We start from the raw sequence: 69,759 nt of genomic DNA on the forward strand, positions 1-69,759 counted from the left end.
AATTACTCTCACTGCCTGTTAAACCATGGCCGAATGCCTGCCCTGGTGCAAAGGGAAGTAGCGTGGCCCCCATCAGCCCGTTCCTTGCGCAGTCAGCCTGGCCAGAAGAAGGGAAAAGGCCACGGGAGCCTTTGGGGGACCTGCAAGTGACAGCTGGGCCGAGGAGGGGGTGGCTGGTAACGCTCCCTGCCGCGGGCATTGCTTCATCGCCCGCCTTCCTTCCTGCCGGCCCTGCGAGCTCTTCCCCCGCCCAGGCTGGACCGTGTGAGTCAAGCAAGTAACAAAAACACAATTAGCAGATCCTTCTGCAACGTTTTTTTTGCTGCCCGTTTGTGTCTTTGGCTGGCTGGGAATGGGCCACGCCGGCATCTTCACCCCACGGCATTCAGGGATGATGGATTCGAGTGGGGAGGTGGGACAGAGGCAGACAGCAAGTGGAGGCTGCTTTGTAAAACTTTATTTAGAAATATTCTTGATATATTCATTATATATATATATTTATATATACACACACATTACAACAAATGTGTTTTCTAAATAGCACGTCCACAGTGGGTTGAGACTCAGGGTACCAGGTCTGGTTACTTCATTTCTGCAGAAAAAATGCAGAAATCCAAGGGGAGGGTGGCAGAGAAAGGGATGGGGCTGAAAAAACCAAAATCTGTAAGGCAGGAATTCACTCACACGGTACGACATTGCCCCAGGGCCCTGCTCCTGACAGGAATGGGGGTGATGGGCCACACAGCGAGAGGTGAAGCAGGCAGGAGGAGAGGTGGGCAGAGGAAATGTACCATTCAAATCACAATTAAAGTACAACTGTACATACCCCGGGGGACCTGTGGCACTCCGTGCACGGTGCATGGGGCTGTTTGGGGGTGCTGACAAGGTTGTACCATTTCCCCAACTGTGCAGCTCCCCAAAAGACACAGACAGGACGTAATGGGTTTGTGTGGAATGAGGGATTTCTGAGTATCGGTGAATTATTTTCTCGCGTCAGGTTAATAACAAGGGTGTGAAACCCCCACATACCCCACCCAGGGTTATTTGGGAACCAGGAACGGCTTTACCTGGGTGACAGCACCCCCCTACTCCCTCCCCACCCCGAGGGCACCCTGGCAGCCCCCCTGCTTGTCTCTCCTAGCCCTGGCACCAGTACCAGTCCAAACCTCTTCCTCAGCATCACCTCCTCACCCCCAGTCCCCCTCTCTAGTAAAAACCCCCTGCACAGGCAACCCAGACCCAAGAATTTTCTTCCTTTTCCCCAATTCAAGATGGGGGAGATTGGTGCTTTCCAAAACTTTGGGGGCTATGCTGGAAATCCTTGCATGGGCCAGGATCCCTTCCCAGGCAACTAATTCTGCCTAACATGCCAAACCACATGCCAGACTCTTACCTATTATTTACAAAGAGGCATCAAAACCAAGCAGGGATGGAAATGACAGGGCTCTGAATTAAGCCCGGATGGGCTTGCAGACATCCACTCAAATTCCCTGTGTTCCCTTGTACCTCAGCATCCTTGGGAAGGCACGAGTGTGGTGGAAGATGTCACCACTCAGAAAGATTTATTCCCTTCCAAAGGAGGTTTGTGTGTGGGTTTGGGGTTTTTTTTCTGCTGTATCATGGGAGAGATTTCTGTGCCCTGACATGTGAGCAGAGGGAGAGGATGGGTTTGGGGCAATTCCTCCATCAGGCTCAGGAGATGGGCTGGTGAAAGGTGGCCTGATGCAGCAGTGGTGGCACAGTGTGGCTCTCAGCTCCCACTGCAGCAGCAGCAGCCTCCTGCTCCCCTGTCCTCCCATTTCCCAAACATCCTCCTGTGGGGGCAGCAGGGTCAGGGGACCAGCCAAGTCACAGAGATCAGCTTTTTCTGAGCGCTCAGGAGTGCAGGCTAATCCCACCACTGTTTTTACTGCTTCCCTCAAGATTCAGAGAGGCTGGGGACTCCCACCAGCCTCAACAGGTGAGGACCTTCCTAACACCAGAATAAATCCAGCACTATTGTCCACACTGTGGGCATTGGCACAGCTGAACCACCATTTCACAAAATAAAACCAAAAAATTCAAAGCATACCATCAAAAAACCTTTTTATAACCCTATGTACACGCACACTGTTGATACATCATTGACTCCTTTTGCCCTTTTTTTTGTTTGCTTTTTTGAATTTAAAAATCCCCCAGTCCAAAGAGATACTTCACTAGCAAATATTTTCTTCCTTTACCAACTCTGAAATTCATCTTTCTCAAGAGAAGCTCTGGCCCCACAGAAACCACTGGGAAAACTCTAGGAGACCACAGCAGGCTTGAAATTCACCTGCTGAGTGTTACCAGCAGAAGGATCAGGGACTGGGAGGGTGGCAGAAAATACCTATGTACCTTTTCATTCAGTGGATACTGCATGACAGTGTTAAACGGAAGTAATCCCACATCATAAATACAACAAGCCCAAACAATCCAAAATCAGATAGAAGAAAAAGGAAGAAAGGGAAGAGGGGAGAAAAGAAAAACAAAAAAAAAAAGAAAGAAAAAAGGAGAGAAAAAGAAATAGTCTAAATCCTTTTAATAGTTCTTTTGCTGAGGGTATTTTTTCACCTCTTTAAAAAGATACAGTCAAAAGCTCTCAGACAACAGGAATATGTGGCCAAGCTCCTGCTCAGACCAGCTGGATGTGCTCAGGCTGGAGAAGTGCTGCAGCACTGGCGTGATGCAGCAGTTCCCAGCACCACGTGGAGCTGGAAAGCGCCGGCGGCCTCCGCGGGCAGTGGAAGAGGAGTTCCATGTCTCACCCAGATGGCTGTTTGAAAAGAGACGGTCACCGAGTGGTCTGGGAACCCTCTAAACGTGGAGAGGCGCCAGCCACGTCTCCTTCCCCTCCTCAGAGTCCCATCCCGAGCAGTCCTGTACAACGAAGATGACCTCAACGCTTTTCTCCTCCGTACGGTCGCGTACCTAAACCCCGAACGTTCATCTGGGTTGGTCTGGTCCTCAGCCAGCGTGCCGGGCTGGGCAGAGCGAGCTCCTGGGGAAAGGCAGAGCCACAAAATCCCCCAGGCACAAGTTCCAGCAGCTGCACAGGCCTGGCCTCTCCCCCGTGGCTCTCGGGGAGCAGCGTGGGGGTCATCACCGCTGCGCGTTGCCTTCTACGGGGAGGATGGCGTGGTGCAGGCTGCGCGTGTGCTTCGAGTCCAGCGCCTCGTGCTCTTCCGTGAAGCTGTCCGGGCTCGCCGCCCCGTCCAGAGAGCTTCCACAGCTGGAGTTGGGAGACAACATGTCCTGCAGGAGGTCTTCCTGGACTATCCCCGAGTCTTTGTTCACCTTGCCCCTTTGGTTTCCTTCTTCCTCCTGGTCGTTGAGCAGCTTGGCCAGGAAGTTGATGTATTTCATAGCCAGGCGCAGGATCTCGTTCTTGCTGAGCTTTTTGTCGGGCGGGTGGGTGGGGATGAGCTTGCGCAGCTCTGCGAAGGCCCCGTTGACGTTCTGCTGCCTCCATCTCTCCCGGCTGTTGGTGAAGATGCGACGAACCACCTTCGTGTGAGGGCCTGCAATGCCAACCACGCAGAATTAGGGGCTGGGCTTAACAGGGCAGGTGTGACTTTGCTGAATAGGTCGTTGCTTTGCAAATTAACTAACTGACTAATTTGAGTGAGGTTTAATCAGCAAGGCAGTGAAACAAGAGTTTCCAGCTAAGTGGAAGCTGAGCCCATGAGCTGAGAAAGCGGTAACTTCTGTTCAATCCAGTGGAAGGGAAAAATGGAGTTGCATCTCTTTGGATGTCTCCTCAGATATCGAAATTTACCTCTCCAAGGAAGAAGGCTTAGGCCATGATATGTGTGCAGAATTTTACTGTATCTCAACTTATCCACAAGGGTAACTCAACATCAACAGTCCTATTTAAAATTAATCTCACTAGATGGCTTTATTTTCTCTTCCAAAAATTGTCTAAAGGACACACCATTGGGATGGGAGGAAATCAGCTTGAGCAGAGGCTTTGACAGCTCTGAGATCCAGAGGTCTTCCCTGCTGAGAGAGACCAGAGGGTTGCCAGCAGCCCTCTGAAAGAGATGGGGTGGTGGGAATTGTCCCATAGCAATGAGGACAGGTAGGAAGCGCCCACACTGACCCATGGAGTGAAGGCAGTGTCCTGCTGGAAGGGTGAGCGCTGTTTGGAACAGCTTCACAGCTGACCTGGGGGCTGCCTGCTCTCTGTCATCACTGCCACAGGGCAAAAACTCCCTCTGACACTGATTGGAGAAGAGACTCCAAATTGCTGGAGGTGCTCATTTGACCTAATTACATGTGACCTCCAACTACACCTTGAAATTTTACAGCCATGTTTCGGAGAGGGGATGGTACACCGGATGAAGGCACAAAGCACACCAATTCTCCTTTCAGCACATCAGGGCAGCTTCTGGTGTACATGAGAAAAGCTTTGTCTCTGTGCTAGAAGAGACCCAAAAGCACATTTACTGAAAAGTTCTGTTCTGCAGGAGCAGCAGTGCTGTAAATCAGGATTGCAGGTCCTTGGGTCCATGGAAACCAGCTCACATGAGGGAACACTACCACAAGATGCTTTTATTATTACATCCTTCCCATCATCTCCTCCAGGAGACATCAACAATGGAAGGTCACATCAATCTCATGAAAATCTGGAAGAATGACCAGGGCAGAAACTCCCATGGGATAGGAAGCATCACATACAATGAAAATCATCACAGAGTGGGAAGCAAAGCCTTGCAGGTAACACACTGGTGAGATTTACCCCAAAGGACTGTGGAATTCTCATTCCCCCATCTCTCCCCTGTATCCCCCACTCTGTGACACCTGCCTAACTTCTCCCTCCTGGTGGGAACAAGTCCCTGGCCATGATGAGCAGTTCAAGCCACAGTTCTGACATCACCCAGTGGAACCAGCCCTCCAGGGCACTTTTAAACACCTTTATTCTTTTCTAGTGAAACTCTTGGCTGCCTTGACTGTGGCACAGGAACCAAACAGATGTGACTTTTTATGAGTATCCTGGCCAGGCTGTACCTCAGCAAATCCCACCCAGCACAACAGGAGAAGTGGAATCCCTTGTTCCAGCTGATCAGATACCATCAGATGCCATCACACTTTCCTCCCTTTGGGGGAAGCTGAGTCCCTGCAGCCCAGCACACCCCTCAGAACCCCCTGCACTGCAGGGTTTGCATGGGGACACAGTCCCAAGCAGCCAGTTAAAGCTGCCAGCCTCTCCAGTGTGTGAGCAGCCACACAACTCACTCCTCCTCACGGTGTGTGCAGAATAAAGCACACAAACGGCCCCTGGGACAAGCTGGGGGAGGTAGAAATGGCCAACACCTCCCTGACCTCTAGGACTCCAGTGTGATGCTTTAATAAAGGCAATATTCACCCCCAAGCAGCACCCAATGCCCTCTGTATGAATTAAGGTACAAGAGCTCATGCACGGGGAAGGTTTCTTGCCCCTGATGTGTGCAGCCTACTGTGCCACAGGACTGTGGGGAAGGTGGCAGGGACCAAAGGGACCTCAGCAGTACTAATTAAGCAGTGGAGAATGTGCTACATCCTACTAAAATAATATGAGATTTTTAACACTTTATTACTCCTTCCAGACAAGACACAGCAACTGGTTTTGAATCCAGAGAAAGATGGAGCTCAAAAGCTATTTACTCCCATGAGGGTATGAGAAATAACCACACCTTGGATACTGCTCATTAAAAAATATCCTCAAGAGGCTTTCAGTCTTCAAATATGTGTTTCTGTTCACTGAAAGTTGGTAACTAAAAGGCATCTATTCATAAATTGGTCAGAAATAAGAAAAAAAAAAAACAAAAAAAAACACCTGTTCATTTTCATCCAGAGGCACCTAAATCAAGCTTTAGTATATAAAACAAATTCTGACACCACTCAAATTCTCGATTCCTGCACAAACTGAATTAAACATATCTTTTAGAAAGAGATCAGACTTTGGCCAAAACGTGTCAAGCAGTGGAGGAAATTAAAATGCCCCATAGCTGTGTTATAATAGAAAATCTACTTGTCATTAAAAAAAATTGCCTCATAATAAATTCAAGCAATCAGATGAGAATTTTTGCCTGGATTTTGTTCTAATGGATTGACTGATGCTTTTTTAAAATTAGAAATATGAGGGAAGTTAATAAAAATATGATCTTCCAAAGTTCCAGGATATACTTTTTTAGAGATACTTTTTTGCATTTTTATTTTCACTTCTGGTTATTTTTAAGGAAGATATTAAATGGAACAAAATTTCCATAAAATAGATAAAGAATTACTGCAAAACCCCCACCATTTATTCTCTCACAGAAAAATCCACAAACACAAAGAGTCTGGGAAGACTTTCCTGCCCTTCTGCAGCCCCCAAGGGCTGAGGACCCTCAAGAGTGATGGTCCCGTGTGCCCTGGATGTCACCCAGCAGGTGCCCATCAGAGCAATGAGCAAAGTGTCTCAGACCACACAGGTGCTTCAGCATGGGATGCATATCCCTACAAACTGTTCCTGTTTACACAACATAATCTGATACCCTTTTTTCCCCCTCAAAATATGTTGAGTCCAGTCTTGGAAATTCACATGAACCAGAACCTGCAGGATTGAGCCCAATCTGTACACCTGCATCAAAACACGTGTTCAAAAACTTGGTTACAACCAAGTATTTTTGTAATCCTTAATACCTAATTTAATAGCAAGTGCATAGCTTTAGTCAGACACCGAGATTTGATGGACTTTTCCCCATAAATGCTAAAACCCAGAGAAAAAGCCCTTCTTGTGCCGGGGCTGTAACATCCCCTGTCCCACGGGGCTGCAGTCTGAAAGGAGCGGGAGGGGAGAGGATTCTGATTAATGCAGATAATGCCCTGAGCCTGTCATTTCGGGATGCATTATTTTAGACTGATGCAGGTTATGATTCGATCTTAGATTAGCTGGGTGGAAGGGAGGGGACAGCTAGCTGGAGAGGAGGAAAATTAATTGTCCAGCAATTGAAATACAGTGTTTCCAATCGCTAAAGATAAAACATATTTCAGCGAATCTCGTGTGTACGGGCTATTAACTGCAGAGATAAACAGACCGGCCTTCCACGTGCAAATCGTTCTTGCAAGTGTCCCTTTGCGTGGGCAGCAGCCCGCGGGCAGAGATCCCCTTGCACACCCCAAACCTGCTGCCAGGAGCAGGCAAACCCTAAAACGCGAGAAGGATGCCCAGGTGTTGGTTTAAAGGCAGGTTATCCTTCCTGCCCAAGGCTGTGCTCCGCAGGGCGAACGCCTCCTGGCTGGAAGGGTTTTACAGGCGCAACCTCTCACCGCAACGGCCCTGATCCGCACCTCAACAAAGACACGCATTTATTGTCTTCTTTCGGATTTAATCTCTAAGCAATTCGCAGAATAGGGATGTAATTAGCCACAGGCTGAGCTGCATCGCTGGGTGCTGGGTGAAGGCAAACTCGCCGAGCACGCTGCTGGGGACGGCTGTGGGCTCCGCTCACCGGAGAGCCCCCCTGCCTCCCTGGGCATCCTACTCGCGTTTTACTGTTTGGGGGTTTAGTCCTTTTATTATTTGGGGCTTTAGTCCCAGAGTGTGGCATTGTGCAGGAACTTTCCCCCCATGGCAGATAGAGACACCCCTCCCGCCCAAAATGCGGCGCAGGGACGAAATTCTCTCACCGTCGGTGATCTCCATCTCGTACGGAGAGGGTCTCCGCTTCACCCGGTTGCTGCCGTACATGGAGAAGGAGTCCGGCTCGCCGAAAAACCCGCTGCAAGGAAAGGCGGACAGGCCGTGAGGACACACCGACATCCCCCCGGCCCGGCCCGTGAGGGGGGCTGCCCCAGGGTGGGCGGGAAGCGGAGCTGCTCCGTGACCTCGGAGCGAGCTCAGGGCTCACGAAGCCGAGCCCGGGGTCGTGCGGTGACACCACACGCGGCCAGCCGGGGACACGCAGCGAGAGACGCCAGCCCTGCGCGGGCAGGGGGACGTGAGCGGCGCTGGGAGTCCAGGCTTGCGGATTTGGGCAGAATCCCCCCATTCCCGCGACTCCGTGCACGCTCGGCCCCCCGACCGCAGCTTTCCCCGGGAGGCGAGGCGGGGGTCTGTCCCCGCACACCCCCGGGCTCTGTCGGAGCCTTGCTGTCCCCTTCGCTCATTTGCGGGCCTCGTCAGAGAACAGAGAGAGCCCGGGGAGCTCGGCAGAGCTAAACCGGTTCTCGTCCGCTTATTGACGGAGCCCTTCGCTCTACCCAGGATTTTACCACCGCAAATTATTTTCCTTCGAGGAAAGAATTTTTCGTTTCTTTTTTGACTTTCCCCCCGCCTTTTCCCTTTCTCTCTTTGCAAAGTTTACATGCAAATCCGCGATGATTTTAGCGACCAGCCCCGCGCAGACGAAGGGATGCTGCTGCTCCTGGCCCCGCATCTCCACCCCGCGCCTCCCGCCGCCCCAACACCGCGCGGGACACCCCTGGGACACCGCTCCGGGCTGGGGATGGGACAGGGGGCACACGGACCTGTTGATGGTGGCCAGCGGCTGGCCCAGGTTGTAGAGCATGGCCCTGCCGGGGGGCTGCAGCGGGAGCGCGGGGGGGCTCAGCTGCACCATGCGGGCCTCGCAGGCGGCCTCGGCGGCGCGGCACGGCTCGGCTCCCGGCGCTCTCTGCATCGCCTCCCCCGCCGCCTCACGGCTTTTTATGTCCAGGGAGCCCCCCCTGCGCACCAGCTCGATGACGGGCACAGGGGCGGCGGGGGGCCCGGGGGAGGGCCGGCCCGCCTCCTTGGCCGCCCCGTTGAGCAGCAGCTGGGGGTCTGCCGGCGCCTCCATGCCCCCGCGGCTGCTCTCGGGCTCGCTCGTGGTCTCCGCTTCCGAGTCGTGCCGCCGGGCGGGGCGGGCATCGCGGGGGTCACTGGGGGGCGGCGGGGCGGGCGGCCTGTCCATCGTCCTGCGGAGAGAGGCAGCGCTCAGGGCCGGCCCCGCGCGGGGCTTTGCCCCTGCACGGGCACCGCCCGACGGGGAGAAACGGGCGAGCTCCTGATCGCCCCAAATCATTCAGGGTTTGCTGGCGGGAGGGGGGGCCGTCTGTCCGTCCACCCCGCCGAGCCGCTCCGTGCCGTGACGTCACGGGGCGCCCCGGCCCTGCCGTGACGTCACGGAGGCTGGCGGAGCGGCGCTTTGACGTCTGGCAGCGCCCCGGTCCCGCACGATGGGGACGGGCCGGAGCCCCCGGCAGGCGCCCGGTGCCCCGCGGGGATTCGCAGCGGCACCGATGGGCAGCGAGGGGGCTCGGGCAGCGCCCGAGGGTGAGGGTTTTAAATTGTGCGGCCAAATTGTGCGGCCAAATTATGGCGGAGGCCCAGCACCCAGCCCCGTTTTTCTGGGGGTATTTCTCCCCGTTTTGGGGTCCCCCATCCCCGTTCGTTTCGGCGGTGCTCGCTTCCCTGCCGAGCCAGCCCGGTCACCTCCCGGCCTGCCTGTAGCGGCCTTAGCCTCACGGGCGGCCCCTTCTCCGCCCGTGGTTATTTTTTATTGTTATTTATGAACTATCGAAATATACCTGGAACCACTTTTTGGGGGAGAGGGGGTTAACCCAGCCCCTAACGGAGTCAATCCCCCCGCGCATTCGCTACCGCAGGAAGGAGGAAGGGGCCCGGCCGCGGCCGCACGCACAGCATTGTCCCCCTTCTCCCACAGAACAAACCCTGTCGCGACAGGGCACCTCGCACCTCGGGCAGATATCGCGGTTATTTCTATGCTTTATCTCCCACATATGCCCTCGTTCGTTTTTGGATTTTTTTTTTTTTTTGTTGTTGTTGTTTTGGTTGATTGGTTATTCTTTTCTATATAAATAAGGAGCTTCACGGAGCAGAGAGCTGCCACCCATCCTTCTCGCTCCTTTGCCTCGGGTTATTTTTTATTCCGTTTCTGATAAACTGAGTCGCGAGGAAAAAAAAAGAAAAAACCAAAAACCAAAAAAACCCCAAAACCAAACACAACCAAAACAAAAACCCAATTGGTTTGGGTTTTTTTGCCATATATCACTATCTCTCTGGAAAATAAAATTTAAAAAAATTACAACCACCCAACCTACAGTACAGGTTCTCTGCCTTCCCTCCGGCCACCTTCCCGCCAGCCCTCTAGAAAGAAAAATCTAATTGCCTATTCCGATATTGTATAGGAAGAGATTACTCACATGTGTCATATTTAAGTAGGGACACCGCAAGTCTCTCCTGTTTCAACAAAAGCGCTCTCAGTGTCAGGCTGAATTTACTCCTCCCACCTCAAGGTACTTACGACTTTACAGAGAGGAAGGACACCCGCATCGGGATAAAACTGCTAAATCCTGGGAGGAAGAGAAGGGGGGGAGAAAAAAAAAAGAAAGGAGAGGGTGGATCTCGTGGGTCCGGATTGCCAGAGATCAGTGGAGGGAGAAAGGTGCAGGGGAGAGGGAAGGAGGGGACAGCACCCCGGGGAGGCCCCTGTGAGAGGGGACAGCGGCCACCCCCGGCTCTCCCCCCGCCGCCGCCGGAGCCGCCGCCTCGCACACGGGGCCACAGCGAGCGACGGCCATGGCCTGGCGTGGAAAAATAAAAATAAACAGAGAAAAAAAAAGGCGTGAAAAAAAGCGCCCTATATTTGGGGCGAATTGGGCGGTTTTTTGGACACATTGCAAGCCCGGTCCTTCCCGGGAGGAAATCACAGACGGGGCCGGACACGGGGTTGTTTTTCTCCCGATGGGCTCGCACGAAGCGGCGACGGCGGCGGCGTTTCTCCCACGTCCGGCTGGAAAATTTAATTCCTAAAGGGGCAAATTAAATTCCTCAAGGGGCCGGTTACCGGCCGAGGAACCGCGAGAGCCGGCACGGGGCCGGCGGCGGAGTGAGCCCGCTCCCCGCCGCCCAGCCACAGGAAGGCGAGGCCGGCTCACCCCGCCAACGAAATCACGAAAAATTAGGTTTTCCCCTTCGTAAAAAAAGGAATAATCCCGATGGCGTCTGTTCCCGCATTTGTTAAAAAACGAAATACGCAAAACCGCAAATATATCAGCAGAATTTTGCCTTAAATTGGGGTGGTTTCGTTTAGAAAAAAATGGAGGGGGGGCATTAAATCCCCGCCCGCTGGTTTCTGCTTCGCAAAATCCTTTTGTTTTCCAGCAGCCGATCGGCAGGAAATTTCCAACCCAAAAGCGCACCTCTCCCGCCGGCCCATTGCAGGGAAACCGCCCCAAAGCCAAGGGACGGGAGGGAGCGGCATATGGGGGACCCCTGTCTCGGGGAGAAGCGCTCCGATTCTGGCCGTGGGCCGGGCCGTGTCTCGGTGTTTGTCCCTGGGGAGGGCTGGGGGAGCCGGGCCCGGGGGTCGCTTCGCCCCCAGCGCCCCCCAGCCCGTCCCTGGCTGCCGCAGCCCCGGGGTCCCGGCGCCCTGGGGGTGCCGCACCCCGCAATTTCAAAGGGGAAAGTGTGTTCTCCTCACACCGACCCCGCATCAAAGAATAAAACAGATTAAAACCCAACCGCGGAAAAGGTTTTGTGTTTTTTCTCGTCTCTCATGTGGGGCAGAAGCCCCCAAAAGTTCCCTCGCTGCCCTCCGAAGCCCCCCAAAACCACATCCCGCCGCCCCCAGCGCCCAGACTTGTGCGGAGCCGATTCCTCTTTACTCACCATTTGCTTTTCATTGGGAAAAGTGAGTGGAGCCATTTTGTGGCCTACGCATCGCGGCTATATTTGTAGTAAGTGTTGGGTGGCTTCAGCTGGGTAGGCTCTAATTCCACATCACGTCCAGTTTCCTATTTAGTATGGAGAGCGGAACACTACTGCAATGTGGCCGAGAGAGATAAAACCCCAGCAGTGGCCCGCCTGCCCTGATAAGCTTCTAAACCCATTATTTATGAAATGATTCATTATTATTTGGCAATTTTATCGAAGGAAAGCGGAAAATTATTGCAGGGATATGCATAGGAATAACTCCGGAATGCATGCCTTCTAGCTTTTTATGTGTGTGTGCTTAGATGCTCTTAAAAAGACACTAAAAAAAAAAAAAAAAGAAAAAAAAAAGAAAAAAAAAAGTAATAAAAAATTGCACTGTGGCTGCCCGCATCTGAATAGTGATTCTTTATTTTAGTCCTCTTGGAGGTTATTATGCCCCTAGTTTGTTTTTTTTTTTTCTTTTTTTTTCTTGGTTTTTTTTTTTATATTATTATTATTATTAAATATGGAACACCTACTCCGTTCTTAATTAAATTTAATGAGCCAAAATAAATTGTTAGAGATGTTGAGAGAGGGGGAAAGGGTGTGGGCTGCTTTGGGACAAGAGGAGGTAAATAAAGCACATCGAAAGGAGATGTTTTGGAGAAAACCGGCCCCAACCCCCAGCCTTCCCCCCAACACTGTGCATTTTTGCTGAAGGGCTGAACTGGGGCGAGCTCCCTGTCTGGTCTCCCGTTCTGGGGTGGGAGGAGGCCGGGCATCCCTGCCGAGCTGGGGGATGCTGGGAACCGTGAGTGGAGCGGGTACCGAGCCGGCACCTCGAGAAATTTGGGATGTTAGCGGCGGATCCTGGAGGAGAGGGGCTTGGGGAAGGGAGGAAAGGGCCCTGGCTCGCCCCGCAGCAGTGCGGGGCAGCCGACGGGGCTGGGGCCGGGCTGCGGGGGCCGGAGCTCGGGACCGGCTGCGCGCCCCGTCGGGGCAGGGCTCAGCCAGGCCGCGGAGGGCTCCGGGCCCGGGCGGGCCGGGATCCCCGGCCTGGGCAGGGACCCCCGGCCTGGGCAGAGCCCCCTGCCCCCGGAGCGCCTCGTGGAGACGGAGCGGGCGGTGCGGAGGTCGCAGTGCCCTGCGCGGCCACCCCAAAGGGACGGGAGGCGTGAAAACCTCCCCGAAATGCCCGAGGCGCCCGGCATGGACAGCGGGGAGGCAGGAGTCACTGGAGGGTCCCAGATCCGCTCCTCAGGGCACCCGCGGGTAGCGCGGCCCCACAGGCAGCGGCGGGGAGCGGGTTTGGACAGCTCGGGCACCGGCCCGAGCGGGAACCCGAAAATCAACGAAATCACGGCGGGCTCGGGGCGGCAGGGAAGGGGCCCGGGCTGAGCCCCTCCCGGGACACCCCCGGTGCTCTCTGCGGGGCTCGGGCCGTGCGCGGGGCCCCGGGACAAGCGGCGGCGAGGCCCGGCCGCACCTGCCGTGGAGCGGGGCCGGCGGCTGGGCCGGGGCGCGGGGGTCGCTATTGTCTCCCCGCCACCTGCGCGCCCTCCGCAGGGGGAAATGCCGGAGCTGTTATTCTTCCTTTCACTCCTTCCCCTCAGCCTCCCGCTCTGGACGCGGCCGTGGGAGAGGTTTCCACAAGCCTCGGCGGGGCCGGGGCCGTGTCCCGGGCCGCAGGAGCCCGCACGATGCCGGCGGCGTGCGTGGGGCGGCGGGGCCGGGGCGGTCACGACGCGCCGGAGAGCCCGCCGTGCCTCCCGCCAGGAAACACGACCATGTTCGAGCCGGCTCCTCTCAGCAACAGGAAGCGTTAAAGATAGAACAGCCGGGGCTGGGCGGGGGAGATTAGGAAGCCGAGCATCTTCTGAGCACCGAGGGCCATTCCCAGCCGTGCCTGTGCCCGCTGCGGTGGGAGCCGGGCCGTGCTCAGCCCACCTCCGGTCCGCATTTTGACTTTATTGAAGAGGGATCAAAAAGAGGGATCAATAAAGGGATCCCTTTATTGAAGAGGGATCAGGGTGGGGAGTACCAAAATGATCCCAAGTAAAGGGGTCAGTGATGCTCCAAGCAAGCCCAGCAAATTTTCATCTAGCGCTATAAATATCTTCCCTTAATTATAATAAATAATTGCTAGAAACAATAGAAGAAAAAAAAAAAAGAAAAAAAAACCCAAATCATTAAAGCCTTAACGTTGCCCCATTAGCTATGCCATCACCTCACAAGCCAGTTCTACAGCCTGGGCCTCAGTGCTCAATTAACAAAGCCAGACCTGGCTTAAAGGTGTTTCTTTTTTTACCTCAAATTGCAGTGGATGCTTCAGGGAAAAAAAAATCCAGACATCTTGAAATTACTCAGCACCACACTATGAAAAGAAAATGCTGCTTAAAGGGAAGGGTGTTTTTTTGTTGTTTTGGTCCAGTAAATTAACATTTTGCTTGCTTGGAGGTTGCTATCCAGGATTATGTGCTTTGTGTAACTTATTATAACACCACACCCTTGTCCTGAGCTGTGTGCAAGTAGTTTGGCTTTTGTCTTCAAATTGTTTCTAGCCCTTGAGCATTTGAAGAAAGTCTTTAAAATATTAACCAATACAGCTGTCATCTTCCTGTGTTTCCAGACATTTTACAATAGGAAACAAAGAACAAAACCCTGCAACAATAGCTCAGAGGTATGAATTGCCTCATTCATCTCACTGGAATGTTCAAAAACATTAACTATTTTTTGACTGATTCAGCAGAAAATGTGCTGGCAGATAATAAGCTTATGCCTGATCCAGGGGAGATTCAGGGACGGAGAAAGGTTTTATTTTTCAGCACAGTAAAGTAGCACCTTTCCTGAAAGGAAGCAAATATCCTTGTTGATGGAAGAGGCTGCGTGAGAGGAGAAATTCTGGCTTAAAAGGAGCTGCTGCCTTCCCCTCTCTGTACTGGCTTCAAAACAGCACATGGTTTATCTCAGCCCAATTCTGTAATAAATTAATTAGCAATTAGTGCCCACTCAAACATACCAAGAACACTGCAGTCCTTAGGTTGTGACTGGGAAAGGCCCAGGATTTCAGTAGAGGGTGTTTTAATCTCTGGTTTAACACTCAGAACAGGAAAGGCAAGGTCAGCACCAGGCTGAACTGCTGTTGAGACAATGCCATCACTAAAACAAAGTTTGTTCCAAAGCCTGTGAGAGAATGCTGATGCACCTAAAAGGCCAGTGAGAAAACACATGGCTCTACCATAATTTCACTGTCCTCCCACCAGGAATGGTGGGAATGGGAATGAATCACTACTTCCAGCCAATTCTTCACCTTTTGCAATATTATCATCACAAGGTTATGGAAAAGAGCTGCTTCATTAATAGACTAGAGTGCTTGGTGACAGAATATTTATGTGTTCATTCAGAACAAAGTAAATTATTATTTCTGCTTACCCCACCACCCAGTATCAGATTCCTGATGAGTTCAGTAGCAGGTGAACCAATGAACTTCAAGTTAACCATTTTAACAATGACTGTGTCTTAAATAAAGGCAACACTAGTCAAGTGAAGATTAATTTTTTAATGGAAACTTTGACCTTTATCAGCAGTAAGTAATTTTAAATAAATAGAAAACAGAGATGAAAAAAAATTACAAGTCTTAAAAGTGCCAGCTTTCCCCCCTGTCCTTCAAAGATTTCATGATACACAGAGTTAGATGTGCCATTTTGGCTGAATTCGAAATAATTTTATACAAAGTAAAGCCAAAGTTATATTTCCCTTCCCCACAGACACAACCCACAAACAGGAATCCAACCACTTCAGCAAACTTCTAAAAATTAGTGCTTTAGCTCTGTTACCCCTGCTCTGCCACACACATTATCAGTGGCTCACAGTTGGCACAAACATGGAAAAGTCTGTTTTTAAAAAAGTCAACAAAAGAACACTTAAGTAAAAAATCACCACTGTTAAAATTATATTAAAAGTACATCTTGGGCTCAGGTTGATTCACCTTCAATATGCTTTAAAATCACACTTAACTGTAAACAAAAGTGCACACACATGTCTGTGCTGATCAGCACTGCCTCAGCCAGGCACTTTGAGGTGGCTGTCCCTGAGCTGGCTGAAAACTCAGTTCTGCAAGTTTTACACTGCTACAAGAGAGTGACCTCTTCAAAGAGAGCTCAATCCGTGGTTTCCTGTACTCTTTTACAGAGAGGGCCCTCTGATTTGAAGCAGTGGTTGCAGCCATCTCAAGGGATGTTCAGAACAGCTTTGGTAATTGCCTGAGTTGTTTGACATCAAGAATGGTGCCAACAGAATTGATGCTGTTTGACTGGTTTAACATTTCAAGGGCGGGAGTGTGCAGATTTCCACGGAAGGCCTGAGTATCTCCTTCATCTTTCCTGACAGGCTGTTCAGTGAATTCAACCCTCCCAGGTAACAATCTGGTTTTTGATTTTAAATCCTTCAGGAACTGAAGTGAGTTTTCATTTGCTTGATCTGTTCTGGGAGGAAAAATTTCATTTGTAATGTTTCTTAACACAGGGCTGTTTAATTCTGGTGGAGAAGCATTAGTAGCCAACTCTCTGCTGTGACTTTTTAGGTGAATGGGAACCCTTCCATCCACTCTTTTGGGTAATTCAGTCTGCTGGCTGAAGGTGTCCAATGCAGGGGCACAGTTTTTGTCTGGCATGCTTTTGCTTTTGACAGTGCCAAAATTGCCATCTTGAGCCTGCAGTTCCTCTTCATCCTCACTGCTGTCACAGCCCTGTATCAGCCCATATCGCTTCATGTACTTCTTGGTTGCAAAGGACATGTTGTTGGGTGAAATTAAACTCAGACCCACCATGCTCTTGTCTGTATTTGTTTGCAAGATGTCCTGGAAGGAGAAATCTGTGGGAGGATTCTGGCCTGAGCGACTGAGGGACAGCCGGGATAACTGATTTTCACTGAGATACTTCAGGGCTATGGCGTTGGCTTCCATGCTCAGATCAACAACGTTGGGACACATGCTGACATTGGCAAGTAACATGGAATTTAACCCAGGCACCACTGCTTCAGGACTTATGCACGCCAAGATGCTGAAATAAAGCAGCAAAAAGTTACCTTAGCATTACAGGAAAAGCATCAATTTCACAATTTTGCTCACTGTACTGATTTCTCCTTTCTTCTGAACACAGCCCAATCAGGACTGAGATTATATTATCTGCACATAATGAAAACCAGCTACTCACCCCCATAAGCATCCAAACACTGCCAGAGGATGGATGATATTCACTGCTCCTTCAATACACAGTGCCCTCATATGAAGAGCCACCCATCTCTAGCAGGTTCCAGTGCTGGTTTTGGTTTTAAAGCACTGTTTGAACTCTTGGTCTTTTCTCACCAGGGAATGTGACATTGTGTGTCTGATCCTACAACTCTAAATTCTACCATTCAGCCCAAATTTTATAGCTAGAAATACAAGCCAAATGACTGAGACCAAGAACATCTTTCCCAATGCATGGTAATTCCAGGATTTTTACAGAAACTCTGACATAGCATTTGTTTCCAGAAGCCTACAAGGTTCTAGTTTTTGAAGTATCTTCAAATGAGGAACGTTCATTTGTTCTGTTGCCTGGTGCAGCAATTTCTTGTATATATATATATATCAAGTGTTTAAAGACCAAAAGAACAAGCTCTGCTACACCAGTAATGGTTGTAAACCACTGCATTTAGTTCACACATCATATATTAGTTCATAAACCCAAGCTCCTCAAGAATTAAGAGGCTTCCTATTTCACTGAGCACAAATTCTGAAGTTTGCCCAGGGAAAATAAACTGGCTCAGCAACAACAACCACTTATTATGCTATGGAGCTGCACTGTTGTTTCCTTCTCTGCTGAGCTGTAGGCCTTTTCTCAGAATTGTTTATCAGTCTTGAAAGTGGCAGAAGGAAGAACTCCACCCCACTCCCCAAGTTTGAAGAAAAAAACCCCAAGAGTTCCAGTTTTGCCTTACAGGTTCACATGTTAGCATGGCATTGACATTAAAAGAACACTGACAGACTCCAGCCAGGGAGGTAGTCCAGAAATCCCAGAAAATCACCCAATAAATACAAGTGAAAAGGAGAGAATAGAGGTTAGAAATTGTATGACTGCAAACAGCTTTTGACACATGGCTGAAGAGAAGATTAATTAGGAGGTGGTTAGATTTTTTGTTTACATAACAGCTACACACTAGGATCAAGAAGACAATAAGGATGAAAGTGAAGCTGTACCAGGCAGTCAGCCTATGCCTACACAGCTATGCAAGTAAATTCCTGTGCCTAAAAACCCTCCTTCAGAAGTTACTTCTCTGTTCCTTCCTCTGTTTCAACAAGACTGTTGTTTCCCTCCCCAGCACTTTCTCTGCTCAAGTCACAGCAATAACAAGCAATTAGGACAGAACCAGTTTTGATGTGACAATTTCATATATACAGGTAAAGAGCAAGACAAAGGTAAAAAAGCAATGGCAAAATACACAGCTGCTTAATGTTCAGTCTCCCAGGTCCAGAGTTGCTCTGGAATACTTGGACACAGACCAAAGAATTGCCCATAGCTTCCTTGTTATTCTAGGGAATTGCCTGCACAACCCTTTAAGAATCACCAGATGCTCTGCCAACAAGAGCTATTTGTGTTCTAGTTAAATATTCTGAGTTCTTCTAGCAGAGCTCTTAAACCTATCTGAAATGCCCATAGCATGAGCCAGCGTTTCCGTTTTGCAGGAAATGCAGATGAAGGTGCACCCAAATCCCAGTGGCAGTGAACAGCCTTCTCTTGACTCACTGAGCCAAATCTTCATTTTCAGTTGGATCTGCACCTTACTGCTCAAAACCACCAGCATTTTTTACCTGGCATTGTCCACTTTGTGTGTATTTTCCTTCATACTGCCAGGTGAGTCCACTGTCACTCCAAGACTCCTCAGCTGTTTGAGTGTGGCACTAATGACACTCTCTTTGTCCACCCCTCCTGTGTCAGTCTCTGAAGCAACTTTTGCTGTATCATCAATATCCTGATATGTAGGACCACCATCAACCACAAATTCTGATTTTAAAGGCAAGTGATCTTGCTCTTCTGAGGTCTTTAAGAGGTGGTTTACTTGGCCCTAGAGAAAAAGGAGCACATGGCAAAAACATAATGACATACAGGGACTGTCAAATACCAAATTCCTGACTACACAATTTCAGATACAACTTGATGGATTAATAGCTTATTCTAACAAAGAAGGCAAATTCAGATACAGTTCAGATGCGATCACTTAAACTCATAGCAGCGTAGTCAAACACTGGAACATCTTCCACTTCAAGCTTTCTAAAAGAGTCTGTTCTGAATTTAAACACATCACATACTGATATTCTTCAAGATGAAAATATCTGCCCTTTAAGGGACTTGAAGGTAAAATGCTGTGTTATTTTAAAGGCCACTAATTTGGGAAGTTATCAGCTGAGGTCCTTGAATTAAAAAATATTATTTATTAGATAATAGAAAGTAATCCACATATACATGAAAGAGAAGTACAAAACAACCACTTAAACATTTAAAAAAATTGAAGAACCACAAACTCGGAGTTTTCTGTAGAGCACAATGTGAATCTGAAAACCACAAGCAGCTTTCATTCATGCCAATACCACATCATAAGTTCAGCAGGGTGCTGTTCTGACTGATGCATTCAGTGCAGAATATAAAACGTGCATGAGTTACCAGTAAGTCCTGGTAAAGCTTCAGCTCCTCTGAGGGCTGCTGAGGCAGCAGCGAGCTGGGTGGCTCCGAGCTCTGCTCACTTGTTACCACCACCTGGCTCCTGGCTCCCTCCGATGGCTCTTTCTGTAAAGACACACTGGCACTTTCTTCCAAGGATGAACCACGAACAAGTGCCTGGGAAACGTTTCCAGTTCTGGAAGAGAACACCAAGATAGCTACATATTTCCTTGAAACAGCATAAGCATCATTATCACTATACGTACTTTATTTGTTCATGAACATCAGAGGAGGAGAACAATTGATCCTAAGGGGTTTTAGTTTTGCCTGCTGCTCAAGGCTTTGCTCCTTTCTGCAGTCAAAAGTCTCAAAAGTCATTTGAGGACTGAGGAAATGGACCTCCAAGTGAGCAACTACAACAGCCCGAGTAGTTTTCCAAAAGTTGACTTCAAAGTGGCAATGGCATCCCTGGACTAGAGAAAACTCACTGACACACTATGACTTAAACCAGATGAAAGGGAAGTTATCAACAATTTGGAATTTATGTTTCCAGCATATCACTTATAAGCCTTTAGGAGCAAGTATCTTCTGTATGCTATGACATATGACTTATTAAAAAAGCTGCTTTTACCAAGGTACATAACTTCCCATGGGATTCCTGTGGCAGTTTAAAAACTTCTCAAAGACAGTTACAAGTACCCACATGCACACTGAGTATCACAAACCGAGAACAAACACCTAGCTGAAATATTTTTCAAAAGGAGATGTGCAAGAGGAGCTATAAAGGCTAAACATTGAGTGAGTTACAACACAATGCTCTGCACCCCCTCATTGGTGTGTGCGTTGCATAAGCCTTTAGAGACCAGACATATCAATACTACTATCATCCCAAGAAGATCCTCAAGCAACCCTCCTCCCCCTTCCTGTTCCTCCTGAGGAGACAAGTGTAAGATAAGGGAATTTCAGAACTCAACTGATCAATTGCCTGTGTTGAAAGTGATAAGATGTAAACCACGTGACATACCAGATAGTCAATGTAGGTTATCAGCTACTGTTATACTAGCAATTATTCATCATTCCCAAAAATGTTCCCCTCCTCCTCCTCCTCAAAGGAATCTGGGTGATGCTCTACATTCTCACTATAAGATACTTTACAGCTGTTTTACTGGTTTATGAATCCAAGTTGAAGAGAACCTTAAGATGGCATTGTCCAAAAATACAATGTTTGTAAGACTGATCTGAATCTGTAACATTTCTGATATGTTTGCAGACAGCACTTCCATCAAGGACTATGAGGAGTTAAGTTATAGCTTCATTACCATCATTTTTCCCAATATGACTATTTTAGGAACCTAGTTTAACTGGAAGGGCATTCCCACTCCTTTAGCTTTTTATACTTAGGCAATATTAGATCACTAAAGTGCTAAATTGTTGAGCTATCCCTACGTAGAAATATTATGCATATAGATAATTAAAAATATTTTAAAAACCACTTCCCAAATTAGTCTGAGATTAGCCACTGCACTATAAAGCAACTGAGCTCAAAAATAATTAACAGCAGTGAAGTCAGTATCTGCATGCACCACTCACAAAGTAATCAGGCATAAAATAAAGAGAAATTCAGGGAACAGCCACATAATCACAAACACCTCATCCCAAGCCCCTCAGAACTGGAAAGGTTCTGAATGCTGACAAGGAAAAGCCACTGTAGGAAAACAACTGAGTATAGCAGCATCACCTTTTCCAGTCAGGATTTAAGGTAAGAAAAGGTAAATGCTGCCAGCACAGTGCATGCTTTTGTAAGTTAAAGGCTTTTGCCATCAGCTGCTGCTGACAGGTAGCTAAACCTGCATGACTGATAAACGCAGACTCTAAAGGCAGATGTCTTTTGGTGAGCTATACAATTCAAAGCATAATTAAAAAATAAAGAAGGGAGAGAACACAACAGCTGAGGTCAGACTATTTATAACTCCTGAAGGAAAAAATATTACAGAAGTAATAACTTACATAAGGCAGTTCAGCACATTATGTGAGCACAGGGTGTTTCTGTTACTTACTGGGGAGTGCTCTGATTAGCTCCGTCTTCCACAAGGTGAATACTCTCTACAAAGCTGGGCATGTCAACCACCCTTAAGGATGAAGCAATACTTGCATTACTTGCATCTTGTTCAGCATTAATTGAAATGTTTATGTCCTCCTTAGAAATCTCTCCATCTTCTTTTTTCCCTCGTGGTATGGAGTTGCCCTGTTTTTCTGAGGCTGTATTCCAAAATAAACTAGCACCTAGGACAAAATTAGAGGTTTAACTATTTAGGAAGAGTCAATAGTTTTTTTGAGACTCTGGCTTTCTATAGCTAGTGGAATAATTCTCTCCCATTCATGTTTCTTTCACCATTTAAAAAGTGATTTACAGTTTAAATCAGCTCAAAGTTGCCAAAACATCATTCAAGTCCTCGTTTCTTCCAAAGTATACTTGATGAAAATAAATGGTTGCATTAAATAACTTTAATGCATTGACCTTGAGCCTGTTTCAAAGTTTCCTCCAGACTAAGCACAACATTTCCATGGATTTAGCAGGAGCCAATATGTTAATATGCAGCTGTACAGATACAGCTGCATAACCCTCCTAAACTAAAGCAAATACAACCTCCTCTTCATGCATGATTTACAAACAACATCAAATATATATATATATATAGGCATAGAAATGATTACTTTTCAAAACAGTGTATTAAATAAAAAAAGATGTGGAGTTACATTTCAACAAGACACCATTTTAAATAGAACACTTTTCTATTGGAAAAATAACTCTTTCAGTGATGGCAATCCAAGACAAAAGTAACTCCAGCCTAAACTTGCAAATAACACCTCAACAACTTAGGTGTTTTTTGGATCTAGGCACATATTTGCACAGCTTGTTTCTGCAAAAACATTTCCTCCATGCCCCAACAAAACACAGAAACGTCTAGAAAGCAGCAGAGCCAGTCTCTGTTAAAGGAATGAAGCGTTACCTGTGCTCACGGCAACGCTCACGCTTCTCCTGGGGTGCGGTGGTGGTGAGGTCTGAGTTTCCATGGAAACCAGCTCCCCTGCCTTCTCCGCCTTCTCCACCGCCTCCGAGGAACCCTCCTGGCGAGCCTGAGCCTCCAGCAAGCGCTGGATCTGTAACGGTCATCACAGAGTTAGGATCTGCACAATAAAATATCAGCTGTGACAGGCAAAAGTGAATTAATTGGGTTCTGCTAAGATCTGGATTCAAACGCAGGCTGTGCTGCCACAGCAGTCTGAACACCTTCCAGTTGTCAGCAGTGCACACAGCATAAATCAAAACACCAATTTTGATGTTGGCAGAGCTAGCAAAGAAGATCTTAAAGCACGTTGGCAGAGGCAGCACCAAGACAACTTGGGTAAAGCCTGTTTGTACCACACTTGCTGGAAGTATTCCTTGCCTTTCATTCACACACAAAGCCTATTAACCGACTTACCAGCCAAGCATTTATATGCCAACTGTCCCTACACCAACTTTGTATTAATTACAAAGCTAAGCAATTAAATGATAAAATTAAGGTTGCCAGGCAATCTTCTCTCTAGGATTTTCATCCACCCTGTTCAATGATTAGCTTGCAGCTCCAGGGAGAAATACAGTAACAGCGAAGGCTGCAGTAAGGAGGGGTTTCCCTCATGCACAACCCATGCTTTAGGAGCTTGACTTTACAAACAGGAACTATACCAAAACCAAGTTCCAGCTGTCATTTTCTGGTTCAAGTACTGGAAACTTTTCTGTTTGTACTGTTCATCACCAGCAGCAAAATTTAAACTCTGGCTCTTCAACCCCAAAATACAGGGCCAGAAGGTTGATCAAGGGACTGGTATTTTGAAGAAACTTAACCTGGCGAGGCAACAGAGCACAGCAAGACCCCCAAAATCCAGTTTTTTAGCACAGAAAAGACCTGATGAACCAGGAATTGATGCAGACAACTTAAGTTTTCAAAGCAACAGCTCAGGGAGCTGCAGGTTTGAAGGTAGAAAAAGCAACATGAGAGAACATTCTGTGCTTCATTATTTACAATAATTACAAAGCCTATAGCCTATGCAATTTTTTTTTTTTTACATGTACAAGCAGGTAAGTAGAAAAGCATTTATACAGAAAGTGTATCAGTTTGCTTTTCCTTCATGCATCAAAATAAATGCAAAATTTACTTATATCTAAGTCAAATAATTTTTAAAGGGACATCAGTTGGTAGAGCTAATGGAGTCCCCTCCCCATGCCCAGACTGCAGCTGGTATGACAGGCTCCCTTGTTCCAACACAGATAGACAACAGTTAATTTAATTCCTTTGGCAGGGGAACTATCAAAGCATAATCACTGAGAGGGCAGAGGAGAAAGCTGACATTTCCACAGACCTGAGCTTGCAGTAATTTGAGTTGTCTGTCCTGCTGGGTGAGGAGCTGGAATGCATCTGGAGATAATCCCATCATGCCATTATCTGATGCTGCTGCAGGAGCAGGCGTGTGCAGGCACGGGGAGTGGGCTGCGCAGCACTGCACACTCGAGGGGCTCGCACTCGATGCCATCCTCATTCCAGCTGATAAGCCATTGTCAAGAGAGCAGCTCCCTGCATTCCCAGGATATCTCACGTTTATAGGGCTGCTTGTGGCATACCCTGGGTTGCAGCAAACGTTTGGGCAAATGATATTTTGATGGAAGACTGCACAAGGATTTTGCTGAGCCATCTCCGGTTGGATTTCCGCTCTGTGATTGGGGCTCATTTTCCCAACTCCTTGCCATGGCTTTATGGGATTGTACTGGAGAGAAGCAGGACACTGACAGCTGCATGCTGGACAGGAAGGTGGCACTTGAACTGGCACCTGCAGATCTGGTGGCTGTCTGCAGCTCTGTGGTGACAGAACAGAGTTGTGGAGGACTGGCTGTGTGACAGCAGGAAGTTGCTTGGAACCAGATACTGATGTTCTCCTAGGCAGAGACTCTCCCTGTGGTGTGACACTCTCAGGATTTAATACAAGTTTTTCCAATGGCTTTCTGGGGTGGTGCACTGATGTATCTGGGGAAGGCCCACTACAAGGAGTTGAAGGAGAAGATGATCCTGAACTTTTTCTTGATTGAGGGGAAGCCTTCTTACACTGCTGCTGTAGTAGAGCTTGATTTCCTCTGCAAGGCATTGAAGCTGGAATTTTCTGGTTTATAGGATTTGGTAATCGTCTCAAAGAGGGATCTCCCATATTACCAGGAAAGTTCTGACTGTCTTCAGAGTGCTGGCTGGGGTGACATGTAGGTCTCATGCAACATTTCTTTTTCATAGGCTGATTTGGCACTGTGGGCAGACTTTTAGCACCTGAAGTCCCGACAGGTTTAGATGATTGTCCTGATTCTATGAAACTCCCATCCAAAATAAGTGATAGCTCCGGCACTGAAGGAAAAATTCTGGTAACCTGAAGGGACAATTACACACATGTATGATAATTTAAAAATATTGTCTGCTCTTTGAATGCAGAGTTTCAAAGAAAATGTTTTCATTTAAAATCAATATATGATAATTAGCAGCTTCCAAACCAATCACATGTTAAACACATTCCTTAAAGGCTGGAGAATCCAGAAAAAGCAGCAAGATCTCTAGGATTATTGTTAAAGGAAAATTTTATATAGTGTAACAGCCTTGTCTGCCAAATGAATGTTCCATGTCTTTTGGGAGTACATTTCAGAATACGGATATTTCCCTTCTAGAGGTGGACTTTGTGTCCCCTCTTACTATTCTTAGATCCAGGAGATAGCTCCAAGTGAACATATTTTATACACAATTATCACATCCTTCTAGACCTATTTGTGTACTTATTGTATTTGTACACATTTCAGTGAAAAAAAAGGACAGAGCAGATCTTTTGGGTAAATGAAATAAACCACAAGAGCTGACTGTCTATCTCAGACACTACAGCTCTTCCATTCAACAACAGTGAGATTCCTAAAATAGAAACTACTCTCTCTGTTTCCAAATCACAGCATGTACAGGAATTTAAAGTGTCTAAAATCCTGGAAAAATGGCAGATTAACTACAGGAGTGGGACTCACAGTTAATTTCTTCAATTCTGTTTTCCCTTGCTGACACCTTGAGAGAGAGAAACTTTACCCTCTCCAGTTCCCTTACAATGAGTTTTGCTGCTCTAAGTGTCACATCTGAGACACCCAGAGCAACTATTTAGTTACCTGTTGACTCACTGGGTGAGGACTTGGAATTGGTCTGGGGGATAAATCCTCATCTTCCACACCAGAGTCGTGATCACTTGCTGACAGCTTGCTGGGTGAAGAGCCTTGGGGAGGACTGAAACCAAAATAAAACAAAGTAAAAATGCTCGCTTGTTAGAATTGGCAGCAGTAATGTGAAACTTCACATTTTTCAAAGAAGCAGTTGCCATCCATCTTCTCCCTGGTTAGCTGGGGAGTTCACCCAGGAAACACTTCTAAGATCAAACAATGAAAACAGAAAAGCTGCTTTTGGGCAAGAAGATACAAACCCTCCCTCCCCACAGCACCACACAAACACCTTTTAAGTGACATTCTAACAGCAAAGCAGTGATATATAGCAAAAAGATAGGAGGTGCTACAGTGAAAATTGTAACATTGTTTGAAGGAAAATAAAGACCATCTTCTAGTCATAAATAAAAATTTGAAGGGTAAGCCAGGTTCTTAAAAATCACTAAGTTTCAAACTATCCAGGTCTTGGAGCTCTGAAAAGTGGGAAGAAAAAAAGGAATATTTTTTTTACTTTAGTAGATTTCAATTAGAGATTTGCTTCAAAGGACAGAGCTCACTTAAAGCTCAATAGAGTGAACTAAGCCTCATCAGTGAGGAAGCCTCTTTAGAAACATCCACTGTATAAATTAAAACCACCAGTACCAAGTAGGTTTTTTTGGAATACAGACAGCTTGACCATCTTACTTGAAAAATATTAACTCTAGGAATAAATAAAAGCACATACACAGATTTTAATGCAATAGAATGTATGCACAGCTCAACTGACACATAGCACAGATCAGATCAAACCCCTCATCCAATAAATATTTCAATTTTGCACATAAATGGCATTTCAGAGATTTACCTTTTGATTGGAAGTTTCTTGCAAATTCTGCTGAAGAACTCAGTTTCTGCATTTTGGTTTTCTGCACTCAACTCAAACTGGATAGGGCTCTTGTCTGATGGTTCAACATTCTGGAATGAGATGTTCCATATTTGTGAGGCAGGAAACCTTCAAACTTTCAATCACTGAGGTACTACTACCAAAGAAACAGCTTTAAGGACATTTATATGATTATCTGTTGCTTGTCCCCTACTTTGAAATTTTTCAGCACTACAAGGAAGCAGACAACTTCCCTTCCTGTTTAACACTGTTCCCCTGCTACTCTGTAAAGTAGTTGGGCTAATTATAGCCATGAGCAGATGCTTCCTCACTGTAACTGCTCAGATACTCCTCCAGGGCTGCCACCACTACAGGAAACAGCAAACGTTCCTGTACTGCCTCACACACCACAGCTGGGCAACTCCTGGAAACAACAGAAGTGAGCTTCTGTGGAGAGATCTGTCATCTTAGAAAGCTGAGCTGGCCCTAGGCTAAAGGGAGAAGGCAGGCCTGACAAGGAAATTCAGCTGGGAAGAGAACTGAGTACACAGCACAGCACACACATTACACTCACTGCTTCTCTGACAGAGCATAGCAGCATCTACTGAGCAAATTAACAGCTCAACTTCAGGTTCTGCACAAGCCTAGAAAACACATAAGGAACTGAGATTTCCTACAACTTCCTCAAACCTTACTAGCCATCTCCCAGCCTTCTATCATCAAATTCTTTCGGAGAGTTACTTTGCACAAAGATAAAATTTTCCATTAATAAAACTGATGAAATGAGTAACCTCTGAATTCCTTTTTGCATTCAACTTCAAGCAAAGCACAACACTCAGCTTTGCTCTCCAGCAAGCATCACCCAGAGCAGCTGTTAGATGTGGCCAAGGTGAACACAGCACACCAAATGCTGCAGGAAGTCTGAGTCTCTGCTCACAAGGCCAGAAGGTCACTAGTAGGAAGGAACACTAACCAAGGCCAACACAGCATGATATACTTAAAAGACAGATGCTTAATGCTATTAGAAAAGTGAGCAGTGCTGACTTTGGAAGTCATTTCTCAATTTGAGGGCCAAACTGAATTTACAGTAGTGCCTAGGAAAAAGCAGCTTTATAGAGCTACATCATTGTCAAACACTGCAGATCCATTTGGGTCACATCATAATGACTCTTTTAAGGCAAATTTTGAAGTACCACGATGCAGGAGGTAAGCAAGACACTTACTTTGAAGAGGTGAACTGTTTCATGGCAAGTTAGGATCTGAAACCCCAGCTCAGTCTGCCCACTGCATGTAACACACTCATAGAACTCTGGTTCCTTGTGTGTCAATGAATAAAGCACAACAAGAAAACTCCTAGATTCTGAAAAAACCCTAAAATAGAAGAAAAACACATCTTTAAATAACTTAAACATGAAGAAGGCCTTTAGATTTTCAATACAGTGAGCAAATTTTCACACAGTTTAGCAAACTGGTGAATCACAGCATTTTGAATAGTGCTTAGCTATAGAGAGTTAGCAGATGGATTTATGACTGTAGCCATATGCAAGAACCAAAGAAAAGTAGAGAAATAGGAATAATCCAAGTCCTATGTATTTCAAACCTTTACGATCACTTAGTACTTTAAATGAATTCCTGGAAGAGTTCAAACATAACAGAGAAGAAAACATCTGTAAGAATGATATTGTGTTTTATTTTCTTTTTAGTTTTCAGTTGAAGATGCATTATAAAGACACTTAATGACTCAGTTACCCCTAAACATTCAAAAAACATTCATTAGCAAAATATTTTTTTTTAGGAAAATTGTATTTAAGGGGTTTTTTTCTGTAAGTTGAGAATAGTGAGTAACAACAATCAGCATTTAACACAAGTCCAAGGATAATGACAACAATGTGTATTCCCAGTAAAAGGTAGTACTAATTTCAGAACAATTTCTTTTAATAGCACTTGTAACATGCTTGTTTGTGAGGTTTTTTAATTGTTTGCTTTTTCATTAAATAATATACACAATAGAAAAAGCAGTAAAAAGAGGATGCTTGAAAAACACATTCATGCAACTTCAAAATTTACTTACAACTTAAAGAGTTAAAAATGTACGATGCACAGATTAAGCAGTTAGCCTGCAGAGGTTAATGCTGCTTGCATGGTTCATCAAATCTCCCTAATCCACTTCCATGATGGCATCAGTGAAAGTTAATGAGAGTCAAGCATCCAACTTGCCTATCTAATAATCTAATTGGTCTCTTATCTGTGTTTGGACATATTTCAGTTGTTAAGGGAAAGAAGTCTATTTTGTAATTGCAGACACATCTGTTCACCAAACGTGGTTGCATTTCATAATTTAAAAACCAATGTGGTCAATCAGAAGAAGCACTTATGCATACAGCATAGAGTCTCATTTACCTGAGGCGCAGTTTCAAACTATAAACACCTAAACTCTCTCCCAGCTCCATACAAATAGAACTCAGCAAATGTTACAAATGAGAAAATCTAGACAATGAGGAATGATTATCCTCTAACATCACAATGAAAAAATACCCCAGAATGCAAAAACTCTTAAAAAAACCTGAACATTTAACAGGAAGTCATAACAGGACAGCATAGGCTGCAAATCAATATGCTTCAATATGTTGGTCAGGCACAACCAGGAAGACAACTTATCTCAAAGAAAATATCCCTAAGAAAAGCTCAAAAACAAAACCCCACCACTGTTTAAACTACTGTTTCCTGCTTGTGGCTTCTTATTTAAACTAAAATGCAGTGACCTCAAGGATATTAATGTTCACCCTCTTCTGACTGAGGTATCAGCTCAGCTTTCCAACATTTCAGTCACAGAAAATTTTTGTGCAGAAGCCAAAACCAAAAAAGAACATTTAAAGCAGACAGCCTTACCACTATACAACATATAAATCACAGAATTCCCTCAAATATCTTTGAGCAGAGCCCATGCTGTCATGCATTTCTGTGGAATACTTTTTTAGGCAGCCAATAGCTTCTATGTTTTACCTATAAAAGTGACTTGCCTTTCTTGAATTGAAGAACTGAACAAATATCGCAAGCAACAGGCCCAGACTTGAGGACTATAGATGTGAGTAACTCCACTCAGCCAACTAGAAATAAGAAAATAATCTAATTAGAGACAGCTCTGGTACCAAATTTTTGCTATGTAATGCTTCAGATACATCTCAAATCAAAGTGTGTATTAATCTGGACAAACACTTACACTCCAACTAATGGCAGAGCATAAGCCTTGGGATCAGACTCAAGCAGTAAAAGCAATTTCCGTGTTTGGTCCATAGTAAGGTAGCTGAAAGAAAGCAAAAGTTGGGTTGTTTTAGTATTCTGGAAGACAGTTTTTTACCAAAAAAAATTCCTTGAGTGACAAGTAAAAGTTTAGAAAATACCATAAGAAAAGAAATTTAGGGGAAACAAATTAAAGATTAAAACTGCTCTTACTCCACACACTTAACAGCAACTCCCCAGCTTTTCAGCAATTCCCTGTGTATCAAAGAGTTATCAAGGACAACATTTACATAGTACTATTTGTAGTACTATAGTGAATACCAGAATTAGTATTTATAACAAATCCCCAAGGACAAGTCATGTTAAATTTGAAGAGTAACTTTCAAAGAGGCATTCATGAAGTCCCTGTCCAAATAAAATGACATTCAGTTGCTTCACACTATTTCCCTGATCTATCCTTAGTTCACCCTATTAAATTAGTTACCAGTCAGAATGATGACTTCCCAGCACCATCTCAGAAGCACAATTAACAAAAAGAAAGCTTTGGTTTGCATTCATCTGCTTTCCATTGTAGGGTGTTTAAAACGCTGGAAGCTGTTTATATTTATTATGTTAACTAGAGGTGTGTTCTCCTGTCCCAGTAGGAAGATCCTTTCACTGAAGCCAAAAGCAAGAACTTCTACTCAACCAGTTAATGTTTTTGCTCCACCCTATTTCCTGTTTCTTGTTCATAACTTTTAATACATTTCCAAGGCTAAAAGACATGCCATTTTTATGTCAGTTATTTTACTAAAATGTAAATTACAGTTGAGAGCTCTCCTACCCACCTCCTTTAGGAAAGGCAAGAAACTGACAGGCAACTTTGACAGCTTTAGCACTACCCTTTACTCACCCACATTTGTAAGTTCCTTGAACTTGTGCAATATTCATAGGACTGGTCAAATTTCTTGCTAGGGCTGTTGGAATAATTGGGACAGACTTCACAGGGGTGTATTCCAAAATATTGGCCAGAGTAAGAGAAGCCCAGTAAAAATTAAAGTGTAGATTATCCAGGTTTTCTGTGAAAAAAACGTGAGCTCTAACAGTGAGCAGTTTAGAAAGATCCAGAGATTCTTTACTGCACAGACTCTGCTGCAGACCCTAGAAATAAGAAAAATAAGTTAAATGCACTAAATTATTTTCTATGATTACCATGATTCAAGATTCAAGTATTACACTAGGAATTCAAATCATTCATCACAGCTATTATTGCAGTAGGTACTATACAAAAAGCCATTAGCCTAGGTCTCCAAAGCTCACTGCTCTACTGAATAGAATGAATAATGCAGAATACACTTGAAAATTAGCTAGGCACACCTCAGCATTGTTTTATGATGTATTAGAAAACCTGGGGTTACTTAATTATATAAAAATTAATATAATAACAGAAAACTAAAAGACTCAAGCTGATTTACCAAAGTTTTCTTACTTGCATTTAAGAAATACGTAATTTAATATCTGGATGTATCATCATGAAAAAGTTCAGATGTGAGGCAGGCTTAATTTGTATTATAAAATACACACTATAACAACTACAGGGAAAAGTCTAGAGGAATGGAAAGTGTATTTAACAGATTACAGCAGAGCACACATTTCAGCTATGGCTGCCAACCTACACAGGGCTCCACACATTTCGGGCGGGTCACTTGCCTAGCAACGCTTCAGCAACAACTGCCCAAATACTGCAACTGATTAATGACAGTTTTGAGGGGAATAAAGTCAAAAAAGCTGTTTTCTCTCATTTAAGTAAGTTTGCTGCCATCGCTTTTGTTTTGCTGGTTTTGGTGGTTTGACCAGCTGAAAAACTTTGGTCAGTCAGCAAGATTTTCATCCAAGATTAAAGACTGTGTGATCCTTAAACACCTGTGAGGATTAACTGATTCTACCAGTTTCCAATAACACTCAAACGGCTCATTTCACACAATTAACTACATAGTCTTGGTTCAGCCCTAACCTTGCTGTGCTGGAAACCAAACTCTGTGCATAATCCAGTGTCCTGCCTGGCAGACAGTTCATTGTTTAAGAGACCCAAAAGTTTTTAAGAGCTGCCTACCTTGAAAGCCAAGCTGATATCTTCAACACTGTGCACTATTATATTATCTGAACAAGGTTCCCAGGCATTAACTGTACATGGAATCAAGAAGTCTCCAGGAAGGGATGCAGTTGGAATTTTGCCTGATCCACCAGCAACTTCTCGGCCAGGATCAAAGCGATCTACTGTCAGCGTTATGCCTTCTCCATCTTCAAAATAAAGAAATCAAGTTAGAGTCCCAGAGCAACAGCTCAGCTTAACTACAGCTTAATCAACCAACCAACACTGCCTGTCTACCTCATGTTTAGAATTACCTTCATCTACTGCCAGGGTTCCAAGCAGAAAACAGGAAAATGATTTCTTCTCATTCTGCTTAGCATGGCGATAGGCAAGGCGCAAGGTTTTCTCCACCAGACATATTTTGGGGTTTCTAAAAAGAGATAATAAGCAAGTTTAAGTCACAAATTCTTTTTAATGCTTGTTTTTAAGAAGTATCACTTATCCATATAGGAAGAAAATGGAAAGAAATTTTAAGTTACTCTAAATTCATGCACCTTCAAGCCACTAGACTGTTACACAAAGGAAAGGAAACTGAAATATTTCCAGTGAAAATCCCTATATGCTTATAACAAACACATTGCTTCCTTTTCCTTTGGGCCTTGCCATAGAACAGACTCAAAAGACAAAATGAGGCTTTGCATCACACACTCCATAATTTATTTTAACCTTTAGTTTGCCTAAAGAGGGTACCATTACCTGTAATAGGTGATGTGTGTGCCAATGACATCGCCCATGGGGACTGGGTCCCAAAGTGCACACTTGGACAGAGGGAAACTGAAAGGGACCATCCTTTTGGGAACAAATCTGGGAAAATCAGAGATGAAAAGAATGGTTTAAGGTACATTGTTATCTTACAATGTTTAAAAGAAGGAACAAAGGCATGCCAGAGTAAGAAAACCAAGCAATAGGATACATAAACTATTGGTACTTTTTTTATTTCAAGTCCAGGCCAACAAAGCAGAAACTTTGTCCTACGAAGTTGTCAGAGTTACAGTCAACACAAAACCTTTACTGTCCAACTGACAGTTTCTCTGTGCAACCTTGGAAGATGTGTAGGCCAAAATACAAGCTTGCAGATAAAGCTTAAGGGAAAACTACTTGGATAAGAGTTATCACTAATTAGAAACTTCCATGGCACAAAAAAACCTGATTTAGCAAATTTAACACTAGATCAGCTTCCCAAAGCCCTGTTTTAGTCTCCATATTTCAAGTGAGCATTCAAACCACTTAAACTTTGAAGACTTCTGAAATAAAGCTTTGGCTTAACTCAAATAGTATAGTACAAATCTTGCAGTCAGACTTCAAAGAGCCCTGAAGAAAACAGTATGCAATCACATTAACTTATTTACACTATCAGGATTAGATTTTTTGAGGTACCTAAACAAAGCAACAATACAAAACAATTGACAGCCCATATAATTTGGCAATTACCTCAATATCTTTTAACAAACAAGCAAGAAGTCTCTTGGTAGTTATGTCAAGCATGAAACTTTGCCAAGCAAAGGTGCTTCCTCTGCATTTCAACTTGCCAAGAAAGAACTTTATTTTTAAGGCAGTCCTCCAAGGAACTCAGCCACGATGCTTCCAGCGGCAGTTAATTAACTCCCCTTAAAAACCAAATGCGCAAACAAGCCTTAAACTTAAATTTGCAGAAAGGGACATTTTTTTAAAGCACCACTGTTTCAACCTGGCAAGCACGAAGCAGAAGCCCACCCCTCCTCCTCCCACAGCTCTGTATACCCCGAGCCGCACTTGCAGAGGGGCGACGGGCAGGGTGTGCTCGGCGGGGCCGGGGCGATGCGGGCCCTCACGGCACCAAGCGGGTACCTCAGATCCGGGCAGGGCCGCAACTCCGCCCGCTCCTCTTCTCCCGCTCTCCAGCACGGGGCCCGCCCGCTGCAGCCCCCAGCTCGGCCGGGCAGCGGCCGTAAGAGAGGAGCGGCACCGGCAGTGGCGGCTCCAAACCCAGCTCGGCCGCTCCCGCCGCGTCCCGCTCGCCGCGGCGCCTTCTGCAGCCCCGGCCGGCCCTCTGCCTCCACCGGCCAATCAGAGAGCAGAACCCGCCCCCTCCGCCCGTCTCGACCCAATCGGCGCGCGGCGGGGAACGGCTCGCTCGGCCAATCAGAGCGAGCCCGCGGGGAAACCAACCGCCAGCGCGCGCGCAGGGGGTTTAAAAATGCCAGGGGGCGGGGAGCGCGCAGGCGCAGTGCGGCGATGCGGCGGCGTTGCCATGGCAGCGGGGCCGCCGCCGCTGAGCCGGGCCATGCCATGCCATGCCATGCCGGAAAGGGCTGTGGCGGGGCCAGCAATGAACCGACACGCCCGGTCCCGCTGGAACGCCGCGCCGGCCTCCGCCTTCCCCAGCCGGGTTTCAGGACCGTGAGTCCCCGCAGAACCGCCGCTGCCAGCCCCTCGCCCACGTGCCCGCCCCGCCCCGTCTGGGACCCGGAAGCACTTTCCCTCCGCGGGGACAGCGCGGCGGCAGCGCTGCCTCAGTCACAGCCCCGGTCACAGCCCCGGCCTCGGCCCCGCCGCTCCCCGCCCGCCCTCCCTATCGGCCGCCCCACGGCCGCCGCTCCGCCGCCGCTGTCCTGCTGCTGCAACGCCGCCGCCTCCTTCTCCTCATGAAGCCCGTCGTCGTCTTCGTCCTCGGCGGGCCCGGGGCGGGCAAGGGGACGCAGTGCGCTCGTATCGTGGAGGTGAGGTGCAGGGGGTGCGGGACCCCGGCCGCGGGGGGCCCTGGGAGTTGTAGGATCCCTCTGTGGGGTCCGGGACCATCTTTGAGGTGGCCTCTTGGGGGCCATGTCCCTGCAGACGGGGGTGGCGAGACCACTGTCTGCCTTTCGGTCTGGTCTCTTGTCGAGTCTCCATCCATTCCTCGCTCCTTTGAGGCGATAAATAAAAATAACTGACCCACATCTCCCCTTTAGTGGGTGAAGCGGTGGGGCAGCCCCCACTCCTGCCCTTCCGTTCCCTTCCACCCCTGTCAGGCCGCCTGGCCCTTTCCCTTCTCCTGCCTTTTCCCTCAGCCCCGCGGGATCACACTCTGCTGGCGGTGCCTGCGCCGGCATCCACCCTGGGGACACCATTGGGGTTTTTATATCCACTTGGGGGACACCACTGAGGTTTTTACATCCACTTTGGGGACACCCGCTGGTGGTCTGGAGGCCGCTCCGGTTCTGCCGGGAGCGCGGATTGCCGGCTGTGCCGTGGCCGAGGGGCGGCCCGGCGGCCAGGCAGGATTCCCGGTGCCCAGGCGGTGCTGCCTTGTCGGGCCGGTCCCGCAGCCCATCCCGAGTGGGTGGCTCCGTACACGTCTGCACGGCCACGTCGGAGCTGGGGCCTGGCAGAGGAGGTGGGTGAGGTGTCTGATAGCTATTGGGAATAGTGCGCTTCAAATGGATCAAGGTCCGCGTCTCCTGAGGCCTGTCCCATAAATGGTACAGCTGGTACAGCAGGCATTGCAGGATGTTGGCTTTTTTACCCAGTGCCATCTCAGTAAGTTGTGGAAGTAATATGTTAAAAATAGAACAAATTATTTCTTTTTTTCTATGACACAATGTGATAGAGGTCAAAGGATATCCTGATCCCATAGATCGTTCATCTTGTTCCTTCTTTTTAAAGAGCCTAAGACTGACAGTATAATTTTACTAAACTTTCAAATTTTCAGTTTTCCAAATACATTTTTTCCAGCCTTTTGAGACAGCAAATATGTAAGAAAGAATGGTGGATGATACATGGTGTAGTACTGTCCTTTTAAACACCAAAACCGCAGGGATAATTACAGTGTATCCAGGTGGATAATTACAGAAGTAGTTAGGGATGAATGCTTCCAAACATGTGTGTATGTTGGATTTTAAAACAGCTCTTTTATTTTTTTTTCCCCTTTTTTTACTGAGCAGTTGTATGTACTTTTCTTATTAAGAGCCACATAGGATCAAAGCTTATGCATACCCTCACTGAAAGATATGGCTTAGAACTGTAGTGATGCCCATGTTCCTGAATCTGTTGGTGGGAAAGTACCCCAAAACTCCTGGAATAGCCACGTTGTGTGTGTCCTCTGTTCTGGTGGTGGCCTGGGAGTGCTGTTTCAGTTTATCCACGCTGCTGCTACATCCCAGACCTTGGAGTGGTATAACTAAGTTAAGTGAATTTGGTCCAGACTAAAAAATGCCGTTATGACTTTAGTTCTGAAGGATTTAAACCTCAAATTACAGACTTGCATTCAAACCAGCATATTCATTAAATTAAATTGTGGCATGGAAGGTTCACAGTGCTCATAAAGCCTTTTTGGTAAGGTCAAATTCAGCCCCTGGCACGTAGAAAACAAATGAGCTTAAACTATAGGGGAACCTTGTAGGCTGTCATTAATGGCTTTCAGCAAACCATTAGTGTAGCCTCAGGGCTGAAGTACCTTGTGTGGCTGCTGGCCTGTGTTTAGGAGGATAAATGCCTATGGCTGGATAGGCTGATATAATTGGATAAAGACCACTTTATTAGGAGGAGTTCAAATGAGCCATTGCTATTCAAATAGTATTTCTAGCTGGAAAGGAAAAAAAGGAAAACCTTGCTTATGCAGTATTTATTTTCTTCTCTAAGCCTGGAAAGGGAAATCCAAATTCGAATAAATGCAAATTTGCTTTAATTCTGCTAATCCTGTTCACTACATGGAAAGAAGTTTATTGAAGTCAGTGAGCTGACAGTAGAAAGCACTCAGACCTGTTGAATGCAAAGAACAACCTTCCTGCTGTCTCAGACACCTCCAGGAGAGTCACTGGCTAAACTGGGAGGCAGAGAGGGTCTGAGGTAGTTTAAAGAACAGTTGGACTGATGCGAGTGTGCTGGAAAACTTTAGAAAAAGGGCACATGAGCAGGGAAGTGTGGGTGAAACACAGCAGAGGTACTGGAGAGCAGCAGCTTTTCTAAGCACAAATCCTCACCGTGGCCCCTGGCAGCCCCCAGAGAGCCCTGCTGCAGGCAAGCGAGCAGCCTGTGTGCAGTCAATGCTGCCTTTAGGTTGAAAGCATATTTTTATTTATGTTTTAAACCCTGTTGGCAGTTTGCCACAGAGAAAAGGGGGCTGTAGCTGAGTAATAATAAACCTCATTCATCCTTGTTGTAAATGGACGGAATAATATTAGTTTACATTTGGAATGAATCTGACCCAGTATCTTACGGTAGAGCTGAAGGTTGTGCTGAACAAAAAGTCAGTATGAGCTATAAATATTTCTTGGTTGCTATTCATACTGGAGATTTGGGACAGAGCACATCACATGTGGAAGAAGTCTCATTTGGCTGAGGTGAGCTCTTGTATGAATTTAGCATCAAACTATTTTTATTAAAAACCAAGGATGTCTGTGTTTTTTAGAGTAAAGGGGATATTATGCATTAAGTACCTGGGAACAATTTCTCAAAGAAGTTTTGTAATTTTTTTGCAGACTGTGCTTTGCATTCCCAAAAAAGGAGAATGGGTATCCCATGTTGTAGGTGAAATATGTATTTGTTAAATACTAGTGTAAATCATAACTGCTCAATATGTGTGTGCTGGAGTCCCTAAATGTGGAGAAGGCATGTATGCACGCCGAATTTGGACACAAATGGAGAAATGATTTGAGGGAAGACCTAATAACAAGTGGAAATGGGTATTGACACAGTGTAAGAAAGGGAACAGTGGGTAAGTGATTAGGATTCTTTATCTCCACAGATAAGGTTGGATGAGACAGCTGAACCAGACTGGTTTTCTCCGATACGGAGGGAAGACTCGACTCCTGTATGTTCCACAGACACAGAATTGTCAGGGAAATGCAAATGCAGCAGAACTGCTGCTGTTCTGGAGCAGTTCCTCCTATTTAGAGAGGGATGAAGCAGAATTCCCTCTTAAGTTCTTATCCTCTCCCTTCCAGCTCTGCAGATTAACTCCTGAAACCTTCCACAGCTTTGTTAGGTGGAGCTTGCCATCATCTGGGACTGTTGCGTAGCTGTCATGTGAGGCAGAATATTTGAGCTATAGTTGAATGATGTCATTTGAATGCAGGTTCTTGCAGTAACCTTCATGCTTTCCCAGTGTCTCTTCTGTGACTGTGAGATAATGAAATGTGCTTTATTGCTGACTTCTGAACTTTGCGTATAAAATCATTACGGTAATGTCAAGGAAAAAAAATGCGTTCAGCAAATCTGCACAAAATATGCTTTCTTGTGCTTAAATTTTAAATCCTTATAACCTCTGCTTGAGATGTAAAGCTCTTTGGTTGTTGGGAAGAATAATAACCAAATCATTTGTCTTTATTCCAAGCAAGATTTGAGTTGTACTTTCTTGTCTGATTGTTTTGGCAAGGTGATCTGTAGAGATTTGGGCTATGCAAGGCATTGCTCTCTGTGTACCTAAAATATAATTCACCTCTACCACAGCCCTATCCTGTATGTTTGTGCTTAAATCTAAAATTGATTCCACAAAGTGGGATGCTGAGCCTTCTCGGTTTTATAAGAGCATGAGTTGATATCCAAATAGAAAAAGCTGTTAAGTTGCTTTGGGATATATGATAAGGAGATTTCCTAGGGTGAAGAAAACAATGCAAAGAAGTATTCATTGTATCAGAAATGCTCCTCTGAAAGTAGCAGAGGATTTAGATTTTGCTGTCATGTGTTAATTGTCTTCTGGAAGTCTGCTGAGATACAGCATTAACTTCCTTGAAATAAAAACAGGGTTTAAATTGTTTGCTTTAAACTCAGCTTCTGAAATCTCTTTAATGAATGTAATGTGTTGGTATTCTACTTAGCCTTAAGTTCTCATAGTTGATTTTTAGAATACAAATTTATATTCCTGAACTTGGGAGCTTTTTTTAAGAAAACATGGTGAGTGTTTAAATCTAGCCCCTGAAGATTTATCCCTGAACATTTCCATTTTGCAGAACACTAGGCATTAAACTTTGGACTTTCCTGAACATACTGGGTGCCTTGTATTGAGTCAATGCTCCTGAAGCACCTGGGGTGCTCTGTTTGCCCCCCTCTCCCTTGGAGGCACTGTCAGTGGTATCTCCATTGTGTGTTTTGGTTTGTTAATGTGGGGTTTTGTTTGTTTTTGTTTCCCAGAGACAATAACATATTTGTTATTGAAATTTCTTCCATTTTTTAAATTGGAATAAGCAGACAGAAGGTCTATTACTGCATTGTAACCTGTACCCCAAAGATTTAATTCGTGTGCTAGTAGGACAGACAAAAGCTTTCAAGGCTAAAAAAAAACCCCTGAAGGCTGCAGGCTTTGCACAGTTCTGTTTTTATTTTTACTAGTTCTTGAATGGTGTATGTAGCAAATTTTGGTTGTTTATTAAGGTTGCCCAAGATATGACAGGTCAGAACTAGGGCAATAAAAGTTTGTATTTTATTTGTTTAAATCTTAAGCCCTGTGACTTTCATTTTAAAACTAACAATGATAAGCCAAGATAGGAGTCAAGGTCAAAGCAGTAATTTGTGTTTCTCTTGCTTCTTGGCTTCTGCCCTGTTAAGGAAGTCTCAAGCTGTGTGTTTAGTGGGGAGATTTGTTGCAGGACCACCAGGGCTGAATCAGAAATAAACCCCGTGTCTCTCGGAAGGGGCTGTGGAAGGAGTGCCAGCGTCAGCTGCTGCTCACCTCCGATCCTTCCTGACTGCCCGAGACTGCTGGGCACACTCCGCCTGCTTCCAGCCTGATGTGACTCATGCATTTCCATTCCTATGCGTCTGTTTATTGTATTTACTGAAAACAAAGCCTGTTCTGTCTGCAGAGTGAAAGTTGCGAATCCCGGCTGGCAGAAGGAAGCTGGAAGGGCTGGAGGACAGGGGAGGGAAGGGCATCCCGGGGAGGCTGCAGTCTCGGGCTGGAATTTGGAGATGTGGAGCTCACAGCTTTCGTGTCCCAGTTTGTCCTGCTGTGACTGACCAGGCAGAGGCAAACAGCAAGTGCTATTCTGATCTGCTCTGCTCTAGCCACTGCTGTAATGGGATCGATGGAAACTTGAGCTCACCTTTCTATTTCACTGAGATTTTCTTTAAAATTATTTTTATGTTTTATTAAAGCAAAAGAGGAGAATGTCTTGAGTGGTGTTGAAGGCAGCACTTTTTCATTCACAGTTGATTTTTGTAAGTAATATTTGGAGACCCATACTTCAAAAAATTAATTTTGAAAACAATGAGAACTTGTGTAATAAATAGATGTGGTGCTCACACTACTCTTGACAGTTTTAGTCAAGGTGGTTAGGGCACAAAATTTTCTTTTATTTTAGGTGAGAGAAAACCTCAGCAAGTGTCCTGAATTGGAGCAAATCATTGCAGCACCAAGAGCTTGCACTACTTGTTTAGTAATGAGAACTTGTGTAATAGTAACTTACCAATTTAATCTTTTTTTCTTCTTCTAGATCACATCAGTCTGACAGCATAGCAGAAAGCATTATCTCTGAAATACATTTTAGAATAGTTAATTTTATATTTTCCTTTTTCTTCTGTGTAATACCAAAATCTCTCCAGATTTTAAGTGATTGGCATCCTAGTATTTGGAAATTGTTTTTTGTCCTATTTTTTTTTTCCAAGTCATCCTTTCATTCTGACATTATGTGCCTAGTAAGAGCTGGGGAAACTGCTTTTTCATTATTTGGCAACACAGTCCTGCTCCCTTTTTGATTGCAGAAGGGAGTGCAGGAGTGGCAATGAGTGACATTCTGGTGATTGCATCAAGATGTGCTTGGCACTGCTGGGAAGGTGCCAAGTCCTGCTGCCACAAGGCAGACCTTGTCCAGACCTGAGCGTTTGACCCATGTTTTGTGCTGTTACATCACAGTCTCTTCTGCAAGCCCTTGGCATTGCAATGATTTACTGCAGCTCAGGACGCTTGCTGAGGGTTTCTATGACCTAAAATGAAAGAAAACTTTGTGCCCTGAACATCTTGATTAAAACTGGCAAGGGTAGCGGGAGCTCCACATCTCTGAAGCCTTCTGTGTGTGAAGCAGCAGCCAAGCCATTCTCCCCCCTTGTTTGCATTGTTTAAACCCATGTGTTTTCTTTGGCTCTTGGCTCAGCACATTTCACAAATAGATGTTTTGCCCCTGAAGGAGAGGTTTGTTTTTCTTACAGCCTGGTTAAGCCATTCTGAGGGTTAGTCTTGAATATAATTTATTATTATCTCAAAGAAGTCTATTTGTACAAAAGCACTTTTAAACACTTCTGTCTTTGCTTTCCAGTTCAGCTGTTAAAAACTACTTTAGTTTGCTCTTGCAAAAGATGGAGAATTCCAAAAAAATTCGGACTCAATTTTGTTTTCATGCATGAAAAGGAAAATGCCAAGGAAAATTAAATGGTTTGGTAATCCTCTAAAACCTAAGGGATTATATTTTCCTCCTGTTTTCTTCTTTGTAGAAACCTGATGCTAAAAAAATCATCATTCTATAACTTTAGCAAGAAGAACTACATGTTAATTTAGCATTCAGCAGAGTAATGTTTCTTGCTTATAAGGAACAATTTATTCTGGTTTATGGCTTCTGTAGGTTATAAATATTTAGATTTGCAATTAGTTAGGCCTATCCAAAAGCAATGTACATTAAAGCAAGAATACAGTGAGCTTACAGAGGATGTCTATGAAGCTTTTCCTTCACACTTACTTACAGCAAAATCTTGCTTCTGTTTTTTGCCAACTTTGTACAGTTTTGGAGATTTAAGTAATTATATCCCTTCTTAAATTATGACTATGGCAGAACTAACTTTCCATGCTTTTGTGGGTGAAATTGGAAAGCAACTGAAATGTTTTAAAGTCACTTAGTGGGTTGTGTAATATTTCTGTTGTACTTAGTTCAGTAGCCAAGTTTTTAAATCCAAAGTTCACAGCCTTGCCAAGTGTGTAGTCACATTATTATGCCTCTCAGACACCTTGTTTGAAATTTGCTTTGGATGTTGCTGCAGCCAAACTGATAACCCTGAAGTTTTTTGCTGCTGCTTTTGTTTTGTGTAAAAACTTCCCGATAAGAATGTATGTGTGTGCTGTGTTTTGGATGTATAACTGGCTTAGGTAATACCAAGGAGATGTATTTATTGCCTGTTTTGATGGACTTATATTTGGTCAAGGAGCATTGTGCACTTTGTTAGTTTTCTTGCAGTGTTAAATGAGCTGAGAAAATGATTATTTATAACCATGCATTTCTCTTTGGTAGGAATATATTTGTGTACTTGCACTGGGTATCTATTTACAATGATAAATGCCTGAGAAATTCATGTCTAATAAATACTTCCATCAGTTTTTTTTCATAAGTAACTATTTTAGCTGTAGTTTGAGGTGAAAGAGCAATGGTGTGTGCTGTTTTCCTGCACAGTGCTATCATATTGATGGATCTGAATCTGATCTCTCTGTTTACTCTGTGTGGTGTGGCAGAGGGTGGAACCAGTGTAGCTATTGACCTTCATCTACCACGTCATCCTTAGGAGAAGTCACTGCTTTTCCCCAAGGGCTGCTCTCCGTGGTCATCCCAGGGAAGGAGGTAGCAGGGGCAGGAGGACTGTTTGTGCAGCTGCTGTGTTATAGGTGATTTCACCAAGGCAGGGGAGGAAGCTGGTGCTAGAACCACAACATGAAGATAGGGATTTCTGACTTAGCCTGTGCTTGGGACATTCCTCCAGCTCCAAAGGAACTGCAATCACTCTGTGTTTTCTTTCAGTATGTAATTAAACAAAATTCTTGTCTTGTCTTCTTTCCAAACATAAAAAAATTGTTTTTGAAAATGGTACAGAAATACCTGACCAAAACCCTGTTGAGCATTTTACCCAAGGATGTCCAGTTCTGGGCCCCTCACCTCAAAAAGATATTGGGGTGCTGGAGTGTGTCCAGAGAAGGGTAATGGAGCTGGTGGAGGGTTGGAGAGTGAGTCATATGAGCAGCAGCTGAGGGAGCTGGGGGTTTTAGCCTGAAGAAAGGGAGGCTCAGGGAAAATCTTGTCATTCACAACTCCCTGAAAGAAGTTTGTACTAAGGTAAGAGTCAGCCTCTTCTCCCAGGCAGCCAGCAACAGGACAAGAGGAAATGGCCTCAAGGTGCAGCAGGTTGGACATTTGGAAGAATTTCCTCATTGATTTGGTTGTCAGACACTGGAACAGGGAGATGGTGGAGTCACCATTCATGGAAGCATTCAAGGAATGACTGCATGTGGAACTTAAAGCCTTGGTGTAGTTGTCACTATGGTGTTTGGTCAAAGGCTGGACTTGATGATTTTGGAGGTCTTTTCCATCCTTAATGACTGATTCTTACTGTGTGTGTTGTGTGCAGAGTGTGCTCTACTGTCAGATTGCACAGTGAAGATGGAACAGATCTGTCACTAGCAAGATGCTGCTCCCTGGGTTTTTCTGTTGCAGTGCAAGGATAAACAAGGCCGACACTGCTGACTGGTGTTGGGTTTGCACAAATGCTCTGCCTGAAGGGAGCCTGTGTTTGCTTTGCCCTGTTGCAGAAATACGGCTACACTCACCTTTCTGCCGGTGACCTTCTCCGGGACGAGCGGAAAAGGCCAGGCTCCCAGTATGGAGAACTCATTGAGAACTACATTAAAGAGGGGGAGATTGTGCCAGTTGAAATAACAATCAGCTTGCTGAAGAGGGTAAGGAAAAGGCTATTTCCTTGCAGGGTCACTCCTGCAGAGTAAGCAACAAAGCAGTGGCTGTGTTCTGGCAGAACTGCTTTTCCAGTGTGAGCGGTATGAATGGGCAGACACGGAGCTGCTTCTCTCAGCAATCACTTGTGATTCTCTCTGACTGCTGGAGAGCTGATGGCCTCTCATACCTGGGGATCTGTGAAAATGGGTTATTTTTATTTTCCTTAATTTTTAGTAGCTCTAGGAAAGGCAGTGAAACTGTATTTTTTATTTCCCTGCACTAGCTTTTGGACCTCTTGGTCTATTCAGTCATATTTGATTGGAGGTCAGAGGCCTTAAAGGCACTAAGATTTGTAAGTTTTGTCAAAATAGATAGTCAGGTGAAGGAGAAGAGCACCTACTGATGTTCTTGTGAAAGGAAAAGCTTCAGCCTCTGCTGGATGTCCATGAAAACAATGGGAATATCTACTTTAAGTAAAAAAAAAGGCTGCTGTTCATGGCAGTAAATTTATCTGGAGTTTTTCCCTTCAAATTAACTTTAGATCAGGGATGTTCTGATGTCTTATTGTGTAAAGACACTTCCCAGTATCTGGTAGAAAATAAGCTTTAAATCTGGGATTTATTACAAGATTTGTTTGTTATGAGATTTTTGAGCTTTGTGAAATAACTGATTCAATTTGAACAATAGTTCTGTTGGTGCATCATTGAATTAACCAGTATGCATTGAAAGTGAAACAAAAAGCGCATTTTGTAAATCTGCAATAATCCTAAAATAAATGCTTCTCAACTTACCATGTCAACATCTTGGGGGTAAATTAATAAGTAGATAAATCAGCATATGTGCAGGAGATTGTGAATTGAATTATCTTTTATCAGGCCATGGATCAAACAATGGCTGCCAATTCCCAGAAGAACAAGTTTTTGATTGATGGATTTCCCAGGAATGAAGATAATCTTCAAGGCTGGAATAAGACTATGGATGGAAAAGCGGATGTTTCCTTTGTTCTCTTTTTTGATTGTGACAATGAGGTAATGAAGTGTGTAATTCTGTAACTTCCTTTCTTGCAATATTGTGGGAATCATTCAAGAAGAACAATTAAACTCTGACAGGGAGAATGGACTAATGTAAGAGTAGAAGGAAAACTTGGCCTGGGTGTTTGAAGGATTTTTTGACAACTTGTTTTAGCCGATGAAAAGCTGCATGTTTATTGAAATAGACAGCTAATGACAACTGGTATAATTGTATGTGAATAAATTATATTGAGTAAGTACTCTAGGCAATTGCATTCTTAAAGAAAATTTATCAAAACTTTAAATACGTTTCACAAAATTATTTGGTTACTTTTCAGTAAATATTACTCTATTTACTCTTACTAATTTGTTGTTTAGTCCAAAGTGAACTTGGTACAATGTCTGCTTTAATTCTGAAGTGCAGCTGCAATCTTTATTTTCATACTTATGAGCTGTGCTATAGGATAGTCAGTAATCAACATTTTATTCAGTAAGTCATTAAATTACAAGGGCATTTTGACAGTGATGCATTACATTCATTTAACAAGTGCCGTGATGTGCTGTCTTCTTAATTTGTCAGTGCCCTTGAACATAAAAACTGTTATGAGTATCCCAGCACCTTAAGCTGACTTTTTTCCTCTTACCCCTTTCCCCAGCTTCCTGAGATTTTGGTTTTTGGGGTTTTTTTTTAACTTATTTGCAATCATTTTGTAATCTTAAAGCGCACATGAAGGATTACTATTTTTATGCTAAAACCTTAAAGAAAACTAAGTTAATTTTTTCACTTGGTGGGGCATTAATTTTGTGATTCCAGTTTTTTACTAGATCTAAAAATACACAGTGCTTAATGATCTTTACTATGATTGTATTGTGGAGGGAAAATAATTTTTAACCCTTGTCCTCTTGAATGAGTTAGATAAAAGTATTCAGGGAATGTAATGTGTCAGCTTTGCTTATTTAACTAAAGGTTTAAAAAACTTAGTTCATTGGGACTAAGTTCATTGGGACTTCTAGCTATGGTTAGTTCTTTATTTTTTACTTAGATTTTGAAGTCTTCATTATAGCAATGTCAGGTAAGAACATTTTAACTGACAGTAACTTATTATCGTCAATTTGCCTTACAAAATTCTTGAGAGAACATACAGTGACTTTGTTTCAGTGCAGACATATATTAATAGTCCCATTTGACATGCTGCTTTTCAGAAAGCCTGAACACATCCTTGAAAATCAGGTAATTTTCTTTTTTTATGTCTCAGGTTGGGGATCCAGTCAAATCACAGAGCTTGATGCTGCTTTTACTTCCTCTGACCCCAATCCCATTTTCGTAAACTGGATTGTAAACTATCATCCTTCTCTAGAAGAAACTACCCATGTGACTTCTGGTTACATCCACCAGTTCTGGGCTGTATTTTGTGTGCCAGGCCAGTTTAGATTTGCAGGATTTTTGTTAGTTCCTGCTCTCAGGATGGCAGCTGGTGTTCCTGGCTGCAGTCATGTTTCTGATGTTTTGTTGTAGATCTGTATCGGCCGCTGTCTTGAGAGAGGCAAGAGCAGTGGTAGGAGCGACGATAACCGGGAGAGCCTGGAGAAGAGGTACTGTCCTAAAAACTTTTCTGGTCCCTTCTCTTGGTATTTTTCTTTGTAATGTGTTTTTTTTTTTTTTTCTCCCTGTGCTTTCTCTTAGAATTCATACATATCTGCAGTCTACTAAGCCTATCATAGATTTGTATGAGAGAATGGGAAAAGTCAGAAAAGTGGATGCCTCTAAATCTGTTGATGAAGTAAGTATATATGCCAAAAAAACCATGGGGATCACAGGGTGGCAGGGTGCATATTTCTGGCATTCTTCTGAGATGTGTGTGTATGTGATTAGCCTGCTAATTAAGCACTGATGTTATTACTCAGGGATGTTGTGGAGCTCTTGATTTGACTCTTGAAGGACCGAGTAAGATGTGAATAACTTGAGGAAATTGATCTGTTCTGCTTGAGTGTGAACTGGACTAAACACATTTCCAGTGTTTCTGTGTTTAACAGGGTCTTGCCTTTTACATTTTCATGAGCTTTTACTCTTCTCAAGTAGTGTTACTCTTCTGTCTGCTTCCCAAAATTGATGCCAGTCTCACTGTTAAAGAATTACTGTGAATGTTTTAAAAAAACCCTATATATTTTTGAAAGTACTGTCAAATACTGTTTAAGTTGGTTTAACTTGGAGTAACTGTTAGATGAATGCTTCATAAAATTCTTTTTTATCTTTTTAGGTTTTTGAAAATGTTGTACAAATTTTCGACAAAGAAGGTTAATTCCCAGCTTGAAACTCCATTTAAACTTGTGCTTGAATCTTGCTTGAATAGCTGCTACTGCAGTCCACTCTTTGTAATTATTTTAAAAGATTTTTTATTTTTTTTCACATATCTAATGATGATTGGTAAAACAGTTGATTAGAAATGGATCTGTTTTTTAAATAGGAAATCATTTCTTGTGGCTATATTATACAAAGTTCAGGGTTCTCCATTAGTGCAAGTTCAGTTACTCACATGGCAGAAACACAGTTAATACATCTTTGTAAAGAAACTGTTTATTCTGTCAGTTCTGTGCCTATCATAGGCAGTCCTTCTTCTTCCTTATTGCTGTACACCTACTTTCTTTTTAAAGATCAACTGAGCAGCAGCATTAGGGTCAATGAAGGACCCATATACCTTGGGGTTTTTTGGATGCTTGGACCAAATTTAGCAGGTTTTTTTTTTTTTTTATTCGAAGTATAATTTTGCCCAAAATTCCCTTATATCCCCAGACCTGAATTCTCTAAGTCAAGCTGCAGTTAGTGTGAGAATCTGTTTTAGCAGTTGCCAAGAAACTTAAATATGCTTTTCAGGAACAGACATACAAAGTACTTTATGAGAAGTGGTGCTTCCTTATGACTCTGGATGTAAACTGTCTTGCAAGTTTTTGGATGACATGGTCCTGGATTTTTCCTTGTTTTAATTTGCAAAAGATTAAGAAAGTCAGTTTAATATTTCAATACTCATTTATTTTAAATGATAGTTCTGTTGTTAACTACAGCATAGTCTTCACAAGATGGCAAAGTTCTTAAAAAGTGTACAGTAGGCAAAATCTGACAGTTCTGTCTTTTGTAACAAGTGGAAGGGTTTTTCTTTATTATTATTATTGAAATACTGTGTTACCAAATGCTTTAAGGTTTGTTACTTGGGGAAATATTTTTATGGTTAAACTAGTGAATATGTTTCCCTAAAAATGTGTAATTTTAATAGCTGTTTGTTTGAGAAGTTTGTAAGTTATTGCACTTTTGTTACAATGTGGTCAGCTGAGGGGAAGATAATTGCAGAAAAAAGTTTCATACCCTGAAACAGAGTCCTGCTTCCCCATGTTCTTTTGAATAAGCCAGGTGGAGTCAGCAGGAGGAGCTGGGGTAAGCAGGGAACTGGTTGAAACAACCTGGTTGAAATGTTTGCACAGATGTGGTGCAATTTTGTCTTTTGTTTAAGCTTTCCTGTCCCCTGTATAGTATGCATAGGTCTGGAGGGGCCCAACCATGCATTCCTTTTGTGCCCAAAGCTTCCACTGATGGCATGAAGATGAGAGTGTTAACTGATTTTAGTGCTAGAATGGTTGTTCCTACATTAACTGACACTCTAATTGCTTTGTGACATGCTAATTACACAGAATTGCAATTTGGAAATCTTGGTGCTCAGCTTTTCTTTAGTCATGACTTTCTCTATTTAGGAGAAGGTTTAAATTAAGCTTAGTTTTTAATTAGAATCAGATGTGTTGGTCCTCATCTTGCAGTCAGATTTGTATTTTCAGGAATTCTCACCTCGCTGAGGTTGTTGAGGCTCCTGGACTGGGCAAGAGATGGGTGCAGAGCCAGGGGTACACTGCAGTAGCTTTTCCAGTCTGGTAGGAGTTCAGGCAATGGACTGGCCACAAATAGCTGTTTACTACTGCTGAATATATGGACCATGACTGCTTTTGTGAGTGTGGGAGGCCAATGCTCTCACTTTATGAATTTCTTGTTTAAAAAAATAAAAGAAGAAAACCTGGAATTTAACTCTTCCTGTATAAGTATGCTGACATGGATAGGATCCAGCAAAACTGCATGTTTTAATATGAAGGTTAGAATCAGGGTTTTTCAAAAAATACTTCAAACTGGGTTCTTTAATCCAATTAGAGAGATCTCATTAACTCTTGCTTCTAAGTTACTGTTTTTTACAAGTTCTGTTCAGAATTTTCTCTCATCATACTCTTTTCTGTGTATGTAAGTGCTGAAACAAAAAGATCCCAATCTCTGAAGCAAGTTTTAGAAAAATTCCCAACAATGTTTTGGCAGTAATGAGTTTGGAGTGGATTGTAATGTGTCTGTGCAAGGACTAGATTTTTTGTCATTTTATTTATTGAAGATGCCATTAAATGTGTTACCACTTCTTTCAAGATGGACTTATGATTGAAATAAAAATTAAAGGCAATGTGCGAATGTGTTGTGTCCATTTAGCAGCAAAACTGTATAAAGAATTTGAGGAGATCCAATAAACTTTTTTCTGTGGCTTAATGACTGCTTGCCTTACAATTATCTGTCACAAGGGATATTTTTCCAAATATATCCATCTTTATAAAGTAAGTATTTATTAGAGTTAAATACTTCACGTGGCCACATGCACAGGTATGTGTATAAAAGTTCAGTTTTCACCATCAAAACTGAAATCCTGAAGATCCTTCTAGGCACAGGAGAAGATCAAGCCTTTGCCTGTGGCATTGATACCTTTTCTTGATTATACATGTTTATCAAATGACTGTGTTCATATAGTTGTGCAGTGATCATTTATTGGGCACATGTGCAAAGGAAGAGTGACTTGGAGTGGTGTAGGAAACACAAACCTATTGTACACCTGCTGTTGGAGACATTTTTGGCCTGGATTTCTCATGATTCCTTGCTCAATCAGCAGCTGATCCCCTGACTGCCATTCTGCTGGCTCTGCAGCACATGTGTACGTGCTATACTCCAGGCTGTTCTTAAAGGAGATTTGCACAGCATAATATTCTCTAGAAAAGAAACTGAGAGGCTGCCAGGCTCATTTTAAAATAACTCATTTTATGCAAAGGTCTGCTACAAAAGTGGTTGTTTTGTCATGTGTATCTTCCCATTAAACAACTTGTTGAACTTAAAATTATAGAATCATTTGGGTTGGAAAAGACTTCTAAGGCAGATCATCCCTTCCAACTTGAAACTTTACACTGGAAAGATTTGCAGAGCTGGTCTGAAAGGGGTTGGGGAAGAGCAAGGGATTTTTCAGTTGTGCCAGGTACCTTTCTGCTGGGAAATCTGCAGAGACTAAACTTTTGCTGAAACCTCACCCTGAAGTTCTGGCATCTCCTCAAGGATGGCCTGAAAGGGGCAAAGCTGCCCATTGGATTTGCACCTTTTGGACAGAGATTTTGAGTTAAGTTTCCCACTTTGAGAGTAGGAACAAGCAGAGAAGACCATAAACACACACTTGAAGATTGCCTCAGTGTAAGATATCCCCTGCTAGGAACAATTTTTCCTTAATAAGAAGAGCTGGCTCATGAGGGAGTTCTGAGGTCTTGTGGAAAATCCTGTCTCTTACAACAGTGGGGACATGTGTGTGCTGCTGCCCGGGCTGAGCTGGGGAGAAGGGGAGAGTTAAATGGAAAAACCACTCAGTTCAGAGTGGTGCTGCCAGCTGTCGTTACCGGCTGGCAGTTCCTGGCTGCCAGCATTTAGGAAAGTTGCAGCTTAGGGGATTACTTTCCTCCTCTGGTGTGAGCTCCAGAACCAGTTCAGTCCCTGTTGTGGCACAGATGTCTCTGAAGGCTGTGATCTGTGACAGCTCTGCTGGCCTTCTGCTCTGGGGGGCAACAGTGGGCTCCTTGGCACAAGCAGGTTATTTCTTCAAGCCGTGGTGCAGGAGGACTTTGAGACCCAGGGCTGTGCCCTTGCCACAGTCCAAACATCCCAGGGTTAATGAAAACTGCGAGACAATGTGAAGAGGATTTGCCTGATCAGGTAACAAAGGAGACAAAACATTAGATAATATAGAAATATTAATACATGGTTTCAGATAGCAGCAATGTGCACACTCTTGTGATCTGCAGATCTTTATAAGCCTTCCAGTGGAGATAGGGGAGCATGGAAGAATTTAATCTTGCATCTCTGCTATTTTTCACGGATTGCTTAATTTAAGATGGTGGGTTTCAGCCTGTGTATTTGTAGAGTATTTCTGTTGGTAACAATAGGTGTCTTTATTGAGTCTTCTAATCTCCTCAGCTATCCTCTTTGCTTTCTGCCTTTTAATGCCTTTTCCTTACCTTTCTGAATTGCAGATGCTCTTTGGGATAAGGAAGGGGGTCCTTTTGCCAATCTCTATGTGCTTGCTAAATAAAGAAAACCTTTAAACCTTCCTCTGGAGCAATCTGAACCTGTTTCTGACATGAACTTGGTACATAAGCTGTTACAAAACCAACATAAAGCACATTGTTTTGTTTTGTTTTTTTTTTCCAGCTACAGGAAACCTCTGTGTAGTAGCTCTGCTCTTTTCTCCTGTGTGAGTCAGATCAGCTGTGCCTGCCTTGCTTCAGCACAGTGCTTAGCAGCAGCTGCATGAGAAAACCTCCTCAGTCACTAGAAGTTAAACCAGCAGTGATGAGTTGTGCATCAGTGGAGGCACGTGAGATGGTGGAAGAGGGGAGAGAATATGCTTAGAGAAGCTCAGTCAATTCTGCTTCACTTTTAAGATTTCAGCTTTTGATAAATACCTGTTCTACAGGGCAGCAGTGCTTGTGGGGTCCTGCTATTTCATCATTGTGCTGTATAGAAATTATTGCAAAAGCACTCCCTGCCTACAAGTTCCTCATCTCCTCTTGTTGAGCCTGCCACCTTTAATGCCAGGGGTTGTGGAGACAGGAATTTTTCTTCAGGATAACACTGTAGAAACTAAACTGGGCAGGATGACAGCAACATGAGCCTTGCATGTGAGGTAGGAGATGCACAGTGTATTTATTCCACTGTGGGCAGCAGTGCCAGGCATTTTCATCATCCTGGCTTATAACTGTGTTCAGACAGCAAAGCAGAAATCTTCTCTTCCCCCTCAAACGTTTGGCAGAAAGCTTGCTTTTGTCTAAAATGCTTCTTAAGCCCTGTGTGAACCCTTCAGTCCTAAACCAAATACCAGTGTGAGCTGTGCTTTTTCTATCCAATTTGCAAATAGGAGGGTTTGGTTTAGTTTCTTGCAATAACTGCTGCAGCGAGACAACTCTTGGAAAATACAAGGCACCATCCCAAAAGATATTATCTGCTTTACTCTGGAGGGCTTTTTAGCACAATGCTGTTTCTGTGTGGTGAGAAATGGCACAGATTGCTGTGTGACTACCAAAGTGTGATGGGCTGGGTATGGTACATGAAAATGGTGTCTTGACAACTTCTATTTAGTACCAAGAGGTATAAAAAGAGATTTGGGGATAGAATTATATCAAGTTTTAGGATTAAAGCTTAATCTATGGTGGAGGTCTTCAGGATTATCGGGATCTATCAGGGTGTATGTAGGATGTAAAATCTGTTGGTCCTCTCTCCTGGCTGAGCAGAGGGCAGCCCTTTAGGTTTCTGTTCAGGGCATTATTACTGTTGTCCTCTTAAACCAGAACCAGCTGAAGTTCCCAGCTATGATCACTAAGTGTGCTGAGGTTTGTAGTATGTTTAACTCAAAATACCTCTGTTCTTTCTGAATACTCCCTCCAGCTTCATTTGGATGTGATGGAAATCATCAGGGAGAGGGAGGACTGGCACAGTTAAAGCTGCTGCTCCACCTCATGTTCCACACACAAATTTTTGTGAGAGTGAGATACTTTCTGGGAACTGCAGTGGCTTCCTTACTTCTATTTTCCCTTCCAGGCCATGCATGCTGGAGCACAGGAGTTCCCAAGGCACAGCAGTATCTCCATACCCCAAGAGGGGAGGTGGTAGCTGGGCCATGGAAGAAACCTTTTGGGCAGAGAAGACAACAATGGCATGAAACATCCTGGGTGCATTTTTTAAATGAAAGTATAATCAGGAACCACTTTTTTTTTTTTTTTTTTTTTTTTTTTTTTTTTTTTTTTTTTTTTTCTGGGTAATCAAAATGTCTGTGGAAAAGAAACAGGGATAATTTCACCATGTTCTTTCTAATTCAAAATTTTCTGTGGAAAGAAAGTGCAGTTGACCACTTCCTTGCAACAGCAAGCACAGGGGTTTAAGTGCTGTTCCTGAAGCAAGCATTGCTTTTGGCTTACTATGTGTGACTCCTTGTGAAGCTTCCCTGGGCTCTTGGATGCTGCTCTTGCCAGCAAGAGCAGATTGCTTCCAGCAATAAACATCCCACAAAATTATGTATGTTCTTTAAGAGAAGTACCAAGATTTTCTGCTAATTGCAAAAATACATAATGGATGCTTTCAGCATCTGTTATTTATTCTCTAACCAGCTTTCATCCAAAAGTAACCTTTAAACAAACATTAAGATTGAGAAGTGTAACTGTTTCAATGTGTCACACATTTCTACTCCCTCCAGTTTAATGATGTTTGAAACGTGTGCTTAGAGTTGACTTCTAGTAAGAGGCAGAAGTTGTTTATATCTCTAGCTCGGAGACGTTCACAACATGGAGAGGGTGGTGCTTGGTGCCAGAGATGATGGATGTCTCTGTGCTCTTTTTTGGGAGCCAGAGCCCAGCAGAGGATTTTTCTCACACGACAGTTGCTTCGATGCACCACAAGGAGGGGTGCAAGCCTCGCGGAGAGCAGGATGCAGCCTGGAAGGGGCATTCATGGGATGCACACTATGTTGAAAGACCTGATTTTTAGTTTAAAAGCCTGACTATTTTTAACGGTGTAACTCAAAAAAAAAAAAAAAGAAAGAAAAGAAAAAATCCTTATAAAGAAATAGATTTTTGATTAGTTTTTTGCTGCACTGAGATGGATATATGTTGGTAACTTGACAGTCATTGCCATGCCTCTTCTTTTTTTTTTTAATTAGTAATTTTATTTAATCTAATGAGAACAACTAGATGGGGACAACTTAATTATTTTGGCTGTTCTGTGCAAATACATTCGTGACAGCATGGACCAAAAGGTAACTTTCTCAAATAATCCTGAGTGAGAATTTGCCACTAGTGAAGGAGTTTGATACCTGGTACCACGGCAGAGAAGTATTTCTGGTGTCTCTCCATCCCAGAGTGCCTCAGAAGTGAGCTCTACCCTGCAATGGCAGAGGGGACACTAAAAGTGAAGCTGCTGGGAAGAGCTGAGTGGTAAGCACCTGATTCCCTTCCACAGGAAAATTTTGGAGAGAAAAGACAGTAGCAACACAGTCAAAACCTTAATTGCTTTGTCAATTGATAAATGTTTTTTGTCAAAATCTTCTAGTTATTAGAAGATATTAATATTAATATTCTATTGTTCCACAGAATAATAGAATAAATATTATATTAATATTATATTAATTATTCTATTATTATTCTATTTATATTCTATTATTCCTCCCAAATGACTCTGGTGGAAAAGCATGGGCTAGTTTACTCTTCAGGCATGGCTGTGCAGATGCTACCTGAGTATCCTTCAGCAATAACAAGCCCATGCTTTCCCGAAAGGACCTCAGAGTAGGAGAATGGGAAGAGACAGAATGGGGTTGGCATCTTGGCTGGTGCAGGGCAGAAATGAGAAGTGTGGAGGTGCCAGCAGGGTTAGACTTTGTTTTGACAACACTTTGTGCCGGGGCATGGCCAGTAATTCTGACCGTGGGGCATGAGCAGGACTGGTACCAGCAGGCACCCCCTGGGCAGGCTCAGCACCTCTGCTGCTCCAGTGACATCTGGGTCTTGTGACACTCCCCAGACAGACAGACAGCAGAGCAGCACTGCTGCCTGGGGGCGCAGCAATAAGGAGTTTGTAGCCCCTTTGCAGCAGATCTGTTCCTCTCTGCTCAGAGGTGTTCCCATCTTCTGAGCAGCCTGTATTACAGACCAGGAGATCAATGTACAAAGGGACTCCCAAATTTGACAGAAGTACACTGTACGTGAATGGCAAAAGGAGAAATGGCCTGGCAAAGAGCAACTGCTCAAATTTGACCAAACTGGCTCCTAGCTCACCACAGTTAGCAGGACAAGGTCCCTTAAGAAGGGCAGGCTTACTGGCGTTTAGGAGAATTCACTGCATCTCTTCAATTTGCCTCCAAAGTTAGTCCAGATGTTCAAGTCAGGATGTTAATTCTGCTGTTTTTTTTCCAAAGGCCTGAGAGGAGAGGGTTTTTTCCCTGGGAAGATTTGTAATTTTTAGAGCACCTGCTGATGCTGGTAGAAAAGTGCTTCAAGAACAATTTATCATAATTGTGGGCAGAGAGAACCAAAACTAGCTTGGGTGTCCAGTTGTCCTTGAAGGATGTGCTATCTGTCAGCACTCATGTCCAGCCTGCTAAAGCCCATCTGCACTGCAGAGTAAAAGAGTAGATAATTTTGTTTCAGATGACACGTGTTTTTAAAAGTTAAAAACATCAGTTAATGAAAAGGATAAGGCACAAATGACATAAGCATCAATAATAATTAAAAGTCTTAGCCTTAATTTCGAAAATTAGGGGAAAATGATGCATCCATTAACTGGCACTGTGATAGAGCCTGCTCTGGAGAAGGGAGATTTTGGGTCTTTTTGAGAGCTTGGGTAGGTTTCTGCTGTCTGAGCAGGCACAGGGTCACCACAACAGATAATGAAGGTTGGAGGAGGCATATGAAGACCCTTAATTAGCTGGTTGTTATTCTTCCATTATGAGCAATTCATTAACTGCTGCCTTATCGAGGCTGCTGTTCCCCGAACTGCACAGTCCCTTAACAACCGAGCCCTGGGGGAAAGGGGGACACGAGAGCCCCCACAAACAGCACAGGAGATGCCGACAGCGGGGAAATGGGTAAGGTCTTTGGCAAACACCCACATGTGAGAGTCCTTAGCACAAACGCTGATGTGCTGCTAATTGCTCTAATTGGTTCCAGCAGCGAAGCCAGCCCGGGCGGGTGAGGACAGGCATTTACCAAGCGGGCTCCTCCCGGTCCCCAGGAGTCCGCGTGGAGCTGCGGGCAGGACATCGCACACAGCCAAGGAGAGCTGCTCCCGCAGCCCCAGCTTGGGATCCGGCCGAGGAGCAGAGGTGAGGGCTCTCGGGTTGGTTTGGTTGTTGCTGAATCCGTGTGTTCAGGGGCAAAGCTGCTGGGTTCTTCGGGCTGTGTGAGTGTGGTCTTGACCACACCAAGGAGATCCCTTTCGCAGGGCGTTACTGGAGGCAGGGTGGTCACTGGAGCCCAGAACCTCGGGATTCCTTAGGTAAAGGTCCTTATCAAGCTCAGGTCTTTCCCATGCTCCTGGTTCCTTTTCCCCACCAGTAAATGCCCTAAAGTTCCCAAGCTGCTGAGGAGTTACTTAAGGGGAGGGACTTTGGTGCCCCAAAACCTTCGTGACTGGAAAGCCTGCCAGGCACTCAGGGAGCATGAAATCCGGTTAGAAATGATCTGAAGCTTGGTTTTGGTTGTTTTTTGTATTTTCTTTTTTTCTTCTTTCTTTATTTCTTTTTTTTTTTTCTTTGGTTTGTTTCCTTCCAGTAACCACAAGGAGTAGGAAAGATGGTTTGGTTTTTTTTTCTCTTTTTAAGTGGACTCAGATTTCTGTATCATCTCTTGGAGCTTTATTTAAAGGGAAAAAGTCCTACCCAACTTCCCTCTGACTCCAGTATTGAAAGCTTTAAGGAAGCATGGCCAGCTCTATTCAGTGAGAAAACTTCCCTGGCTGTCTCTGTACTGCAGGCTTTAAATTTAAGTGGAGAAAATGAGTAAAGGATAACAAGTGAAAGAAATGCTGAAGGTTAAATGAGTTAATCACACCCTGTACCAAATCAGTGAGCTTTGCTTGCTGGAGGAGCTGCCCTTCACAGGTTTAGCAGACCTGTGGCAAGATCTGCCTGCTCTGCCCTGCCCACAAATCAGCAGCAGGTGTGATGCTGAGAGGTTGGTCATTTCTTGGCTGGTTTCAAGTGAGAGCCAGCTCGAAGTTATTAGCTTACTCTTAATAAGTAAGTGAGCTGCATGAGTAAACCCTGACCCCTCCCCTGCAGGTGACAGAGGTGAGACAGAAGGACCATGACCCATCAGCTTTGTTCTCTGTTCCATGTACAGCTGATGCCATTTTCCCTTTTCTGCTGCAGAACAATGTTTTTATCACCTGAGAGGCATAAGACAAATGGGAACTGTTTGTCCCAGTGCTGAGATGCTGCTGTGGACCTGCAGGCTGTGCCTGGCTGCAGCGACAGACCCTCTGCTCCTCAGCAAACTCCTTGGCCTTGACCCTTTGTGCTCTTGTCTTGTGATGGTGGGAGCAGAGGAGATGGGTTCTTTGTGTGCCCGAATTGGGTGTCCATTAGAACATGGCTGGGTCCAGGGGGCCAGTGCAAGGGAGGAATTCTGCTGCTGGCAGACAGCCTGACCCTGCCTTGTGCAGGGTGGGGACAGGGCACCAGTGCAGTGCTGGGCTGTGACTGTAGGTGTGACACCCTGCCTGGGGGATGGGTGGGCATCCATGGGGACATGGGACCCCTGTCTGGGCCCTGCTGTCCTCATCCCCACACACAGACACTGGTCCCCAAAACCTGCTTCTTTAGGGGTGACATTTCTAGAATCCCACAAAGTCCTGGGGGTGAAGCAACCACCAGCAGAGTCCAAAAGCCTTTCTGGAGGTAAATAAAGCCCCAAGCTCTCCTATTATTTTAGAGAAGCTGCCTCCCACGTGTGACCTTGGGTGTGTGTTGATGGGAGCCTGCTGAAAGGGTTTAGTCTGAAACCAAATCCCCTCTCCCTCTGCCTTTCTCCCTGAAATGGGAGCTGTCATCATCCTGCTCAATCTTTTAAATCAGCCTGAATGCTGATTGTCTCTTTTTGCTTAAAGGAAAGAGTCTGGGATGCTGCATGAGGCTGTGGCTCTGTTTCAAGGTGTGCTGTCACTGGCTCTGTGGTATTTGCCTGGTCTCCTCTGCCTTGATGCTCCAGTGAAGGTGCATTCCTGATGAAAGGTTTCCTTTAGTGAAAGTGAGGCTGATGGGAAGGCTTGCAGACCTGTGAACAACCTGTTGTTGGGGTTACTGTGGTCTCTTAGAGCTGTTGGTAGGGAGGGGGGAAATGACAGACACCCAGGGTGTCTGCAGGTCCCCCACACTCTGTGGGTGAGAGGAACCCTGGGGTCACCCCTCTCCTCACGGGTGAGAGCACAGCTCTGGGGTGGGTGAGGATGAGGCTGGCAGAAGTTGGGGTCCTGCTGCTCCCTGATAGAAAGCACAGCCATGAAACAGCTTGAAATACCCATCATGAGTAACAAATGCACCAGCAGCTGCCAGGAAGCTTTTGGGGATGGACCGGCATTGGGATGCTCTCTGCTGAGGCCTGGCTTGAGAGTGTTGGGCTGATTCAGTGGGGAGATGATCTACCCTAGGTGAAGCATAATCCCTCTGACAGGGATGAAATAAGCTCTCACAGCAGGTACCTTTCCCTGCTGAGTGGGGTCTTCTCCCTTTTTGGCCCCAGACCACAGCCCACTTGACAGGGCCATCTTTAACCTGTCAGTCAAAGGGCAGAGAGAAGGGAAGGCAAACAGGAAGAGCTCAGTGGAAGGGCAAGTTTGAGTGACCTGAGGATGGGGTGGGGACACAAATCACTGGAGCGTGGGTGAAGTGAATGGCTCCAGCTCTGAAATTCTCAGTCTTTCAGTGAACACAAGGAGGGAAAATCTGTCTGGCTCCAGGACAATACCTGGTGACTTGTGTAGAGGAAGAGCTCTGGCACCGACCAATGCATGAGGCTGATGAGAAGTGATCTGGGTAGGTCATTCAGAAAATCTGGTTTGCTGGCCTGGGAAGGACATAATCACCTTGGACTGATGTTATCTGGGAGGCTGTGTTGAGGAGGAGGCAGTGAAATGGGCAGGCAAGCAGGACCCTCTGCCTCAAAGTCAAGCCTTGAGATCCCAGGGAGGGGTGATGCTGGTGGGAGAGGGGATTTGAGTCACCTGTGTTGTGGTTGGTAACTTGATCCTGCCTCCCCCAAAAGGAAATTTCATCAACATGTGTAATTTTTAAGAAAAGTTTTAGTTTTTATCTACATGCATACCTTTGAAACTAGAGGTTAACATATCATAGGTCCTGTCTGGGAAGGGTTGAGGCTCTGGACATCACTGTGTCCCATCACAGGTCCCAAATCCTACAGGATCCCAAGTTGTGGATCTCAGTAGGAGCTAGGCATCCAGCTCCTGATTAGTGGAGCTGAAGTGACTTTCCCAAAGATTCTGGGGCACAAAAGGTAAAAGCCTCCAAACATCCCAGACAACATTAAAGCATCTTGTCACCTTAGCCTGCATTAACAGGCAACAAACTCGTGGTTCTTATTAGCACAAAACCTTGTTCATATTGGCTGTTTTAATACTGAAATTGGTGTCTTTCTAACTTAATCACAAAAATGTCTTGGTTTATTATTATTTTCATTGACATTCTTATTTCCAGATGGCAACGTCATGAATAGGAGGGGCCTGTTGAGTAAACAGCTATTGCCTTTCTTTGTGAAGAGATTGTTTTGTTGTGCTTGCAAAAATGACTTCTGCTGCCATGTGTTGTCCTTTAAAAGCTAAAGAATAATAAATGAGCAAGAATCTCAGATACAGTGCCCATTTGGAAGGAAAAATCAGGTTTGGTATTGTGTGTGTTGTTCAATTTATTTTATGTTAATTTGATCTTTTTCTTTTTTATTTTGGTGTAGCCTGATTAGTTCCACATGTTTTCCCCTAAGGATTGGACAGTAAAACTGCTTGTCTGAGTCATCAACAAGATAAATAATTGGCAAATCCAAGGTCTCATCTCCTAAATCATTCTACAGTTGCTTGTGGCCCTCACAGAGCTTGGTTGCTTGTGCTCTCAAGTCAGCAGTTCAGTCCCCAGCCTGGGCTTTCACTGCTCCCAGGAGACCAACAAACCTCTGATTTCAGACCCTCACATCAGCTTGTCTTGGCACATCTGCTGGAAGAGCACGGGGAGCCGCTGGGATCCTGTGCTCAGGGCTGGTATTTACAGCCAGGGCGGGGGAGCCTTCCCAAAATGGGCACCCTGGAGTGCACACCTGGCAGCTGTGCCGCCCCCTGCACAGGGCTGGGGTGTGAAGATGCTGGGGCATCTCCTCCTCACTGGGTTTGCTGACCCACAGCTCAGGAGGTGCTGAGCTGCCCCCCGAGGATGCCACGCTGCCCTCTGTGATTTAAGAGGCTGATCCTGAAATGGGCCATGTCAGCATCCTTATCTTTGCCAGCTGCAGGTATCAGTCCCAGGTCCAGCTGGCCTAAACATAACCCCACTCATGGGTCCTGTAGAGTAGCCATGAGATAGAAAATGAGAACATGAACACAGGCCCTGGGGTCCAGCTCTGTGTGAGCATTGAGAGGTTTGAGATGGACACTGCTTCTTCATATGTGGAGGTTGTCTGGTTTCTGAGGGAACCATGAGTTCCTCAACTTGAGTAAGAGAGAGGTTGGACTTCAGTTCCTCTGTCCCTGTGGGTTATTTCTGGCTTGGATTATTTTTTAAGCAGTGCCACTTGTGTCTAGTGGAAATCATATCCAAAGCGTAACACCCACCACGGTTGGAGGAGTTGTACTGCTGTCCTGGGAATGTTAAAGGAGCTGAACTGGATGGTCCCTTGTCTGGATGTGTTGTTTTTGTTGGTTTATTTTGGGGGAGCGAGTATGATTGCGTTTTAAAATGAAAGAAAGTGCCAAAAGCAGAATGAGAGACAGCTCAGTGGTGATCTCTGAGCTTAAGGAAAAACAGTGTAAATCTGGAACAGTCTTCAGAGTGGGCTCCAGGCTTCTTAGCAGCAGAGTCACAGTTTCTGCTGAATTGGAAAAATAAAGCAGTGAAAATGCCTCTCGTGAGAGGTCCTGGCCCCTTGGCTCGAGTCAGGCGTGTTTGGAGCAAATCTGATGCCTTAAAGAGAATCCACAGAGCCCCAAGGAGACCACTGGGGATGCTGGGCATGGGGATGTAGAGCCCTCCCCTCCTTTGGATGGTGTTGTTAAAGGAAGTGAAGCTGAAGGAGAATGAGTGGATTGTACTTTGCTGGAAAAAAAGGTCACCTTAACACACTGCAGTGTGTGATGGTGACACCTGTAAAAGCTAAATTGGCTCACTGAGCTAAAGCTGAGCAAAGCTGTGCACTTTGGTGTACATGTCCCCATCAGGATTTCAGCTCTCTTGGCTGTTGTGGTGGCAGTTTTGGATGTGGGCATCCAGAGCCCACTGAGGTCCTCCTTTGGCAGGTCCCTGGCTCGGATGCTGGGTGCAGGCACTGCTGACAGTGTGGGCACCTGCTTGGCTGGGGATGTGACCCAGATCTTGTGGTGGTGCTAAGCAGGAGCCAGAGCATTGCCCTTTGTAATTCTTACATTATCCCAATTAAAACAATGATGAGAAACTCAGTGGGCACCTTCCTGCAGGGACTCGCCTCTAGTCTCTGGTGGTCAGTCTTTGGTCCTCTCCTTGCTTCCTCTATTTTTCCAGGAAGCAAATTGGTTGTGCAGTTGAGAGCTTTATTTTTATAGGTCTTGCTTTCTTTTTTTTTTTTTTAATTATCAAGATCTTTCTGCTTGGGGAATAGTTTCCTCAGAGAGCACGCTGTGTGTCCATGTACAGCAGGTACCGTGGGGTGTCAGGATGGGGATGGGGTGGGGAGCTTCACCCCAGTTCTGGAGTTGTCTGGGTGCTCCCAAGAGCTCATCAGCCACTCTGTGCCAGGGGAAAGGAGCTGAGCCAGCCCCTTTCATGGATATTTCCCATGTAAATGATGAACTACCCTGGCAAGACAACTTGGAGACAGCCAACAAGTCTCCTTTTTTTCCCTAATCATTGTCTTATACTCGGTATAAGCTTTCTTCCTTCTCCCCGCCCTCTTAGCATTTGAATTTGGGTCTAGGTCTAGCTTCTCAAGAAAACAGCTGTCCTCTCTATCAGCTGCTTAGACTCTTCTCATCCTCCTATTCCAGCTCAGGAAAAAATGGATTGGTTCACATTCTTCTTTTGGGTCTAGAGAGTCCCTCCATGTACAGTGAATATTTGGTGGTGCAGAAGAGTAAAAAAGCAGCAGAGGACTGGAACGAGCAATTTGGCAGTCAGTGCAACTGGCTGGCTTGAATTACGTGTTAAAGTTTTGCCAGTTGTCAGTGTGTTGAGCATTTTGTATCATTATAAGATTTTAGGAGTCCCAATGCAGATTTTCTGTGTTTTGCTCTCTGAGATTTCTGTGGTTTTTCTCTTGTAGAAAGAAAACTTGCCCAGCAATTTGCTGCACACATTTATGCCCTTCTTTTTTTAATGTACAGTGGAAACAAGCATCTGAAATCATTCTTCTCCTTCTGACAGCAACATCTGTAAGACCTTAATGCTGGAAGGAGGCAGGAACCAAGAGATTTATAACCCCCTGCTGAAATATTGGAACGGCCTTATTTCCCGGCAATTAGCTCCGCTCAAAACATTTTTGTTTCCTATTAGAAGCAATCTACTAACATTTACATTGATGTGTTTAATAGTTGTTGGCCATCTCTGAACTCAAGCAGGCAAGGCAGGAGGAGAGGAGAGGAATATGCTTTGTAAACCCTGAGAGTATTTGTGTTGTATTGTATGTTATCTGTTATTGTATGTTGATAGTGGTGAAGACATCCAGATAGTGGTGCTGGCCCAAAGCTTCTCTTCTACTGCAGCATATCAGGACCAGCTCCAGCAATTGCTGGAGAGTGGATCTTGATCAGCTGCAACCCCTGAAGAGCAGAGAGGTGAGGAAAGAAGAGGAAGGAGCAGCACCTACATGCAAGATGGTGTAGGAATGAGTGAGGTGAAATGGTGAGGAGCTGGGTTAAGGAAGGGGGTGAATGAATTCCCCTTCTTCAGTGGATGCATTGATCTCCAGCAGAGACAGCAGCTCCTGACCTCTCTGAGGCCATCAGCAAGAAGCAGATCGTTGAATAGGTGGCTGAGTTTGGGTTTGTTTGGGGTTTTTTAATTTATTTTTTTTTAGGATATTGAGAGCATGATGTAATGGAATGAGACTGAGAATCAGATATTTTAGGTTGAGTTGCAACATGAGGAAAGCCTCGTGTCTGAATGCATTGATAGCCTGGGTTGGAAGTGGTGGCAAATACTGTGGCAGTATTGTTTTGTAGGATCAGGGGAAAGAAATGCCTCTTCTCCTTGGCTTTGAGCTTCTTTGAGATCAGGAAGATTAATGTGTATCTAGATGAGGTCCCGAGTGGATCTGAAAAAGATGAATTGTTTAATTGTTGGAAAATGCAATTTTAGGGATGTTGAAACAAAGTTGCACTTGAAATATTGGGGATGTTTAAGGACAGTGTCTTGTGTCTTTGTTTTGAAATTAACATGCCTTGAAAATGGAAAGAACATAAAAATTACAATTTTGGATATTGTTAAGTGAATGTGGGATGTCCCTCTGAGGGGCAGCATGGAAGAGAAGATTCTTGGGGAGATGCTGTAGCCCTGCAGGTGATGGATGAGCATCCTTGACATTCCACAGGCTTTTGTTGTCTTTGCTTTCTGGAGGTTTCCTTCACCGTGAGATATCATTTTAGGAGTTTGCTCCAGGATGGGCAGCAGATGGTGTCAACTCAACTTTGCTGAAGTCATAAATGATTCACTCACTTTGGCTGAAAATGAGCTTTTCCTGGCCCAGCTGCTCTCCCAGCTATGCCCCATTTCCCCATCCCTTAGGCTGTGTGGCTCTGAGTGTTTTATAAGGCCAAGAGTTTAGCTGGATACCCAAATGGTCTGGGTTAAAAACTAATCCCTTTTGGGGGTGTGACAGTGAACTGCAGCCTGGAGCTGCAGGCATTTGGGATGGTAACTTCTCAGCCTGGCTCTGCTTTAGGAGAGTTGTACATGGATATTCCATCATGCAGATGATCTCAATGATCTCAATTAGCCATCCCAATGGCTAATCCTCGGTCATGGATGTGTTGACACAAATACTTATTAGCACAACTAGAGGTGAAGAGGGTCTTTTGATGTGTGCCCCAAAGTGTACCTGCCCCCTCTACCACCCTTGGGACATGATTGGTGGAGTTTGGGGCACCTCTGCTGCATCTGGCTGGTGTGAGGGTGAGGGTTGATGTCTCTCCTTGTGTATCACATCCAAGCCCACCTGGTTCCTTAGTCTTCATGGATGGCTGGAGCATGAAAATGCAAGCTGAGGGCTGAGACATCAAAGCTGCAGTGCTGTGTGGAGACACCAGGTGCTGAGATGAGCCCACCTCTCCTGCTCTTTGCCACAGCCTGCTGCAGAGGGAGGGTGCTGCTGTCAGTCATCAGCCTGTCTCACTCCCGACATTCCTGGCACAAGTCCCTTCAGGTTTGCCTCTTTGTGCACAGTCTGGTAATTCCTCCTGCAAGGAGTTTATTTGTCTTTGCTTTTTCTTTCTGAGAGGCTGGACCAACCCCCTGCTCCCCATCCTCCCCTCCTGAGGCACAGCCTGAAAAATTATCCTCCTCTCCAGCTGCGGACAGAGTCCCTGGCACGTACCTTGGGCTATCCTGGACAATCCCTGCCCAGCCAGCTTCCTGCAGCAGCAGGAAAACTTATTTAAGCACCAGCAGGAGCAACACTGTGGCTGAACACCCAAGGGGAGAAGGGAGGCTGTTCAGGAATCCTGGTTCACTCAGCAAGGGATAAACTGGCCATGGATCAACTTATTCTTTAAGCATCAGAAGGTGAAGGGCTGAAGCAAATTAATGTAGGATCTGGTGAGAGGCAAAAACTCAAGTGACTTTTATGGTAGAGGTTGGTGCTTTTCTGAAGGGGACAAGTTGCCTTAAGAGCCTCTTTAATACGTCTTTCCCTGTGGAATTATTTCCAAAATATCTACCCCACAGAGACTACTTGTCCCCTTAAACAGTGCTGTGGGCAGGGGAGCACCAGGGAGGCTTTTTTCCCTTGTTATCAGGTCTGTGTCCCCCAGACTGTGAGTGTTGTACCTGTGCTGTGCTGCTGGCACCATAGCAAGTCAAGGCTGGGTTGGACTCTGGCAGCTTGTTTGGTTTGGATCTTGTTCCCAGAGCTTCATCTGGTCACGAGGGCTGTGCAGCTGGGGGGAAGGATGCAAACTGCACCCCACTCTTGGATAGCTGGAGGTGTTTGGGGAAGGTGATGTGTTCATCTCACACATGGCACCAAGGACTCATCCCATGCAAAACTGTTCTGCTTGCAGCTGGCCTGGGAGCAGCTTCCATGTGTTCCCCCTGGAAATGGAGGGTGCCCTGCCTTTCTCCTCATCTGCTGGACAAAGGGGCTTTTCAGCGGTGGAGATGCCTTTATTCAACTGGGTATTTTAACTGAAGGATGTTTCTCTATGTTTTGGGTGTTTCTTTGTGCCAGAAACTGTCACAATGTGTGGGAAAGTCCCCTTTTCCTGAAGGACAGGTTTCTTTTCACCTCCCAGCTGTAGGCAGGCTCAGCACACAGATTTATTTAGGGCAAGGGATGTGTGTGTACTTGTGTTTATTTTATTTTTTTTTGAAAGTACAATGTTGTGGCGGCCAACAGCTAATCCTAAATTTGGGATACCTGACATGGTAATGAGAAAACAAACCTTCCTGCACTTAAAATGAGTGACAGGCCAGGGTTGGCCCCAGCAACCTTCAGAATTGGTTTGACCTTGCAACCAGATCTCCTGGGCTGACTGACAGCTTTTTACAGCCACATTAGGGCTGAGCTGACCTTGTTTATCTGGGGATTCACCTGGGAGACAGCAGGCATGTCCAGGGATATTAAGTCTCAAGCCAAAAATGTTTGCTCAGGTATTAGGGGGAGAGTTAATTTAGACTGGATGCCTCCTATGTGGCACCAGCCACTGCTCTGAGGGACACTGTGCCCCCTGGCTGATGACAGGTTTAGACTTTCTCTAGAAAGTGGAATCTCCTTTGAGTGGGGCAATGGAGAGCCCTTCAACTCGCTCTGAATTTCCTTTCACATGTAATATTTTTGGGGTTTTGGTAAAACAGAGCCCAGGTGAAGGTGCAGGTTGATTTTTCCTGCAAAGGAGTCTTGCAGCTGGCACCACAAATGCATTGGACCACGTGGGCTCACTTTGGTTTTATAAGATATGACATGTGTGAGCTGGCATCTGTCCCAGCTGTGGTTGGGATCCCCTTCACCTGGTACCCACCAGCTCCTCCTTCCCATGCAGGGAGTGTACTTGCCCTGCTGCAGTGACTCGGGAAGAGGCTGAGGACAGCAGCTCTTCATCTTGGCCTGTGCAGACCCAGCAGGAGAGGACCAAGCCCTGGAGCTGCCCTCCTCCTGCACCCCAAGGATGGCCAGGAGAGGAGCCCCCTGTAGATGCTGCTCTCCCCTGTTTGTTCCTGCCTGCACATTTGGGAGCACCCCAGGGATGCTGCCTGCAGCCTGGTCCATGCTGATGTCACCTGGGGAACTAAGCCATCCCAGCAGATTCCATCTGGTGTGTGTGACTGGCTGCAGCCTTTGATTTCCAGCAGCACACACGTGCTCTGGGCAGGTGGTACAGCCCTCCTGCAGTGACTCTGGGTGCAGGCAAGGTGATTCTGGGTGCAGGGACATTTTGGGATTCAAATTTTTAGAAGTTATTTCTTTGGGCTTGCGGGCAACTAGCAGCTTCAATGTGTGAATGAGTGCTTGGGTGGTCCTGGCTGGGTCCCATCCTTCAGGAGCACAGAGCTTTGCTGTTCCCTGGGGTCAGGCAGGCACCTCCACTGCTGAGATTCTCCAGGTTTCCCTCTCCTGCTGTTTATGATGAATCACAACCAATCCCTCCTTTTCAGATTCCTCTGGCAAGTTTCTTTTCCTCCTCCCATAATAACTTTTCAAGAGTGAAGGTTTCATGTGCTGGCAACCCACAGTTGGGGGTCTGGTCTCTGCTGGATGGGGTTGGGCTCAGGGCAGAGAGTGGCTTGGGGGAAATCTGGAGCTGGTAACAACAATAGATGTCCATGGTGTGACATCCCTTGCAGATGGAACCCTTCCCTGGTATTATGGGAAAGATTTTATTTAGTTATATCCTTCTTGTTTTACCTGTTTGTATTCTCTCCTATCACCTCCTGCATTTCTTCTGCTCAGGTTTCACCTCAGCATGCTTGTTTGGGATTGTTGGGGTAATTGTTTGCTCACTGTATTACATATTTCCACCTTGGCATTGGATTTTTGGTCCCCAGCCAAGGTAAGAAGGTAAAATGCCTGTCTAGTGTGAGAGAAGACAACCTTGTCAGGATTCCCTATAAGCAGCAGAAAATGAAATCTTCAGGGAGGAAGGCTTTAAAGCAGGTTCCTCTGCAGTTTGTGGAGGCAAGGGATGCTTTTCTTTGACTGTCACAGATCCACAAAAATTTTGAGACCAGATAGGACAATTAAAAATCCCTCATTATAGGCTTGACTTTATCCAAATATGACATGCTGTGCTCAAGTGTAAAGTCAGTTGCTGCTCCAAGGGACAGCCAGCCATGGAGCCTCCTGTCTGTGCACCACCCCAGAGCTGTGTCCCTTTCCTCTGAACTGCTGCTGTCCAACCCAGGGTCTCAGGTGCCTGAGGAGCCTCTCCTGAGGGCCCCAATGTCCCCAGGCAGAGAAGGGAGGAAGGCACAGATGAAAAGCTGCCAAGGAGGAGTAGGATGTGGTGGTGCATCCCACAACTGGAGAAAGAGCAAGAAGCTCACTGGGTTATGCAAGTGCCCCAAATCCTGAATATTAATTTCTCTTCCTGACCTACCCTGCTTGGCCTTCCTCTGCATCAAGTTCTCTAAAGGCAGAGAGCTCACATAAGCAGGAAAGGACCTTTGTATCAACCTGGGAAGGATGTCCATACCAGCTGGTGTTCCTACATGTTGCTCCTGGGAGCTGATGGGGAAACATCAGCTGAAAGTGCCCTCTGGATGTGTGGATCCTCAGCACAGCACGAGCTGTTGGTCCCTCCTGAATCATTCCACCCTCAGCAATGCGTCCAGCAAAGAGGGGAAGCACTGCAGCAGTTTGGCCTGGAGGGCTGGAAATGTGGCTGCTGCAGCGTGAAGCCTCCCTGTGCTGGGGGAGGCTGGGATCCTGCTGCTGAGCTATTTATTTAAGAAAAAAAATATTATCATTTCAGGCGTTGGCAGCATGGGGTGTATCAGCCATTGTATCAAAGATGTGGTTTTAATGCACTTTCCTCCGCTTAAATGCTATTTGCCTTCTCCTTCAGGCAATTGAATTTAAGAAAACTCTGGTTGCCCAGGTTTTGTTGAACAAATTGGTCCCTGCACACACAATTCCCAGGAGGAGCCAGCTCTGCAGAAACTCTGGGAGCTGTCACTTCAGTGCATGGCTGGGATGGGCTGAACGGATTACCCAGCTCTGCATAGTCTGCTCTTTTATCTGTCTCAAAGCAGTGGGAAGCCAGGAATAACCCCTCGGGGTTCCTCTGAGCCCGGCGGTTTCTGGAGCCCGGGGTCAGATGATTGTTATTGTAGCCAAAGGTGTTTAACCCCAATTGATTTTGACAAGCCCTATTAGCCAACCCCACAATTACTTATCGGGTTTGGAGAGGAACATTGTCGATTTGAGGCTGGATGCTCTAACCTGAGTGCTGCTGACAGGATGCCGTAGGTAGCAAAGCTCTTTCTGCAGGAATCCATGGAAAAACTCCCTGTCAATCTTGGGGGCCAAATTCTGGCCCTTCCCCAGGGCCCAGCGGCTCTCAGGGGTATCAGAGTCAGCCCTAAAAGTCAACGGGTTGGAATGAGATGCATGAAGCCTCCTACTGTGCAAAGTACAGAGCATCTCTGGGTTGGGCTTGTTTGTAGCACAGCTGCCCACATCCCAGCCCTGGGGAACTGTGCAGACACCCTGGGCCTGGTACAAAGCATATGAGGGTCTCCTCGAGGCTGCTCAGAACAGGCTGAGGGTTGTTTCTGCTCCCCTTCAAAACTGACCTGTCCCCCAGCTTGGTCCCAACTTGTGGAGAAGGGAGCTGAGGGTGCCTGGTACCTGTGGCTGCATGAGCAGGACGCTGCTCAGCATCTTTGCATGCTCAGAACCAATGTTTACCCCATGGGATTGAGCTCAGAGCCCCAAAGCCCTGCAGGCTGGAGCTGCTGCTGGGCAGGCAGAGAAACTGCCCGGAGACTTGTGTCTGTGAGCAATATCAAGTGATGAGTTCCCCGAGGCTCATATCCCAAAGACGCCTGAGATCATTTGGATGTGAATGGGAGTTATGTGCCTGAGTAATCTCAGAGGATCTGGGCTTAACAGCATTGCTGAATTTTTTTTTTTTTTTAATAGTGCAGCAACTGGGGAAATAAAACCATCATCTAAAAAAAAAAATCATTGCATCAGGCCAGTATTTTAACGAGGCACTATTGCTCTGCAGGTCAGGTGTTTGCAGCCTGCTCGTCACCCATCCCCGGGCACAGAAATGGGACTTGTCACTTGTACGGGTGCTGTTTAGCCCAGAAACTGCTTTCGGGCAGCAGGGCTTTCCAAGCAGCCTCTTGGAAGCCCTGCAAGTTTCACACTCGCTTTTGGTTCTCGGTTGCTTGGGGAGAGGAGAGTCCCCTCTCGGGGAGAACAAAGAGCCGGCATCGCCTGCCTGGCCGGGGCTGGAGCGAGGCCTGGAGCCTGCCCTGAGCTCTCTGGGAGGTTCTGGAACAAACACCTTGTAAAACGCAAATATTTGAATAGCGACGTTCACGGCTAATGTGCCAGGTCGAGGAACAACTGCTTATGCTTTTTGCTGGCTGTTTGAAACTTAAAGGGTGAATGTAAGGATTTTCCAGAGACAAAAGCATCGAATACACCATTTACATACTCATCCCGCAGTTAGTGAGCAGATTATGAGCCATTTATTTAACAAAGAGACCCTAGTTAATCAGCAGTCTATTTATTGTTTCTTCATAATTTGGCAGTAATTCATAACTGCGTCTTGTTTTTCATTATGGGCACAATTGCACTAAGTGTGCTTGCTCCCCATGTACCATCTCTGAATTTTTTTTTCCCTTTTAAAATTGCTCATGTTCTTAAATAAAGGATCATATTTAAAAGGAAAATATTTATTTCAGATGATTGCTTTCAAAAGAACCATTTCCTTGCCCCGTTTTGGATTATTAAATTATTTTCTTTGTTTTATTGCAGGCCTTTTTTAGCTCAGC

General features: G+C 45.3%; 3 protein-coding genes across 6 annotated transcripts; 1 reads left to right on the top strand and 2 right to left on the bottom strand.

The window, feature by feature from the left end:
- Positions 1–2,068: 2,068 nt before the first annotated feature.
- On the bottom strand, positions 2,069–11,749 carry TAL1 (TAL bHLH transcription factor 1, erythroid differentiation factor). 2 transcript variants are annotated; one of them, XM_036388325.2, is made up of 5 exons: positions 11,654–11,725; positions 10,186–10,335; positions 8,509–8,937; positions 7,669–7,760; positions 2,069–3,536 (listed from the first exon to the last, which is right to left on the bottom strand). In XM_036388325.2, coding segments are annotated over exons 2-5 (942 nt in total). In that variant the 5' UTR covers positions 10,188–10,335; positions 11,654–11,725; the 3' UTR covers positions 2,069–3,117. The 2 variants fall into 2 exon arrangements, with proteins under 2 accessions (XP_036244218.1, XP_036244217.1); XM_036388324.2 differs by lacking the exon at positions 10,186–10,335 and having other exon boundaries at positions 11,654–11,749.
- A 3,472-nt stretch (positions 11,750–15,221) lies between these two features.
- On the bottom strand, positions 15,222–33,836 carry STIL (STIL centriolar assembly protein). Of its 3 annotated transcripts, none has more exons than XM_036388286.2 (16): positions 33,628–33,836; positions 32,572–32,679; positions 32,130–32,245; positions 31,837–32,024; positions 30,637–30,884; positions 29,725–29,808; positions 29,525–29,611; positions 27,728–27,875; positions 26,487–26,596; positions 25,595–25,709; positions 23,779–24,825; positions 22,386–22,536; positions 21,432–21,657; positions 19,378–19,570; positions 18,528–18,781; positions 15,222–16,737 (listed from the first exon to the last, which is right to left on the bottom strand). In XM_036388286.2, exons 2-16 carry the CDS (start codon positions 32,661–32,663, stop codon positions 15,918–15,920), a joined length of 3,879 nt encoding a protein of 1,292 aa, XP_036244179.1. In that variant the 5' UTR covers positions 32,664–32,679; positions 33,628–33,836; the 3' UTR covers positions 15,222–15,917. The 3 variants fall into 3 exon arrangements, with proteins under 3 accessions (XP_036244179.1, XP_054371720.1, XP_036244177.1); XM_054515745.1 differs by having other exon boundaries at positions 33,703–33,761; XM_036388284.2 differs by lacking the exon at positions 33,628–33,836 and adding an exon at positions 33,307–33,414.
- CMPK1 (cytidine/uridine monophosphate kinase 1) lies at positions 33,673–49,049 on the top strand. The gene is made up of 7 exons (XM_036387863.1): positions 33,673–33,802; positions 34,186–34,574; positions 43,334–43,480; positions 44,351–44,503; positions 46,002–46,078; positions 46,170–46,266; positions 46,744–49,049. Exons 1-7 carry the CDS (start codon positions 33,673–33,675, stop codon positions 46,783–46,785), a joined length of 1,035 nt encoding a protein of 344 aa, XP_036243756.1. The 3' UTR covers positions 46,786–49,049.
- The last annotated feature ends 20,710 nt before the right edge of the window (positions 49,050–69,759 follow it).

Source organism: Molothrus ater, chromosome 9 (genome assembly GCF_012460135.2).
Source record: "Molothrus ater isolate BHLD 08-10-18 breed brown headed cowbird chromosome 9, BPBGC_Mater_1.1, whole genome shotgun sequence".
In the NCBI taxonomy this organism is placed as follows: domain Eukaryota; kingdom Metazoa; phylum Chordata; class Aves; order Passeriformes; family Icteridae; genus Molothrus; species Molothrus ater.

What these genes read in the sequence shown, in the direction of transcription:
- CMPK1 (XM_036387863.1), top strand. Translation starts at nt 33,673, where the DNA reads ATGCGGGCCCTCACGGCACCAAGCGGGTACCTCAGATCCGGGCAGGGC. An exon ending in AGCTCGGCCGGGCAGCGGCC is followed by an intron (nt 33,803 to 34,185) that starts GTAAGAGAGGAG and finishes GGGGCCAGCAAT; the next exon opens with GAACCGACACGCCCGGTCCC. An exon ending in TTTTTGATTGTGACAATGAG is followed by an intron (nt 44,504 to 46,001) that starts GTAATGAAGTGT and finishes GTTTTGTTGTAG; the next exon opens with ATCTGTATCGGCCGCTGTCT.
- STIL (XM_036388286.2), bottom strand. Translation starts at nt 32,663, where the DNA reads ATGGTCCCTTTCAGTTTCCCTCTGTCCAAGTGTGCACTTTGGGACCCA. An exon ending in ACACACATCACCTATTACAG is followed by an intron (nt 32,246 to 32,571) that starts GTAATGGTACCC and finishes ATCTCTTTTTAG; the next exon opens with AAACCCCAAAATATGTCTGG. An exon ending in GCTCTGCCATTAGTTGGAGT is followed by an intron (nt 29,612 to 29,724) that starts GTAAGTGTTTGT and finishes TCTTATTTCTAG; the next exon opens with TTGGCTGAGTGGAGTTACTC.
- TAL1 (XM_036388324.2), bottom strand. An exon ending in CCGCTGGCCACCATCAACAG is followed by an intron (nt 7,761 to 8,508) that starts GTCCGTGTGCCC and finishes CTTTCCTTGCAG; the next exon opens with CGGGTTTTTCGGCGAGCCGG. An exon ending in CGAGATGGAGATCACCGACG is followed by an intron (nt 3,537 to 7,668) that starts GTGAGAGAATTT and finishes TTGGCATTGCAG; the next exon opens with GCCCTCACACGAAGGTGGTT.